The sequence below is a fragment of the Ostrinia furnacalis genome, unplaced genomic scaffold, assembly GCF_004193835.3.
Source record: "Ostrinia furnacalis isolate ACB-3 unplaced genomic scaffold, ASM419383v2 OfSCF4414, whole genome shotgun sequence".
Classification (NCBI taxonomy): Eukaryota; Metazoa; Arthropoda; class Insecta; order Lepidoptera; family Crambidae; genus Ostrinia; species Ostrinia furnacalis.
Window position 1 is genome coordinate 5,792 of NW_021134653.1, and position 62,887 is coordinate 68,678.

The following is a 62,887-nucleotide window of genomic DNA, read 5'->3' on the forward strand; positions in this document are numbered from 1 at the left end:
AGTGGAATAATGGATGTTGGATATGGGGAATTCGGGGTAGACTCCAAATTTAGATTTCTATGAAAGTGACACATAAATGAACATAATTTTATACATACGAGTTTTTTTATATGAGTTATATTAAACACTCAACTTCAATCTTGTAACGATTATGAAATTGTACTTGTGTACTGGAGCTTCTAGTAATAAAATAACTTTCTTGAAAAACCTAAACCTTCCGTTTCAGTCATTTTATGACAAGCCTATTGTAGACTCTCCAGCATATAGGGGTTAATTAGGAAAACGTTTTAAAATATTTTCTATATCCCTTTCCCACTTGCAAAGATTCCATAGTGAGTGACAGCGACGCATTCCAACTTCATCGATCTCGTTTTCCAGAGTAGGCCTTCTTCTAAATGGATCAACATTTCCACGAGTTTTGCATAATATGACGTTAACTTTTAAACTATAGCCAGTGTAAGTAGAGCTATGAGTATAGTTCGCGTGGAGTGATTTAGGGAAAGGCAGTGAAGTCGGCAGGTCAAGTGAGGCTGGTGAAAAGTTAATTCCGTTTGAGGCTGCGGTTTTAGACGTAGAGTCGCTGGACGTGATGGTGGATAGTTTTAACGGACTTAAAATATTTTGGACATGCTTATTTTTGTATAGGTTTGATGATAAAAACAATGGGATCATTATTAGTTTTTTGCTAATAAAGCGGCGCCAGTTTGACACGAGATACATACTTTGATTTCTTTTCTATTAAACGTTTTGGCCCTATAATACTGATTTGGTGAATCTCTCGCTTCAGCAAGCGAGAGTTTTTCCGTTTCTTATCAGAATTGTATGCCTATCCCCCGTCATATTCCTTTCCCATGCGAAAATCGTAACAAAAATAATACGGTAGACGAATGTTGGTAGGCATATTAAAGTCCTTCACTTAGGCTGAGTTGCGCCATCTTACTTTAACTTTAACAAACGTCAAAAATTTTCAAACTCCATAAAAAACACCGTTATAGTTACGGTCAAAGTTAGGTGGTGCAACTTAACCTTAACGTTAGCTATTTTATGGATCTTTGTCAAGGATAGGCTGTCAAATCCAGTCACTCTAGATTGGTGCCTTAAAGTTGGTGAGTGTGGAGACTGGCGACTTGCAAATCTGCAAAGTTCGATACAGTGTCCTGTCGGGCTTCCTCTATCCTCTAGTTTTACAAGTTTTGTTGGGTCTCATACAATTTTCATGGACGTAAAAAAATGCTTAAAGTGTTTGTGACAACCCAGCACAATCTTAATTCGCTGGGTGCGAAGTAGGTACTAGGTGGGGGGGACATAATCTATCGCAGCGCTCATGGTGGTCAAAAGTAGAAATAATGTAAGCTCTGTCATCAGATGTATCTGTCAATGGCAAAGCGATTCTACATAATACATTTTAATATCATTAATTAATCGCATGAAAAGGGTCCTACTGCGAACTTAAATAAAATAGTGGACTGTATTTCGATAGGGCTGTTTTAATAGCCGTTTACAATTTGGAAATAACTAAACTATACAACGTGGTAGTACAAAAATGAGTCACAGTAGTTGTTGTGCACAGATGTTTGCCTTATGATGAGAGCGTGAATTATTGAACTCTGCTCTTGTTTTGTTCTTAATTCTTCTACATCTCGGACTTGTCCAGCCAATACCAACAACTTTCCTTTAAATACGGTTTGTGGTTGGAATTTGATATTGTAACTCTCACAAACCCGGTCTTCAAAACGATACTCATTTCGATCTGATAAATTATTGATACATTAAAATGATTCGATTTGATAAATATATTTACTGTTATATAATGAAACCGTTAAAGTAGCTTTTTCTTTTTGTNCCCGAAATTTTCAGTGCCGCCCTCGTATAAAATAAATCCTACTAGCTCGATTGATGGTTTCATTTAATTTATTTAAACCAGGTTACTTATAATAATATTTTTTCGTTAATTTATGAAAATATCAAATTAGCCCGTAATCCTGAATTCTGATACATAAAGTTAGCCTATTAATTTAACACAGCTACGACTGTACTCAGTGTTGCACTATCAAATGCAATTGACGCGCCTCTATGCCAGGGTTTTTATGTTCCTGGTCAGGCTATAAGTACGATGACAATGCAATATTATGGTACCATGGAGCTGGATGGAGTATGGAGGTGGCCATAAGAACTCTTAACAAAACGGCGGCATTACATCTAGTTTGGGTTCGTTGGACTTGTCTTTTCGAGCACTTTAGTGCTAGATGATGTTCAGGGTCCTGATGATGAAGTCAAGAGGTGGCAGGAGCTGGCCATAGGAACTCCTAAACGATACATCTGTTTCCGCAATTTATTACACCGATCTTGTCGCGACAAGGAAAAATTTCCGTGCTTTTAAGCGATTTTGTGAAAAATATTATTGGCAGGTAGTTGCTAATTACTCATAAGATAGGCCCCCTTAATTTAATTTATTGTCCGTGGTGCATAATCTTTTTCTTAAAGGTTTTTAAACCTTTGTTTGTCACCTGTCATCCGCTTTGCAATGGAGGGAAGTCGAACCTTAATTTCGAACTCCTCCTATGTTCTTCTGATTAATTTCGTTGCGGGTCCAATGACAGTTTAACTTTCCCCCGGGACAAACTTGACCTTCATTGGTTGGGTTTTTGTGGCGGTCAAGCTGTAGATCCTGGCTACACAGGAGTTGCAGTGGTGGGAACGAGAGGTGGGAATAGTCCCGTATAAGAAACTCCAATTACGCGTAGAAGCTAACGCTCTCTTTTTCACTCGCTCTCTTATTCATAAAAAAAAATACGATACAGCGTTATTAAATTCAAATTCTTTATTGCTTAATTATTTAATACTTCTAGTAAAATGAATCAAGGTAAGTTAAGAACAAGAAATGAATCTTCCCCATAGAAGTAAATAGGTAAATGAGTGAGCTAAAGTAGAGAGAGCGAGTGAACCTACTTTATTTCTCGTCTAAGCAAAACATATGAAACAGAGTTAAAGAACTTGTATCCAGAACGTATGGAATTTATTTTCACATCCAGACAAGACTAATACCTACCTCACAGAATCCTCCAACGACGACCTTAGTCCGTCTAGTGTCGCTGACGTGAGCAGCCGTGTGCACCTGCATCGAGCGAGGGTCCGCAAACTTGCGGGTCTCTTCCTCGGCTTCGTCGGAGTATACCAGCTCTTTGCAGTTCACCTCTTGTTCCTGTGGAGAAAGTTAAACAAAATAATATGCAAGGGGTGAAGACGGAGATTTCCCCCCAGATTTTTCTAGCTTGTACCACCTGTACTATAATTATAATTTGGACGAAAACTGTCCCTTGCTGCAGACTAAAATTTTGGAATTGTAATGGTCATCCAAAATTCTAAAATATAGCAAACTAAAGTGGCAGTAGGCCAGCAATATGAACCGACGACAGAGGGAGGAGTAAACGTGTTATCGAATAGAAATCCCATTTTGGCAAATAAATGTAGCAAGCGTAGTAGTTTAAAGAATATTAGCAAAGGCTATGTATGTAATAGGCTGAAATGATGATCTTGAAAAAAAACACTCATCTCCAAAACCAAAAGCTGGTATCTCTTATGGCAGTTCATGCAGTTGATCCGATTTCTTAGAGCTCTTTCAAATTTGATGTTTTGAGCCGGACGTTTTTGCAGGACCGCAAACGGTAAATTGTATTGGATGACAAGTAAACTTTAAAATTGACAATTAGGTACCAATAGTTAGTGGTGTGTGGTCTTGCAAACGCACGACAGATCCTGCTGAAAACGTCTAATTTTAATGAACCCAAATGTTCTAGATCCGTAAGTAAGTATTTTGTATTTTAACTGGTTCGTATTGCGATGTTCTTACACTGCACAATTCGCTCATAGTGTCAGTGTCCAGTGAATCCTTGGCGCATATCATGTCATCCTCAATGATGTGGTGGTACCGAGGCTCCCAGCGTTTCTTGCAGTTCTTCTTCGATATCAACACCACATCTGTTTCTAAAAGAGTCGGCGAGTTGGTCGTGGTTCTTGTGATTACCTAAAAATTTATAATTAGTATGAGGAGAATCAGATAGCGTGGCTTTTTCTTTGTAAAGGTTTAAGATTTTGTAGAATTTTGGTTTGATTTGACTGAAACAACTAGATATCCTCTTCGTAAGCTATCTGGATGAGATGGTTCTCTAACGATAAGACCGCAGATTGTACAGTTTGAATTCTGAGTTTATTTTATTTAGGTGTTTTGTGTGATGTGAAAATTAGTAGGCACTTACTTTTACCTTTGAAACTAATGCAAGTAAGGCACAGTTATTGTAAAACACCTGTACTTTTGCACGTGGCATACAATTCCGTTAATTAAAGGCATACTTAGGCATTTGCACGAGGCTTTATTAGTTCAGTGATTGTGATCAAGAACCAATCAATTCATCTACACAGGATTTATATACAGGAAAATTTTTATTGTTTGTTTTTAAAAGGCTCCGAAACTACTGGACCGTTTTGGAAAATTATTTCACCAGAAACAGGCGGTATTTCAATATAACATAAAAACATACATCACCAAAAGTGTCCGTCGACCCCCACCCAGCGATAGAACCAACTGTTCCGGACTTCTCAAACTCCTCACTGATATTATTAAAGGCCACCTTCTTCGGAATAAAGTCGCAGCCGCGGATGCGTCGCTTGAAGTTGAAGTCGTCTTCCACCTTCACCACCGCTATGTCTTTGACCATCCATCGAATGTTGTCGAACTCGTTGCCGTCGAAAACGTATGCTGGAAAGGTTTTGGGAATTCCAGATGTTTGGATCTCGATTGCAGCAAGTTAGTGGTAAAAGTTAAAGAGTTATTTATCATTATTCATTAGAATCATGGATGTCTGAACTCTGAAGTAGGTAAAACTACACTGTACGGTCGATTTAGAAAAACTGTCTATTTGAAAGTATGGTGTTTAACAGTCAGTAACAATTTTACAGTCAATTGCAGCAAGTTAGTGATAAAAGGTAAAGAAAAGAGTATCTTTATTAATTAGAATCCTGGATGTCCGAAGTACGTATATCTAAACAGAATTTAAGTCACGCTGTTGGTTTGGGAAAAGTGCCTTTATCTGTGAATAGGTATTTAAACTATTTAAGTAGGTATGTAACTAAGTACAGTCACCAGCTCCTCAGGTTAGATTTTTGTGACAAAATAGCTATTATCTGACCTCTGTACGTAACTACCCTCTTTTAAGTCAAGTTTGATCTGTAGTTCAAATCTTTCTCGGATTCAAACTGCATAATATCTTTGGATTCGAAGGTAGGCTGTCAATTTTAGTGTTATAGTTGTTTCAACGTGGGATCCTACCTATACCATGTTCTGCTTGTGCCTCCTTATTAATGCTGTAATCTGTACGTACTCAGTACTCACTCTTTGGCACACATTTCCAAATCGCCTTCTTAGCTCCGTACTTGATGCACTCGTCATCCGTATCTGATGGAGGAATCCACCTAAAAAAATAATATCAGTGATACATAATTGACGACCCGCGACCGACTTCCTACTCCTCCTAATGTTCTTCTATTAATCTCGTTGCGGGTTCAATGACAGTTTAACTTTCCCTTGGGACAAACTTGACCTTCACTGGTTGGGTTTTTATTGGCGGACAAGCTGTAGATCCTGGCTACAAAGGAGTTGTAGCGGTGGGAACGAGAGGTGGGAATAGTCCCGTACTTATGTCGTTGTAATACGTGCTACTTTACCTGTGAGTTCCGGACTTTCCGGAGACCATAGCACTGGAGGCTAGCTGGACTGCAGGTGCACCTGTAAAGACGACCTTATTCCATTGTACCTATTACGTGCTACTTTACCTGTGAGTCCCAGAGATCACGTCTTCTATGCAGGCGACGGAGAGGATGATGATGTCACCGTAACGCCAGCTGTGTCTCTGATGGTAAAGACGACCTTATGCCACTGTAATACGAACTGTTTTCCCTTACCTGTGAGTCCCAGAGACCACGTAGAACTGCTTGGCGTCTTCGATGCAAGCGGCGGAGGTGAGCATATACCGCTCGTGGATGATGACGCCTCCACAGAGCAAGTTGGTGTCTGCTGTAGTGAAGACGACCCTATGCCGTTGCAATACGAGCTGTTTTACGTATGAGTGTCAAAGCCCGTATAGATCTGGAGGCTGGCCGGAGGTACACCTGTAAAGACGACCTTACGCCGTTGTAATACGAACTGTTTTCCCTTACCTGTGAGTCCCGGAGACCACGTAGAACTGCTTGGCGTCTTCTATGCAAGCGGCGGAGGTGAGCACATACCGCTCATGGATGATGACGCCTCCGCATAACCAGTTGGTGTCTGTTATGTGAGGGTCGGCGCTGGAAGCTGGGCGTAGGTACACCTGGATAGACCTTATAGCGTTGTAATATAAAAATACTAAGGCTGGATTGCACCATCTTACTTTAACTTTGACAAACGTCAAAAATCTGTCAAACTCCATACAAAAAACACCGGTTATCGTTATAGTTACGGTCAAAGTTGAGTGGTGCAACTCAGCCTAAATGTTATTATGCAAAATGGTGAAGTATGATGTGAATTCAGAGTTTATTACACTCGTCAGTGAGGTTCGTGGAGACCATGTACAGAAAAGCGCAGACGTGAGACGTCCACCTTGTAGTCGACCTCATAAAGGTAGCAGAAAGGCGCTGGATGCAGGCCGCTACCAACCGGTCAATATGGAAATAATTGGAGGAGGCATGTTCAGCAGTGGACGTCGTGTGATGAAAATTGATGATGACTCGTTATTATGCATTTAACATACCATGTAAGGCCTCGTTTCACCCACTTCTCGCCCGCCTACTATTCTTCTTGTGTTTTTAAAAGTTACATTTTGCGATAAGTTGAGGACTTCTTTTCTTAAAGGTTCTGAGGAAGAAGTTTGTTAAAGTCATATGAGTAAACCAAGTGATCTCAAAATTAATGAATTATGGCATTAAGTAGGTAATTGTTTTGTTTCAAACAAGTTAACAATAGATAACACACTTACTTACCGGCTTTAGTAATCCCAAAATATAAAATTATACAATTTATTAACAATTTCATTTTAACAAAACAATGTTATCCTTCATTGTAAAGTCACATAAACTTTGCTTCAATCACATGCTTCACTGAAAACACATAAGTTTAGTCATTGCATTTGGAAAACTAAATTCTTATCAGAATTTGTTGGCTTTATCAATGAAAGAACTTAATTTTATTGTTTTGTCCACTCGTCGACTAGGTATATAAATTTTTTTTTTTTTTTATAATGGCAATCCGCGCAGTATGCGCCGTGCCAGAGTCGAGTAAAACGGGGAAACGGGGAGATTAAAATATTTTCGGCAACGGATTTAAATTTAGGAAATTAGGATCAGGAGAGGACATAGGATATAGGTAACTACTACTAGTACTAAATACATAAATACANAAAATCAATATGTACATTTTTTTTTTTAGTGGCAATCCGCGCTGTTTGCGCCGTGCCAGAGTCGAGTAAAACGGGGAAACGGGGAGATTAAAATATTTTCGGCAACGGATTTAAGGAAATTAGGATCAGGAGAGGACATAGGATATAGGTAACTACTACTAGTACTAAATACATAACGACTAAAATATTAAATACAAGAACAACAAGTTTATTTATATCTTAATACTATTGAAATTTAAGTATGAAATAATACATTTATACAATTTAAGTAAAGTATACATACTATAGAGGTTGGGAACGGAATATGGAGAGAGATTAATGAGTTCAGGAGGACATTTCGGTTACTGTAACGAGGACAAGTGAAGAGAATATGATTGAGATCCTCGACCTCTATCCCACACTCACATTTATTGTGGTGCAGCAGTCATCTTGACATTTACTTTTTTTTAAGGCAAAGGAATTACATTGAGCACCCAAACCACAGATTACTTAGTAGCCCAAATATCTTTTTTGTCTTTAATAATAACTCAAAAATACAAAAAGACATCAGTTTTGGTCAACTATTTCTTAGTTTTACTTTTACTCGTATTTCATTTGTTTCTGTGAAATACGTAAGATATTCCCAATAAAATATTCCGTAAAGTACCGGTTTTACAAACGTCACTAGGCGCACGAAGAAACGCCACCTGACAAAAGAGTCCCTACTTAGGTTTACTATAGCATGGTGAAAACGAACTTAGGTTAGTGGGCAGTTTAGGCGATCGTTTAACCAAAGTGATATTTAGTTAGCAAACGCTTAAGGGATCGATGGTGAAAACGGGCATTAGTCTACTTTACTCACATTATAAACCATTTTTAAAAGCATAAAAGCAGAAAATAAATGACTATTTTCAAATTGAATCATAACTGATTAGATGATAGAGCCCCCGATTAACGTTTTATACAGAATTATTAATAGTACCTACTAGTTAGTGGAGTCTATTCATTAACCAGATAGAAAATATTTTCATAGACCATTAAGCAAATAGAATTACTGAAGCGTAATACTTAGTGAATATAGACTATGATCTATCTTCATATTTCACTAAAAGACTGCGCAGTTTCGTAGGCTTTAATGGCTGGCGTAAAGTGCACAACTTAATATTTATTGCTTAAGTTTCTCTCTGTTTCTCATTTTTTCTGTTTTGTTTTAATTAGTTACTAAAACTTTTTCGGGCTGATGTACAAAAAAAAAACTATGTACGAGTAAAACGTAAGTAAGAAGATATTATGTTCAGTTAGTACTTACAAAAAATAAAAAACCTTGGGACGAGGCTTTTTAAATTAGATTAAAAACATTTGGGAAAAGCTACTGTTGCGAAGGAAACAATAACTTTCAGTTTCAATTCAAGTTGTACAGCCGTGAGAACATCAGGCTCTACATTTTCGTTGCAAAATCAAACCTAACACAACTACATAAGGTGCTACAGTTTTCAGCTGTTACATTCCAGTCCAACACCCGGTAATAGGAAATCCTGGAATAACAATATCGTTACTTCGGAATTCGGAACGAGTCCAGGCAATTAGCGGTCCCGTCCAGGGACTTCCGGCGGGTTCCGCTCGTTTCGACGAAATATTTTGGATTTTATAGTCAGGCCTTTTATCCGAGTGCCTTTATCTGAATTTTCTATTAAAACTAATGACAACAAAACAAAGACAAAATATACGAGTAAAATACGTATTAGTTTAGTACATCGTCATCCTTAGTAGGTATAGAATCTAGAAACACGTTAATGGAAAACATTAGGTAAAACCAATTTTTGTCGACAGGTCTTCTGATCGAAGACGAAATAATATTATCTTGATTCAGCATGGTGTTATACTCTCTTTGGTTCAGTTAAGGTTAAAATGTATTATAGTTATTATGTACCTACGTTTGTTATAGGTAATGTTATTCTTAATCAACATGAGCTTTTTCAAAATTCCGTGCAAGCAAATACGTCCATTTATAGCGTAGTATCAAACTTCTAGCATATTAATAGATCTAGGTTACAGTCCACTGTACAAATTACCATTCTACTTAACTTTCCAAGTCCTTAGTGACGAGTATTAACCTTTATTTGGTTTCAAAGAGTCTGAAACTTCAATGTTTCAGTATCCTTTTATTTAAAAGATAAGAAATCAATTGACGGGCTATATTGGCCATCTTGACTTGAAGGGGTTCCCATTGTTTATCCTCAATGAGACGATGGAAACATTTTGGCTCTCCAAGGGTTTCTTCACTGAATAAAGGTTGCTATTTACCTATTGAAGAAAAGGATAACTTATAAACGAAGTTTTATGGACTAATAATAATTAATTAATTATTTGTTAGTTAGATTTTTTTGAACTAAAATAAGTATAAAGGTTTTATGACTTGATTTAAGATTATTAAATTTACAGTAGTTAAAGTTTAAAGTCTTCATGATTTCAGGGCACGTTCTCCTCCCAATTAAATGACTACTTGATCTACCACTACTTCGAGGCATAGAAATAAGTGGTAAACGAAACTCTGTGTTTGTTATACCAGGATGTTAGCTCATATTAACTAATAAATTACGATTCGACGTTTACAGTTTCCGAATTGTTTGTATTGTACATATTGCTTCTCAGATTTACGTGAACGTTAAGACCAGACAAACAAGTTTTATGAGAGCACCGCGATATTAAAATGAACTTGTTCCAAACATTTTAATATGAAACCTTAAGGGTATGAAGCTAATCTTCAGAAGAAGTTAGTTGCACTGAGAAATGTATTTTCATTAAGTAATCCCAATGTTGTTATGTGAAACGTAGTAAGGTAAAACCTAGCATATAGGTTTCTGGTAACGTTGCACATTCATGCGATTGTAATAGTGTGTATTAATTGAATATTTTATATCGGTTATTAATTGAGATACAGATAAATACATACAACTTTGATCAATATGCTCAATGCTTTAAGCTTAATGTTATATTAGAAAACTAGGACAACAAGAAAAAAACCCTTCTGACCAGCGCGCAGGCCAAATCCAAAGCCTCTGGTGAAATAAAGAGGCTCGTGGTCCTGCAGTGCAGGCCAAATTATCTGGTTATCATGATGAATATGTATTGAGAAATTTTCTGCCACCATAGAACTACAAAATATTTTCATCATACATATTTCACCACTGAATTTTCTTTCTAGATTTCCGCCTAGTATTCCCAACGGGTGACGGCATGGCGATCTCCTACCCCATCAGGCTGCCGACGCGCCGCGAGCTTAGTTCAGCTCGCACCCTGACTCTTAGCAGGAGGGATAAGGTGGAAGCCAAGCTGCGGCTTGCGAGGAGATGTGTGCTGGCTGCCTTTAGCACAGCTCTGGTGGGAGATCACAGGTAAATAAAAGCCTGCTTCTAACTTAGCTTAGCAAGATGAGTTCTGACATGCAGCAGAAGAGATAAGGGGGAACGATCGGGACGACGGGAGAGGCACCGATGGTTGCATAATTAGCACTGCTTTGGTGGGAGACGACAGGTAAATATAATATAGCTTTCTCCAGAATGAGCTCTAACACTCTCCAGGAGAGACTAGGGGGAAGCTGTGCTATGGCTAGCGAGGAGATGCGTGCTCGTGTCATTTACCACTGCCTTATGCCCGTTTTCACCATTAATCCCTAATTTTTAAGTGACTTCTATGGTAACACATCCTTGGGTTAGGCCTTTGACCAGCAGTGGACGTCTTTCGGCTGAAACGATGGTAACACATAACAGGAATTTTGTTTTCATAGGGGTCATTTAAAAATTAGGGATTAATGGTGAAAACGGGCATTAGTCTTTGAAACACCTTCTAGTCTAGCTAAGGTAATTAGCTCGAACGAAAATAATTTCAAAGAAAACGTCAAATTAAATTTCGTTATATCTATATTACCTTAAAAAGTTATTAATAAACGAATAGCTATTAATAAATAGGGAACACCAAGAAATACATTGCAAATAATTCCCTTTCATATAGTTCAGACAGACTAAAGTAATTTAAATTATTATAAAAGATTAAAGTGCTAGTATTTACGTGGATTTATTTTTTAACTAAATGGATCATTCCACACCCAACTTTAATCTCCAATACCCATACACAAGAATGTCGAGATTCTTTCAGGAACAGAAACTGCTAGAAAAGTCAAGTTGGTAGTTTGTTTGTTATAAACCGGGCGTTTTATGTCCAACGTCCCGCGTAACGAGGGTAGCACGGGAACTGGCAGCTGTATCTGGGTCTATCGATTGGGAGGTTAAAACTTTTACAGTGACTTATTATTAGAGTCACTGGAAATAAAGCGACATTGGCCTAGTGGTGTGTGAATTTAGTTTGAAAAGCAGCTTTTAAAGTGTTTCATATTGTATTCACGCGAATTCGCCCGCGTGGAATTTTGTCTGTCATAGAAAAATTTTATCGCGCGCGTCCCTGTTTCAAAAACCGGGACAAAAACTATCCTATGTCCTTTCCGGGGACTCAAACTATCTCTATGCCTTTCATCAAAATAGCTTTCGCATTTATAATATTAGTATAGATAGTATAGAAGTAAAGATGCTAAACTGTTTGTAGGTGAAGGCCCTGGACAAGGTTTAAGGTGTACTTAAATGCCCTGGACAAACAGGGAGTTCGAAAAGACTTTTTTGATAAAATTGCGGAAATTATTAATAAAAATATAACAATTATAATAAAAGTAGCTCAATTAGGATCCAATTACTATTCGAGTTTGTATTATCAAAATGAACCCAACTTTTAGTTACACCCTACGAGTTTGTCTCACCCTCTTCAGAACACCCTGTACCTATAGTGTCTATCTAATATCATTTAAATTACACAACTTTCGGAGGTTCGACCCGAATCAAAAATATGTAAGGGGATATTAAATATTTTAACACACAATATAAAAACTTAAAATCTATAAAATTAATAAGTACTATGAAATTCAAGGAACATTTAAACAATCTGCAGCACTTCGTGAGCTGAATACATTTGCAATTAACAAATCAACAATTCAAGTCCGACGCCATGTTGGATCCCGACAATTTATTTATAAGGGAACGGGCACAATCTTGATTAATGCCCATCGGCCGGCTGATACCGATTTCTAATTTGTGTTAAAGGCCCAGCGAATTATTTTTGGTAGACCCATGGCCACAACTGACATAAAAGTTTGCTTTGGAGAAGGACAAAAATTAGTTTTGGCACTATGTATAGGGTCATCAGTTCTAAGATCAGTTTTGGTAAGTTTTAAGCCTATAAAAAGCAGTGGGAATATAGTTCCCACCATATTTTCTACCTTATTTGTTTATTTGTACCTTAAGGTCCAAAAACAATGAAAATTTTGATTGTGTTATGACTGTTAAAGGGTTTACTAAAAAATCTCTTGAGTTAACCTGTTGGGTACATGGTTTAGAACAGAACTTTTTTTCTAATTAGAACCCGTTCGTCTACTTCTAGGTAGAATTATCGACAGTATGGAAATATCTAAAAAAAAAATTAAGAACCCTGCAGGTCCAGTGACTGCTTTTTTGTTTTGACACCAGCCTATAGTAGTTGTGGCACAGAATAATAATAAGTACCTACTACGTACAGAAGTTTTACTTCGCGAAGGTATTTAAAAAAAAATATGCTCAATGTCATTAACAATATGGTGTAATTTAGCTTGTCTCAAGAGTCAAGCACCATTTTGTTGATAAACGTCAGTGATCGGTACTGCGCCGAAGCTATAGGGCTGACTTCGGTAAAATGATGTGACGTGAGGTGCCAATCTGCAGAAAATGGCGGAGGAAATACATGATTTAGCATGAATTATCATGAATAATATTAACTACTTATTTACCTCTCAGTGTCTTCAGGCAACTTAAAAAAGTACATTCTGAGTTTTTATTATTATTTAGGCAGTTAAGTACTGCACAGTATTTGGTACACCATCTTTATTTTTTTCCATCATACACAAGAATACGCGTGCGTGGATCAATGTTCGTTCGTATGTGAGGCCTTGTCGAATAGTATCCTGTAGGGGGCCATCGTGCGTGTTTTGTTTTCGATGTAAACTCGCGGAGATGAACAGGCCTGGTTGTGGTTGCAATTTCTGCTGAAAATAGCAGCTAGCAACCATATAGAGCATACTGAGTTTTCTTCCATTGTTGTTTCAGCTGAGCACAGCCTATTCGTCAAGGAAACCTTTGAAGGTTATCGGTACATATTGATCTATCTTATTTTTTGCTTCGGGAAATTAATAGCAATTGGCGGTTAAATTGTAGATCCTGGTACGGTCAGGTGGTCTCATCAAAATTATTACGAGTATTAATAATTTTTCGGGTGTGCGTGGTTATACATAAAAAAATATACTATGAAACATCAAAAAAAAATCCCAAATGGAATGGTCAAATAAAAACAACTTACCGTAAGCCAGCAATTCCAACGGCTTTATTCTTGAAAAATAGCACCACGTTAGGTCGACTCCATTTATTTTTCTGAAATTAAAGAAAAAATATGTTCAAATATTACGATATATTTATAAAGACATTTATAAAGACAAAAACATTGATTGTCTTTTAATTTTAACGTGCATCAAGCGTCAAGGGACTTTTATTTCGACTTGTTTTGGATTCGGCGGTGTCTTGAAATCCTGCTTAGACAGCAGATTATTTAATATTCAATTTAAATACCAAATATTCTTTGATGTTAGCAAAAAATTATCATTACTTAACAAAAAATACAAATACTAACTAATTGTCAAAGGACTTAAGAAAAGCTCAAATACGTTTGCTACCATTGACTGATAATTGAAGAAAATATAGCTAAATGTTCGGGCGACGATCAATCTTGCTTCACTCGCTCTCGAAACTTGATGGTAAGGTATTTTTATGGCTTAAGTCGGAATATGGCTATATTACAGCAGGTTCACTCTGCATTAGACTTTGTATAATTTTTAAATTCGTTCGTTCGTTTCAGCCAAATGTCGTCCACTGCTGGACAAAGGCCTCCCCCAAGGATTTCATAACAACCGGCCCTGCGTTGCCCGCATCCAGGTTCTTCCCGCTTTGTATGTACTTATCTTGATGTACAGAAGTGTAATTTTTGCGCATAAAAGGTTTTTTTTAACCGCTAATAAACATTGTCATAAGCTAAGCTTTTTCGATCGTCTTGTAATAGTAACATATTTTGCATAACGAAAAATAATTAATTACAGATTCGATTATGAATGTAGCGAGAAATAAGCTATCTTCCATTTATTTGTGTAATAGCATGTTTAAAAAAAACTAAGTAGGTAAAAGAATTCATGTAGATAATACTTCTGTATTACTTTACATTATGGTCCCATTTCTCCCGGCACATCCATCAATAAGGGGTCGTAAGTGGCTTATAAATCAAATTCAATAAATTACTTTTGCTATGAGGTTTTTAATTAGTTCGTCGATGATGCAATCGAGATGATGCTAATTATTAAAAGCAAATTCAACTCGATCGACTCGAGTCATCCTTTACACCTAACGGCTATGTATTCGGTTCCTATGAAAAAACCTAAAAAGTAAAAACATAATAAATAACTTAAATAAAAGAGTCTCATATGTATCTATCCTGCTTCCCATTTCATAGTTAGGTACAAATTATTCAGTTCTTTGAGAATCATAGACACAATCTCCAATAGATATAACAAACGTATTTTTCTTTACAGGGTAAAACCAAGAAAGATCACCCGCCACGAGAGCACAGATGAGATCCTAGCTAGCGTCAAATCTGGCAACTACTGGCGGAACAACACCAAGCCAGACATCATCCCTTCCACCTCCATACAGGACATCAGCAAAGACGACCTTCCCAGAGTCAGAAGACGGTCCCGTAGAAGTCGTCCCGTCACTTCTTATGGGTTTCCAGAAATTTCTTTGACAGACCAAGGGGATACGAAGACCATGAGACGGAAGTACCATACGCTGAAGAGTTTGGTGTATACGGAGCCGGTAGAGAGTATCAGAGAGTTGAGAGAAAGGCCCCGGTCTGCTGGGTCTACTGTCAGGAATAAGGAGGTGTTGACCAGGCCAAGCCTTTTGGAGACTTTGGACTTCATTAATAGCGTGAAGGATGCGTTGTGCGGTAAGGATTTCATAAGCAAAGTAGTTCTTATAGTCCTGAAAGAAGCCTTCCAGGAGAAAAATGAATGTTTATTGTCCAGTGGAAGAATCAGGCGCATCAGATGCTGAAGACTCTGGCTGGTCTGCGCAAGAGGAATGGCTGGCTGGGCAGACAGCACCACTAAACTTGCTGGTGGCAAGGTCAGGGTCGCACACGCTCCACCTGCTGCTAGGCGACTTGGTTCTAGCTTTGCTGCAGAGGGGAAGGTTTACGGTAAGTACTTATTTGGATTGTAAGATTTCCCAGTATAATGTACCTACTATCGACTGTTTTGATAGTCAGAGGAAGTGCTTGATAACAACTATTGTGCTGTAATAATTATGATATGGTATTTTTAGTAAGGTAATTAGGGCTTGCACGCACGGGCGGTTTTTGTCGCGCGAGCCCTTACTATAGCTCCGATAAATTGTCAAAATTCAGTGTGAATAGTAACGATTAATGTCAGAAGCAATAACCATGATCAGTTTGAAGCTATTGTAGGAAGGAAATGTCTCAACTTCGATCCAATGCGTGAGAAATCAGAGTTTACAGAAACATCACCTAAAAACTATCACTTTCCAATTCTTTCTCCAAGTCTTATGACCTTCCAGATTCTTCAAGAACTATGCTCGTGGCTCGGCGATGCCAGTGAAGGCGCGTTGTTCGCGTTACACCGTCTAGCGCGGGCTGCTCGGTCGAGGAGCAGTGAAAGGGCCACTACGTGAGTAGCGTGTAGGCTTAGCAAAAGGATCTACCAGATATAGGATAATATCATGATACTAATAAGCCATAAATTATGTATTTTGTTTATTGTTCCTAACCAAAAAAACATTTTTGAAGTTCCTAACTCAACCTACTCGTACGTGTTGCTCTAAATAAAAGCTCCTACATAGCAACTAAGAATATTTTCAAGCAATTAAGAATTTTCTCACTATTCTGAACTAAAATCCTTTAGGTCATGGAAGCTTCCAGAAGCCGAAGGAACAGCTCCAGCTCCGCCACAGAAGTACAGCGTCCGTTCTCCGGACTACGTATCTGGAGATGAAGGACCACCACCACCACCGCCTCTGCCCAGGCATAGCAGCAGGCACAAACAGGTACAGTTGCATGATCCCTGCTAGATCATGGTAGAAGGATCAAGGTAAGAGAGAAAGCTACTATACCCGCTCTCCCGATTACGCGTCCCGTGAGCAGAGCCCACAATCTACCGCCGCTGTCCAGTTACAAGATCCCTGCTGGATTATGAAATCTTCTAGAAGCCGAAGGAACAGGAGAGCTACTACGAAACGCTGTTTAAGTAGTTTCGGTTCTATCTGTCACCATCGCTTATACACTGGCACCTCGCTCTGCGTGAGAGGGATGGTAACATTCGAAACTTCGGATAACGTTTTTCGGAGTAACCCCGCAATCATGGAAGCTTCCAGAAGCCGAAGGAATAGTTCCAGCTCTGCCACAGAAGTACAGCGTCCGCTCTCCGGACTACGTATCTGGAGATGAGGGACCACCACCACCACCGCCTCTGCCCAGGCATAGCAGCAGGCACAAACAGGTACAGTTGCATGATCCCTGCTAGATCATGGTAGAAGGATCAAGGTAAGAGAGAAAGCTACTATACCCGCTCTCCCGATTGCGCGTCCCGTGAGCAGAGCCCACAATCTACCGCCGCTGTCCAGTTACAAGATCCCTGCTGGATTATGAAATCTTCTAGAAGCCGAAGGAACAGGAGAGCTCCTACGAAACGCTGTTTAAGTAGTTTCGGTTCTATCTGTCACCGTCGCTCTTACTGGCACCTCGCTTTGCGTGAGAGAGATGGCAACATTCGAAGCTTCGGATAACGTTTTTCGGAGTAACCCCGCAATCATGGAAGCTTCTAGAAGCCGAAGGAATAGTTCCAGCTCCGCCACAGAAGTACAGCGTCCGCTCTCCGGACTATGTGTCCGGGGATGAGGGGCCACCACCACCACCGCCTCTGCCCAGGCATAGCAGCAGGCACAAACAAGTACAGTTGTATGATGCTGGATTACGAAAACTTCTAGAAGCCGAAGGAACAGTACTACGAAACGCTGTTTGCGTAGTTTCGGTTCTATCTGTCACCGTCGCTCATACTGGCACCTCGCTTTGCGTGAGAGGGATGGCAACATTCGTAACTTCGGATAACGTTTTTCGGAGTAACCCCACACNAAAAATGCTTGATTTTGTATTGTGATTAGTTTTATTGCCAACTTTTCGAAAAGCGCGCGAATGTAAAATATTTTGTTGAAAACTGTCAACATACTTACAAACGAGTACCGGAATGTGTCAACAGATGGCAGCTTTAATAGTTCCACTACTCCCTGATAGATGTCGCAGTCTACTATGAGAAATGTGATGAAGCATGTAGTTTATGAACACTATAAGAGATGTCGCTATAAACAGGTCTCGACAAGCTTCTTCTACTAGGCGCTAGATGGCAATACCTGTTCAAGAGGCAAATATTGTAATATGAAAAACTTTTTATTTAATGAATATTTTTTTTTGCGAAATCATAATCAATTCTCCTGCTTTTTCGGCACAGTAAAAATTGTAGAAAGTAAATCTGTAGTTTTTTCCTTAATTTAAACAACTGAAAAAACAAGTGTCGTAGTCGTAGCATAATTAATGTTAAGTAAGCAGGCGGAAGTATTTTTTTAATTTTAACTCATTTTTTATTTATAGTAATTAATTAAGTTTTAAAATGTAAAAAAAAACATGCTCGACTAATCCGTTAAGGTTAGATTATATTGCTTTAATTCGTCCTTCTCGATAGAACCACATAAAAACTTAAAAAAGCGTTTTAGGTAACTTTGGAATAAAATCCCAAAAAAAATTTTTTATGGTGTTTCTGTTGAAACACCGGGAGAAGAGCATGGATGCGGGCAGCGCAGGACCGTTCATTGTGGAAAACCTTGGGGGAGGCCTTTGTCCAGCAGTGGACGTCATTTGGCTGAAACGAACGAACGAACGATGGTGTTTCTGTTGAAATTAGACAGGTAGGTACCTAAAATAGTTTAAAACGTGTTTAATTAACCTACTAACAGTGATCGCGACTGCTGCGAATTTCTTTATCAATTTTTATATCAATTAATTATGTGTTGTGTGGCTTACCTGGCTATGTTTAGATTATTTAATTTTTATTTTATTGATTAACCTAGTAGTTAACCTACTACATAAAAGGCGATTCAACTTTGTGAGTAGGTAACATAAAATCTATCATGCCTTTATCCCAATTTGCAATTCATCAAAATTAGTTCAGCGGTTTTGGCATGAAATGAAGTTCAAAATACAGACAGACATTTTATTATTTTCTTATTAACTTACAATATTTTTTGTGCTAAATAAACTTTTAATTTTTTTTCCCTTTGTGATTAAATCTAATAATTACGAAATATAATTTGTAGCAAAATCATTTGTTTAGGTTTCTTAAGGCTGAGTTGCACCATCTAAGCTTACTACTACTAAATCTGTCAAACTCCATACAAAAAGCACCGGTTATTGTTATTGTTACGGATTAATTAAGGTGGTGCAACTCAGCCTAACAAATCAAAAGCATTCGTTTTCAGATAATAGAATATATTAGAATACTTGATATAAAATTATGACTTAGAAACTAACGTCTGAATTAAATACTTAACTAAATAAATAAAATGCAGAATTTACAAGACACAGTAAGTAGGTGTTCGGTTACATACATAGAAGTTTCTTCTTCTAAGTTACATACATCGATTAATAAAACCTAGATAGTAGATAGTAGGTACCTACTCGCAAGAGAAAATAGATCTACCATTCTGGCTCTATTGAAACGTTACATCCGGTACAAAAATCCGACAAATTTTATTTATTTAGTTAAATGTCTTATAAAAACAAATTAATAATAAAATGTTATAACGTTAAAACTCTTCCACTTTCGGAAAAATCGCTTGTAATGTACATTTTTCTCAACGTAATGACAGTGGATGACATAAGATTTTGCCTCACTTTAGTTAGACGAAGCGCTTGTATGAAACTTTAATATCTATCTAGGCTTTTTTAATAATCTAAGGTTACCTACTATCGGTACCTTGGTACTAAATTACTTATTCTGTGCTATCGGTAAACTTTTTTTTAAAGAAAATAGTCAGCCATTCAAAGACAACCAAAAACAAAATAAATGTAAAAAAAATTAAAAGTAAACAAAAAGGTTTTTCTTTTTCTTAAAACGCTGGTGTCCTACTTTGGGACAAAACATCAGTCACTAGTCAGTAGGTAAGTAGGACTGGTAAGACTTCTTTCCAAATGAGTAATGTTTCTTTATTCACGTGCTCATTTTGCCTAATGCCATAAAATGATTTATTCCCAGTTTAAATAAAATTTTATCTTAAAAAAATATAATAATAAATATCTTGTTTAAAAAAAAAATCTACCTTGGATTATTTTGATGCCAAGTTTACTTAATCATAAATCGACTGTTTTCAATATTGTCGCAGTCTATTTGTTTGTACGATTTTTCAACTAATTTAGGTATGCCTAATGGCAGTTTTAGGACCCCGCAAAACTGGACTCCGTGGGATAGGTACTAAAAACATTTTCCCCTTGCGAAATTCGTCTAGTAGGTACAGGAAAATTACAAAAATATTAATATTAAAAAAATAGGGTTGAAGACATACTTACTTAATTAAATATTAAATACCAATTTATTTGACAGTTCGAACACAGATTTGGTTCACTACAATAATATTTTAAATATTTTGACTATATAAATTGAATATCAATAAAAACGTGTTAAAAATAATATGAACCCTTTATGACAGTTCGTAAAAAATATTAATATTATTTAAAAATAGTTTATTAATCAATCCTTTACATTATAAAAACTTGACTAAAATGAAACACAAAAAATCATAACAATATTTCCATCAAAAATCCACCGCGCCGCTAAGCAATCAAAGTGACACAACTCAAATAAATAAATTTCTCAGCGACCTCCACTTTGACGCGGATAATGAAACCTCTGTCACACCAAATTTGATTGTAGACACCATTAATGTAAAGCCTATTGCCTTCCCACCGGCTTTATCGTACAAAACCATAATCTAACACCCTTTACCACTCCAAATGTCAAACCCAATACCATAAAGTAGCTATCTTCAACAATACATTATCCCCACTTATCTATGGCCATAACATGAAACTTGGGATCTATTTTATTATAAAGTGCATTGTCTACTATGGAGGAGCTCGGTCGACCGCCGAACGTAAATAATTTAACTGTCTTAAAAGATTCAAAAATAGTTTCCTAACATTGCCCCCCTTAATATGTACACCATTTGTCAGGCCATAACTGGATTTAAACGGCGCGTTACAAGACAAAAGGCCACGCCCTCAGACAAAAATATATTAATCTCTTTCTTACTTGAGCGCGTGCCACTAGCGGTAGAGTGTAGCAGTCTCTTTTCAACAAATGATAGCGAGTATGTTTACCTTGTTACAATGCTGCTAAAAATGTGCCAACTGCTTCTGTTTGTCACTCAATTATACATTTTACGATACCCTGCAATAAGGTTCACAATTTAAAGGCTACGGGACATGGGGGGACTCAATTGAAGCGAGACGTACAGTGAAAGAGACGGAGTGAATCGTTTCGTTTAAGTTAGTGACGCCAAACGAGTTTTTATGTTTGGAAATCGTATTAAGCTTTTGTTGGAAACTGTTCCACTCAACGGGCATAGTTGAGGCGTTTGTGCGGTCAAACTATCGCGTTCGAATTTCGAAAAACGGTGGGGGCGCTGCTGATTGGCTCGTTTGGTCCGATATTGTGTGTAACGATTCGGTCGCGGGCGGTCGAGCGTAGAGCGCGAATCGGAGCTTTTTCGAATAAGAACCGCGAGTTGCATTTGCGTTCTGAATTAAAATTCAAACAATATTTAAAAAAAAATGAGTGTTAAGTAAAATGTTCGACACTTGTAAAAAATAAATAGTGTTATTACAGAGTGCCAGTGTTTTTAACAAAAATACAATAACGTTATCAAATATGTCATCGGTGCATTCTGATGATGATCAGGAGGAGATCAACGTTGACTCCGACAGTCGGCTATCGGGACAATGCGATCGAAGTGTCGGGTCCGAAGACCGTGATTCAGAACACAGCTACCACGACAGATACCGTGATTCACCCAGCGACCACATGACTGATACGCAGCCGAGAGTAAATCTGCCTTTTAGTATATCTCGATTGTTAGGTAAACAGTTCGAAGAGATAGATAAACGCCGGCATTCGGGAGAGAGTGATGACCGTAGTGATCAGGACACTGAATCTGAGAGTGCAAAAGACGATGGGAAGGACTCAAATTTGCCTTTGAACTTTTCACATGCTCATGGGTTATACCCTAACTCTGGGTTGTTGTTGAGGCCAGGGCTTGGTTTGGGAGGTGGTTATGGGTTTTCGAATAACCCTGGCGTGGTGCGAGTACCGGCTCACAGGGCCCTGGGAGCGCTGGGAGCCTGGGGAGTGGCGCTGGACCCCATGCGGCAGGCAGCGGCTGCGGCTTTTGCTCACCAAGTTGTGAAGGACAGACTGAATGGTAAGTTAAGCAGAGTACCTACACTTATGCTTTTAAAATCATTATTTCATTTTTTAAACAAATTGCTAAAAATGTTTTTGCCGTACTAAATAGAATTTACTGCAGCATTGATTTATACATAACGGATGAATATACTAAAATGAAAATAGTATTTCATAAATTTTCAATTGAGTGGGATTCGAACCCATGACCGCATAACGTTTAGTTCTGTATCTATACGCAAAATAACGACTTACGTTACGTTACGTATGACCGTCTAAAATAAAAACTTGACAGATTCAATGAAACCGATTAAACGTCATTTTCACTGATGATTACATCAAAAGTTTGATTGAATAAAAAGTTAGTTTTTCAAAATAATGTTCCGCTGCCGTTTTTGTGTCTTCCTTAAAAAACTTGTCTTAAGTATCATCATCTATCCCCTACCTAGAAATAAAATTAATGTTAGCTACTGCGTAGGTACAGTATTGAACAATTTTCCACGTTGTAACAAGGGGTGGTCATTAGGGATCATTAAAAATATGTCAAGTGGGTACTTAGGGTAGATGGGCGGTGACGTTGTGGTGACAAATTGTGTTCGAGTAGCGTGCTACAAATAGAGGGGGTAAAAATAACTTTGTGTTTGTTTTACTACATACTACATTATTCAGATACATGAATCACATAAGACAGGCTGATGAAAAAGAACAATAAAAGGTGAGAACACAGTTGAAAAAATCGTAATCAAAGTGTTTTATGTAATTATTAAAAAACATTTTTTATGTTTCTTCACAAGTTAGTAGTCTTTTATTTTGTTAAACTGCTTAACAAGTGACATAATTTCCTAAATAATGAAACATAGTTTTATACCGTGAAAAATACAATCAAACCAAACACAAACTGGCAATTGAAAACGTACGTAAAAATAAAAGAAAAACAAAAAAGTATCGTTGTCCAATTTTATGTCAACACAAAAAACTGGCCCCCGTCGGCAACAAATTACGGTGGCGCGACAAAGGCGCCTCCAATCTCGCCTCGGCGCACTATTTGGTTTTTTTTTTGGAGAGAGCGAAGGAATAGTTGGCGGGGTGTGTCATCGCACGCAATCTTTAATTGTTGGGGACATCTCGAATAGGGCTGCTTGGAGATATACGTTTTTGTGAGGATGGATTTTGTGTTTGTTTTGTATTGTGACTCCAATTACGCAACATACAAAACAATTTCTATTGGTTTTAAGTTATTATATTTTTAACAACAATTAAAAATGACATTAAACAAAAAACTATCTATCAACCTTGCAAGAATTTCAATTTACTTTCTTGACCTAGTAAGCCTAAGACTAACTAAATTTAAAAGTTCTACAAATTATTTTACACAGCTTCTGTTAATCTTTCGCTCTATCTCACAACTAAGCCAATTAAACAACAATCCATCAAAATAACAAATTAAGACCAATTGGCATCACCTTAGATCAACAGTCCCAATTTTTTGCCCGTTTTTTGCGACCACCGACAGAGAGGAAGCGCGGATGTCCACTCTATAATTGAGACAATAGTCTCTGGAACACCGCGTCGGAAATACTTAAGTGGTGACGTGAAAAAACCCTTGCGTTTGCCGCCAATAATTTGACAGCTCGTTTTTTGCGCAATCTTCACTCTCGGACACGCGAGTCTTTTTTTGCAGTCGTCATCCTTTTTTGTACGTTTGACTTACACGTTGTTTTTTACGGATGGGTTATTAAAGTTTGTCATCTGAATTCTCCGTGAAGGGTTTGAAGTATGTTAAGATAATTCCTTAAAATTAAAAATAAACATCATTTAGGAAATCCAGAAAATATGAGTTGACACATTTTTGTTCAGTAAAGACATTTTTTAAATATTTTTCTTTTCATTAGTTTTTACGGCTATGGCTTCTACTAGCCGTCTGCCGTAATCGCTAAACGAACTTAAAATATTCTTTTGGGTATTCACTTCAGAAAATGATTAAGATTTTACTTCATCCAAAGCTTTCACATTTCGTGAAATTTCGAAAGAATTACTTCAACAAATTGTCTATAATTGAACTCGAAGCGGGTTAGGTAAAAATCTGCGGTTGCTAATGGTTCAGAAGCGGAAGCGGCCGCCATTACAGCAAAGACCATAAACAAAAAAGATAGACCATAGCTATTACCTTGTCTATTGGTCTCAAACGGTTGGGTTAACGGCTGAGTTTCAGTTACGTCATTGTTGATTCGTTGGAGCGTAAATAAATGTCATAAAAATTTTCAAAACTGCGCAATTTGTCAATTAATAAGACAAAAGGTTTCAAAACCTCAGGCTTTATGAAAAACTTTCAAGTGCATACAATTTTGAATAATATCTTGAAAGTTCAAATTGGGATAAAAGTTAGGGTGTGAAAATTGAAGAACGTAGTTTCATACTTAGTAATATGAAATGAGGACAAAATTAAATGCGAGTAGGTTTTAGTCAGCTTTATTGGTCTGTTAATGACAAACAAGAAAGTATATACAATGTTATGATTACTTACGAGTATGATACTTTAATTAATGTAATGTTAAAATATTTTTTTACATTTTTATACGTATCATATTTTATGTATTCTTAAGTCTCCCTAATCAGATAAAGTAAGTTCCTTTGGGACTCGAGTGATATTCAATTAGACAGGGCTCAAAAACAAGAGAAATACAATATTTTATAAATTTCTCTAATTTTTATTTCTACTGGTATTAAAATTGACCTTTACTGCCTGTAGTTTATAAAAAATAGTAATTCGGCTGTTCTGAGTCTCAGTAAACAATTTAATTTAATTATTGTAATAGTAATACCCACTTAAACACCACTAAACTACTTTAAACATAAAGTAACTTTATTCGCGCTTGATGAGTGATGACAAACCACCCAAATCAGTTCGTCCTTCCTCAATTCTTTGACCTTACCTTTCGAATGACTCATCTCGCCGCTGCCTGTATTCTGTAATGATTTAATGACAGTCGCTCCAATCGTGCCTCTAACTCCATTATAAAGCTTATTGCTGCTTAATGAATGCTGTGAACCGGGATTTAGGTCAAATGCGATTGTCTAGGGCTATATTTTGTTTATACTAGAACAAAGAGGACCTAGATGTAGTTACATTCCTTACAGATTTAATTTCGAAGACGCTTCACGGAGCGAAGTGTTTTCTAAATTACAACAGTCAAGGTAGACTAAGGCTGAGTTCCACCACCTAACTTTGACCGTAACTTTAACGATAATCGGTGTTTTTTGTATAGAGATTGACAGATTTTTGACGTTTGTCAAGGTTAAAGTAAGATGATGCAACCCAGCCTTAATGTCATAATATGGTATATTCTTTCAGTCAACCTTTGAACCAAGCTGAATTAGATTAGGCGGTGTTAAAAGGTTTAAGTTACAGATAAATAAAACTAAATAACAAATTTTACAAGTTACATTAATATCTAGCCATAATTAAAATTCGCCATAAACCCGATAATTTCGCAAAAACACTAAATTTAATTACATTTTAATTAACAAATCAAACTTAAAATAATTGCGAATGTCTTAATTCCTCCGGCCGAGCCAGCTAACCATACAATTCAATTATGGTGGAATTTACCACCGCTGTAAAGCCATCGGCTGTGATCTCGCCGCTGACGCCACTGTAATGACGTCATTAGTAATTAATAGGCTGTAATTGCAGCTTAAGGCTGTATAATAGTTTGTTTTGGGATTAAGCGTTTGTGACAGGGATGTTGGGCTTTAGTTGTTTTTGTTTAGTGTTGGGAAGCAGAGGTTTCATCCTAATAACGAAAACCAATAGAATGATGTTTTCAATCCTTAAAATTTAAATTAATTATGAAAAATAAGTATCTTTATGAAAAAGTGATTCGCTGAAACTATAAGAATGAAAAAAATAATGTATAATCAAATACACTTTGAACATTTTACATAATCTGAATGTTTTTGATGCATAACGAATTCTACTCAGTTATTGTAGCGTAAATAATTTATTGGTAGTTATTGAATAATAGGAAATAAAGAGCTATGTAGAAATAAGTTAGGAAAGTACTTAATAACAACACTGATGAATTTATTAAAGTTGGTAACGTAACAAAATTATAATGGTAGTCACTATAAATGAGTAAAAGTTCGGGTCTCCAAACTAGTACAACTGTAAGACACATTTTAATGTAAAATATTAAAATACCTACTGCCTCTACGTGAACTTAAAATTATATCATGCTGTCACAACAAATAAACACCATAGTACCCCGTACACTTAACGGCTTACAAACCCCATAGCCGTTCACGCCGCGAAATCATCGATACTGTACCCAATACACCCTCACCGGTACCAAGTGCAAACTTCAATTTTACAATCGTCGTCAAATTACGCGAAAATCAACCTTATTTATTAGAGCTTTCTCGTTTTTCAGCGATACACGTTCCATAATACCCCAGCTCACCCTTCCAGGTATATCCCGGGCGGTTATGAAAATTTGACGTGGCCCAATATGCGATGATATGCTCAGGGGTCGTAACCATCTCCATGTGTGAAATTACACCCCGACCTCCCCTTTCGCGTGTTTTATTCCGTTAGATTGGATGGTTAAGGATATGTAGCCTTTTAGGTGGATATGTAATTGGCTGCTTCTTATAGTCTTTCATATTCTTAACATTTTTTTTTGTAATTTAGCAAATATCTGGATGAAATTATGTTACGAGTAGGTACATTAATTTTGGCTTGACGTTAAGCATAACTTAACTGCCTTTAACAGCCTAGGTCGCATCTATATTTATGACTATGTATATTTTAAAAACTGTAAACCCTTGAAAAAGAGGCTGACAATAGTGACTGAGTGAGTGAGCCGAAGCAGTGGTAGGGTTAATACTGGGACGTGTAAAAGTGCTTTTTAAAAGCCTACTTGCAAAAACTAAACGAGTTTGATGTGTTTTTGTAGGAACATAGTTTAATCGGGCTGTTAATCAGTCTGAACAATGAACATGTATGAAAGTACGCACATTACGATTTGTCATCGGCCGATTTATCATACTCACCTGCCAAACTATCGCCTGATAAATTGATGTAGACAGCGGTGACTCTACGTAGGTAATTGATTATTTATCAACATGCTACCTTTTATTTCGGTTTTGTTATAATTTGGTACGTATTTTATTCTATTTAACTACAAAAATTTATACTAATATTATAAATGCGAAAGTACTTAACTCTGTCTGTCTGTCTGTCTCTCTTTCACGCCTAAACCACTGAACTGATTTTTATGAAATTTGGCATAGAGATAGTTTGAGTCCCGGGAAAGGACATAGGATAGTTTTTATCCCGGTTTTTGAAACAGGAACGTACGTGATAAAGTTTTTCTGTGACAGACAAAATTCCACACGGGCGAAGCCGCGGTCGGAAAGCTAGTGAACAATAACTAAGAAACTTTCAAAGAATAATTTTCAAAAACTATTTTTTAAAAAAGCATTAAATAATATTAGATTTCTAGTTATTACTTACTTTTATTTTATTAAAACTTCCAAACGACTTCAAACACGTCCAATGACGATTTAATTCCATAATATACCCTGCAGGTTCATAAATACTTAAATGAAATAATTACACACTTAACCACACGTAATTATTTAATCATTAATTTTACGAACCTTGATTGGTGTGCATGATTAAATTTGATATCACCGTCGCGTTGCTACAAATGTTTGGATTAAATGATTAGTTTAATGTTTTATTGCTTTATATGTGGGAAACTGTATTTAAAGCTGAGCTTGTGTAGTTAAAATGGATATTAACTGAGGTACAGTTATCGGTATTGACAGAATAGATTACTAGTTTTTGCCCATGGCTTCGCCCGCGTGTAATTCAGTTTTTCGTAAGTATTAAGAATGACACTTGACACGGAAAAACAAATTATCCATCCAGCCATTATCACAAACTTGCAAAGGACAATGACCAAAAGTGGTCCAAATGTCCACCACTAATGAGACCTATATTGGCTTATAGTCCATTAAATAGAGATTAACTTTCAGTATGGGACGAAAAAAAAATAAGCTGTCAGTAAAAAGTTATGACCGTATGAAAAATTGCAGTAGTTTACGCGCTAATCTCAGGAACTACTGGTCCGATTTGAAAAAATATTTTTGTTATGGATAGCCCATTTATCAAGGATGGTTTAAGGTTATATAACATCACCCTACAACCAATAGGGGCGGAGCAGCGACCACCCGACCATAATTCCAATATTGTTGTCTTTCTTCTGAGCTTTTTTTTCTTTTAGCGAGTATCTAACACGGAACACTAAGCGACATGACATAACATGCATAGATTAGTCCAAAATGTGCGATGGATAGAATGATAATGAACATTTTTCGGATAAAAAGGTAAAAAACATGACTTTTCATTCAGTCATAACTTTTTACTGACAGCATATTTTTGATTGCGGTTTGGTTCTAATGAATTAGTATTTAGTAGACTATTTTACTATATAGGTCTCGTTAGTGGTGGACATTTGGACCACACTCCATACATTTTTGGTCATTGTCCTTTACATTATCAGTAGGATTTGTATTATAAAAAATATTTGATTGAAAAATCTCTCTTGTTAGTTAGTTTTGATATAAGATGTCGTCTTCCATACGTGGTTAAAAAGGTCATTTAGTTAAGAAATGTAGAGCGATTCATAATATTTTAGATAAATGAAACTGATAATAAACTGTTTTATGAATATTAGGAAAATAGCGTCTAGGTAATAGTCATATACATGCACAGAGGTTCGCATCAACTAACATCTGGGCAAAATAAAAACAATTTTGCACCTCACTTTCCATCTTCCATCTAGCAAAGTATCTTATTACAAAAATGTCTGTTTTATTTTCCGATACGTCGAACTGTCATAACCAGGCCGGGGCCACATAAAAAGGCCTAAATACGCTTTATCGCCAATCCATAACGTGAGAGGCTATAAAAGGAGCCATATTTCAAAAGTGTAAATATATGGCCGGAGGGGCAGGAGACAGAATTGGCCCAGTAAAATATTATATAGCAATTTACATCGGCGCGTTAGAAAGATTACAAGATTCGGGTAAATGTTAAGCGATATTGAATGGGAGACTACTGGTATATTTTACTTTTGCTTTTGTAATTGTAATCTTTCTTTAATTGGCTAATATTACAACCAAATAGGATGCTATTATGATTGATGTGTTCCCGTCTGTGATTGTTTTATAACCAACCTTATCCTTGTCGATTATCCCTTAGATTAAAGTTAACTAGTAAAAAGAAATATAACCAAAAATTTATATTGTTCGTTTGCCTCCTGTCACATAAAAAAAATTACATTTTAGTGGATTAGTAATCCTTTCAGACTTTTCAATCTTGCTTTCAAAGCTTTGTTATGATCTTGCTATCCTAGCGCTTCGAGACAAACATTAAGCAAGAGCTGAGAAGACGCACTATCTAAACAAATACAGTTACAGTAGGATAAAGAGCAATATTATGCTCTTTATTATATTGTAAAGCAAGTTGTTCTTTCGAAAATATCAAAACGCCAACAAGGCCGTGCCCTCACACCATAAACGTTTATAATATCATCGCTTGAAACCAATTTCGTGGCATTCCAGCGAGATTGTCCGCAATTAGCTCACGTAACCCGCACAGTGGGCCCGTTGACAGCGGGGGACAAAATTTAATGAGCAAAATGAGACCTCGTGCGGATAATAGCGGGAACGTCTCACGGACGCAATTAACTAGTTTTACAGGAATTTCCTTTGCGTGCCTGTTTCGCTTCCTATTAGGGAAGTTTGATTTGACTGCTTTTTAATTTGTTTGAATAATTTTAGAAATAAATGAGAGTAAAGACATGAACCCAATTTAGGAGATAAGCTCAGCGCTTTACAAGCAGTAAGTTTTATTAAATTCTTCAAATAGGTAACTGGATAATTTTACTGAACGAATGTAATAATAATAAATAGTAATCACTTTTCAAGACAATGATCTACTTGATAATTTAACTATTTTATGCTCAAAGCACACAATCATATAGAAAGTAAAATTCTTATTATTTGAAACATATTTTTTTTAATTACGAAGGAGCTTAGAAGCGTCTTAAAAATTGTGATCCAATTGAACTAATTAATGTCGATTTCGTAAATCATTTCGGCCATAATCACACGATTGCAAAGATTTACCTAACAATAAATAACTGCTTTTGCATAACAATCAGTCATTGTTTTATTCTATGGGTGAATGAGAACACTAATGTAACAGTTGCAATCTATTCAAAGTCACATCGATGTCGATCACTCTTAATTTTATAGCATATAATTGAATACAGTATGCAAATCGATAGAGTGCTGTGTTGATTTCTTAATTGAATATTTGATAGTGCTGTCATTTTATGAAAATGATAATTGAAACTTAGACACATAAATCATAATAATATTTTTTATCGTTTCATTTATAGAAGTGGTCACTAGCGTTTGAAAATGTCTGTGATAAAATAATCCATAGATCCTTATATTACGTAAAAGGTTTTTATTTTATTTTTAAAATAGATATTTTTTTCCTAAATACATTAATTTTGTTCCTTTAGATACATATTAGACCTTATCAAAAGTTGGTCAAATAATGACGTATTTTGATATTTGATTTTCCAACCAACTTTTTACACTTTGGAAGCGTCTGTCACGCAAACTATTCGGTTTAGAAAAAAATATTTTAGAAACCTCGATATCATTTTTGAAGACCTATCCATAGATATCCCACACGTATGTGTTTGATGAAAAAAAAATTTTTGAGTTTCAGTTCTAAGTATGGGGAGCCCCCAATATTTATTATTATTATTTTATTTTTGCATCAAAATCTTAATGCGGTTCACAGAATACATCTACTTACCAAGTTTCAACAGTATAGCTCTTATAGTTACGGAAAAAAATGGCTGTGACATACGGACGGACAGACAGACATGACGAATCTATAAGGGTTCCGTTTTTTGCCATTTGGCTACGGAACCCTAAAAACTGCATTGAACATGTACAAAGGAGCCACATAGGCTTGAAACACTCGTGTTCCGCAAAGCAACAGGACTAAAAGCTCGGCGTCATAAAGGCCTTTGTCCGGAGCAAAATGCATCCTAAACCCGGCTCCCGATTGCATCCCGCTTTCAGCCGGTGAATTTTCCATGAGCATCGGCTGTTACCCGATTCCCGTTCGTTGGTGTAACTAGTGGGAATTGGTACTCGCGTGTTGCGTGAAATATATATGAGATTTTGTCCGTTTATTTTTTCGTGCCGCCCCACTGTGTAATTGAAAAATGTTGACTGTCTGTGCCTACTTTATTGATTGTGGAGCTGCGATAAATTTTGTGATTGTGCATTGTTGCAGTGCGTTTACAATTAATGAGAGAATCAGTGTTTGATTGATGTAGGTTTGAGGCAAAACTATGTTAACATGCCTACTTCAAGAAGTTAGCAGCAGTTTATAAAACTAAAATACATAAGACACTATGAGGAGAAAGAGTTATATTTTTTTTGTTTTTCTCATAAATTAGAAAATTGACACACTAGCACAGAATNCGTGCGCCATCGGGCTCCGACTAACGGTTAGTGGCGTTTTTCGATCTTGGGCACTATTGGGTGAAAGAGAGAGAAACACTCTATTTTTTCGTGTAAATTTGAAATTTCTACAATGTATACTTACGAAACTGTGATCTTTTAATTTTGCGTCCTACCGGAAGTACTTTAAGTCCTGCTGGCAGGACTCCGGGCGATCTATCATTAAGGTATCATATTCCTATTTGTTTGAGTTTTGTATGGGTTATGTGGACCGTGTCTTATACAATGTCACACAACATGGTAGTGACGTTTTTAAAGTAAAATCCTTGGAAACAAAACCTTCTGAAATATTTTTTTTCTGAAAGATGAAATTTTGGTGAAAAATATCTTTGTAAAGTTATGAGAGAAGAAAACAAGAAGATTATTCTTTATCTTCCTTGCCCTTTGTTCAATTCTTTATTAAAACGCTAATTTAGATGTAACGACGTTTATTTAGCCCTTTGTGGAAATAATTGATATTTTACTACCCAGAACTCTATTTTAAAAACGTGAACTCTTCCGCGTTATAAAATACAACCATACACAGTAATCCCACAGTCCCAAATTTTATATTTACATGCTTCTTCTGCGCCTGCGACTTCGTTTCTGTCTTTGATAACATTTAATGTTCCTAGTCAAGCTAAAAAATATGATTTTGTTAATAAAAGTGGTTTCACCAATAGTCAAGAAATTAGGGGCTCGAACTAGCGCTCACTGGATTCGATAGTCCGATGCTGAAAACACTGGGTTTATAGACTTTAGCCTAAAGTCTACAAAACCTTTAGGCCCTAAAGTTTGCATAAAGCTAACCCAAGTAACATTTTACTCCATTTAAGAGTTCAATAGTCGTTCACATGTACTCCACAAGCTGTGTATGTCAGCTGTATACGAGCTGTATAGCTTGCTATAATGCTTTTATAGAACTAGTTTGGGCACAAATTAGACAGCTTTAAGTTCACTATGGCTGTACATTAGCAGTATAATAGCATTATAATAGCAGTTTAAGTAGTAACATCGTACTTAAGGCTGACTTACGGCACTATATGGGACGCAGTGTGAACCATACAACGTACGTGAGGACAATAAAGAGTAACAAGTGGCTAAATGCACAGCTTTCAAAGTTATAAAGTCCGACAAAAGTACTCCAATGCTACATAAAGTTCACGTGTGTCCTAAATTATTTCCACATTTTAATATTAGTTTGGTATTTGTACGTGAGTGCCAAGAGGAAACAACTCGGGCGGATAATATAATCATTTATGCAAATAATAACACGGGTTTTAAATACTTAATAATGTTAATGCCATTGGGAATGCAACTTTATCGTGAAATGTATACATATTTACAGCTAAAATATTTACGCGCCTCTGTAAAAACGCGATATTCATTTTAAAATATTTAAAACTGGCTGAGAGGAAATCTACAATTTTCAGTTTTTGATATTGTATTGNTAGGTAATTATCGGATGTACCGCGTGGAGTGAGCCAGGCCTGACACTAGTCAATTAATAAGGTGCATTCTGATAAATTCATAATCATTTCATAAGCAGATTAATAACGTGATTCTGATAAATTATAAGACTTATAGGGCCTCGTTCACCACCTTTAAGTTAAGTGTCAAGTAGGACGTTAGACTTATTAGATTTTCATACTTAGGCTGTTACATTAATAAATATTTGCATAGGAAAAACAAAATGCTCTATGTAGCTTTCTTATTACCCAACACAATATTTAAATGGCCCGAGATTATAATTTAGTAAAGTGAGCGTGCACAATGTTTCAACTCAGCTCCACTCCGGCTAAATCCGCCCCTCTGAAAAAGTAAGGACGAGAAGACGAATGCGTGACGTCTAATTGGGCTGTCACGTGGGATTTGAGGCGTCCGCTCCATCACGCGGGATCCCGAATTTGTCCGCGCCTCAGGCCTCGCACCACTGTGCGGGATACGCGTGAACTATTTATTGTTTTGTATATTTTATCGCCCTTGTCTGCAAGAATTTTGAAAATCAGCTGGTAGAGAATGACGTATGGCATTAAGCTCGCCTTTTTGTACAGAACATTGTTGTGTGTGCAATAAAGTCTTTAAATAAATAAAATAAATAAAGTTGATAAGGAAACGCGTTTCACGCCTCGCACCATATCCATCTCGCTGCGCGGGATATGCGTCAACTATTTATTATTTTGTATATTTTATCCCCCTTGTTTGAAAGAATTTTGACTTAATATTACATTGTCGCACCACTGTGTGGAATATGGGTTGATATGGATGTTCCAACTACATAATATCCTATGTGTTATTTAGAAAAAAATCATTTGAAAATGTCCTACCTTTAGGTACTCGTTTAATCGACAACAAATCGGATAACTTAATATTTGTAGAAAAATCGTATTTATTACCACTGCATAAGATGCCATTGTGTTTAGCTTGACAAGCCTTCGTCCATACCATTTAATCGGTCATGAAAATAAGAAATAACCCTAAAACGTTTCAAAAACATTATGATAAAGATATAAATTGTGATTCCCTCTTCGGACTGAGGTAACCAAAAGGGGTGAACTCAACCCCAAGCATAATATCATAAGCGGGATTACACCGGAGACGGCTAACCCTTCAATATGAATTTGTTTGTTAATTTTTCTTCGCGATTATCTTAGGGTTAATTGGTCCGAGTTGTAAATTAGGGGTAATGAAAAAGGCGCTTAAATTATTTTTACAATCTTGGAACATTTTATAGGAGTTTTTCCTTATTTATAGCCGTTTATACAGACTTACTGTATAAATTATAAATGAACTTATTTTCTTTATAATGAGTTATTTTTGTCGGCCGTTTGGTGTAGTGGTTCAGAACGGACTACTATGCCGAGAGGTCCCGGGTTCGATTCCCGGCCGGGCAGAAATTGAAATGATGAATTTTAATTTCTGTGACGGGTCTGGATGTTACTATGTATAATATGTATGTATTTAAAAAAAAAAGTTTATAAGTATGTAGTATATCCGTTAAGCTAGCACCCATAACACAAGCATATTAATTGCTTACTTTGGGGCTAGATGGCGCTGTGTGAGATTGTCCAAAGATATTTATATTTAGTAAAAATACTTTTGTTATCTTGAAAGTTTTGCAACGCGATACAAAGCATTTTTTTTACTGTATTTATCTTTTTCCATAAGACTCATCCACTATGTGGAAGTATTCGGTTGCTATTCGTACAATACTTCTGTATTAAAATACCTCACCTACGTCCTTACTTAATAAAATAAACAATAAACGTTATACACACACACCCAGTCAGAATTAAATCATATTTCACATTTTCCATTCGCATCCAAAGAATGGCATATCCATTTTTTTAAAACGTTCACCCATAACTTACACGTACGTCTTTATATAATATGTGCGTGCCAGACTTTTCGTTTCAATTTGAGCCTTCTTGCGTCGACATAAAGACTTGGCTTTTTTGCTGAATTTCAGTTTCGTTTTCGGAGAGAACCTGTTTTCAACTTTATGGGTAAGATAATAGGATGGAAATTGCGTGTAGGGTTTCTTGGATGTAAAGCTCATGATTCATAAGTGCGTAACTAGATTATGCCCGCGGAATCTGGTTAAGGCACCCTTTTCGCCGTGATGCTGTGTGACAGAACACAAGTGCTCGCAAAATATACGGGTACATAACTAATCGGTTTTGTTTTATGTAGATAGTTTTTGTGGATGTAGGATGTTTTTGTGTGTCATTTTTATTTCGAGATGCGTGTAGATTTTGATTTCCTGTGAACCTAATAAGTTATTTTTTTTACTACAAAATATAACAAAAATTACTACAAAATATAACAATAATTTTTCATTTATATAATTTCATTACTTATTTAAAATCGGTAAATAAATGAAAAATGTTACTGATTCGTTTATATCTTATGTATGGCGTCAATTTATTTGCTACGAGCTACGGTGCTACGAAATATACGGTCTCTACATTAATTATTAACTTAGTTTATAGGTTTGGAAGTTTTTTCTATCGTAGAGACTTTCAGAAGCTCGTTCATTCCATACAAAGTTTAACTCAACATGCCTTGAATAGATTTTACGTGGGACACTATTTAAGTTGTGAGCCTAACTATGAAAACAAAGTAGTTTATTATTAAAATGGTATTGATTGCGTTTATTGGTATTGTCTTTCATGATTTATGAACTTTTTAATGTGTCCTAAACACTTTTCATAGCATTTTTTCCACTCAGCTTGAGGCACCTCCAAAGCATGGTTATTGACCGCACCGACAGTTGCTTCTGGCTACATAAATCGCTGTTCACGCATTTAATTTTAATATTTGGGTACCAAAAGAAGTGTTTAGATTCCAAGCAAGAATTTTGTAGCGTTGGACCTGTTTATTTCATATTTTGAGTATTCCAATAGTCAGTTGTTTGACGAGACGTGTAAAAGCTCACATTTTCGTCACGAATGGCGATTAGACTATGCTGGTCAGTTTCCCTTATTAAACTGAAGACTTTTGGAAAAAAAGTGGCTGTTTACTATTAAAAATTAATAATTCTAAATTTCTCTAGTGACGTTTCTGTCATATAATCGGATATTTCGGAAAAATAGGCGACCGTAAGTTTCAAGGTGTTCCGAGCGCATGGGACTTTTGTATGAATTGGTTCATCTTAAAACACCTCCATAGTCGATAACTGTTTATTTTCAGGTTCATTATGCATAGATCCTTAATTCGTCAACTGTCACAATTTTAAAAATCGGCTTTTAAAGCTTATCAAACATTTCCAAAGACTAAACGACACAAGCATCCTATTGAGCGTTTGAAAAATTTTGTGACATCCAGCGAGAAAAAAACGTATTAACGATAATATAGTCATACAATATTTTATTACTGCTAGTGGAATTAATGCCTAGGATTATCTCAATCTTACGGTATATCACATGACGAGGATTTTCTTCCATTTTTCTGACAACATCAATGTTTTCCGCCACTATTAGTCATTTTGGACGACTTTCGCAAAGTTCACTGGTGAGCCATTGACATACATACAATATTATACTTCTTAAACTAGCGTTTTACAATGGTAAAGGACAGATCTTTATCACCAAAAGTGAAATTTAGCTGACCGCTTCAGTTTTGTATTGATTAACCACGTCGAAAGTCATAATAAATTTTCGCGCGAAAATTTCCGCAAGTCAATTCCATGTTTTTGTAGTCAAGATAATTTTCAATTCAATGTTAATAATACAAAACGTGCTCAAATGACAAAAAGTTTTGAATAAGGTTATAGTCAAAAAAGACAAACTTTTCATTATAAGTATCAGATGTCGTCTAACATCACGGTATGTTGTCGAGGCTCACAACTTAAATAGTGCCCTAGTATCAAAACTACATCAATACATACATATCAAAACTACATCAACATAAGGAAACCATTTACGTCACGATCAAAAACCAATTACGTGGGACTTATAACGTTGAAAAGCTTCTAACAGCCGTCTTAAACATACCAGTGTACAGTCTAATGCAGAGGTTTCAGGAAAATTTAACTTTGCAGCCATGTTCTTAAAGGTTACAAACGGTCATCAACTTTCGCGTTAGACTGTACGCCCTTACAATTGTAGCAATTTGTGGTCACGTGAACCAACCATTACGCCTTCAGCCAATCGGAGCGCGCCGTTTAATGTGGTTCCTTCCATATTTGAAAACAAAAATGGAAGAGTCGAATTCGTAATTTGAATTTAGAATATGGGTTGTGAAACCTACCGCGGGTAAAAAGGTTTGAAATGAATATTTTTGTACCTTTTTTGAATATTTTTTTATTTTTATTGGTTCGTGCTTTGTTTCATTGGCGTGGAATAGGTTTTGCGTTTCTTCGTCAATAACTTTAGGAAAATTCGGCCAGCTTTTCGACCGTGTTTTAAAAACGGGAACGACATTGCTCTTCATTATAAATGGAACTCAAAAACGTTTTGAATTTTAATTCGATTATTACCTATTTTGTGGTCCTGAAGTGGCGGTAAAGCTATATTATTTGGAATGTACCCTATCTACATACTAGGTAATAAAGAAGAGAACTTGAATTAAATTGAATTTTAATAGGATACAATGTCGCCAGCACATCGCCACTTTTGTTGCAAGATATCTCCTATTACAATCACATTTTAAGAAGCCACGTTAAACTTGATGTGCCGTCATCTATACATTAGTAAATATCTCATTGACAATCAGTTTCATCGTTCAATGTCATCTACCATCAACATCATCAAATCAAAACCATCCTTTTTAACATAATAATGAATAATGTCGGATACATTATAAAATTTCACGCTCGAGGAGTTTAAAATGAATTTGTAATATATTCGGAATTACCGCAGCGAATAAACTGGCATTTACCATTATGTCGATTATGAATTTCAAATCGACTTTAATACAGATAGCAAATCAAGCTCAACACTAGTATCTTATGTGGTTTGTAATAGGACCGATTTTGCATCAAATTTGTATAGGCTGATGTGATGTCGACATGAACAGTATTTATAGTTAACGACATGATCCCATCTCACGGGTTATTTAATACAAATCGATCTATAATGGTGCGTCTACACTAGAGAGTTCGCGTGGTTACTGTTCGGCAAAGATTGTAACATACTTAACGAACTAATATTTACTACAATTCACAACACATTGCACAATTACTTGACTTCTTATTGTGTCGATTAAAAATAAATTATTAATACCGATAGTGAACAAAAATGTATGAACTGAAGAAATATTTCTTCATGCTTGCCTGTAATATTGTGCCCACAAGGTGGACCGAGGACATCGTAAAGGTAGTGGGAAAGCGCTGGACGCAGACCGCTACCAACAGAGTAACATGGAAAGCATTGGGGGAGACCTATGTTCAGCAGTGGACGTGCTATGGCTGAGATGATGATGAATATTGTGAGTTCTGAATTCATAAACATTTATTTACTTCATGCCTTAGGCACCCCTCACAACCTTGTGGGCATACAGCGAGCTCAACACACCACTTGATTTTAAATGCTCGCGAACGAACATGTGAAGTGAGGACGCACCTTTACGATAAACACTGGCCATTACAGCGAGGACCAATCAGAGCGCTGCGTTTAAACGAACGTAATTGAGTTTCGAATTTTAAAAAGCATAATCGCGGCCATTTTGGATGTAATTTTGAGGAGACAGCTTAGTAATGCAGTTAGAATGAGATTGAAGATTATATTGAACACATAAGAACTCTACAAGTAAAGCAATTTTCTATCAATCTGTATTAACGATTAGAGCAACCAACTTAGAAATAAATTAGTTTTCATATTATAATATCAATTTACATAAATCGCACTTATATTTTAGCAACATTGTAAATAAGATTAAAATATGCTGCCTGAAGCATAGCGTGAAGTGATCTCAAGATGATTATCTGCTTGTGATCAAAGATGCATAATTGGAATGGAAAGTAATGCAATGCTTACGATGTCGGTTTAATGACTTTTATTTCTCATAAGAACTTGTAATTGATATAAATGTACGCCATGATAAACGTTTAATCCCGTATTTTGTCGATTTTGCGCGATAAGCCAATTTGTCTAAAGTAGTCGATAAAACTAATCTCAGCCCGGCTGAAAACTGAAAAATATTGATTTATCAAGAATTTTTCCCATCCCACACCTTTTGAATCATGTCATGAGTTCCAATAAGTAATTTTTTTGATGTCCCAAAATAAAATGCAACTGAATCATAATTTAAATGGAATTACACACAACGAAAACCTGAATTATAATCACGATTTTGCTTTGCGGTCGCCCAAATATGGCCGCCATCAAAACTAAAACAGGTTCAGCTGTAATCATCGTGTAATTTGTAATTTTGAAAACCTTGATTATTACCGCGTAATACGCCGTGTAATTTACAAAAGTGTATGTTTAATGGGATTTTTATTTATGTATTCATAACTTTTAGCCATTCTCGTATATTGCCCATAGTCGTGATTTCAATTATTAAGATAATATGCAAATACTGTGGGATAATAGTTAATGTTATTACTGAGATTGTTTTTAGATAAAACTGTAGATTGTGAACCGTTTCTGTAGTAATAACTATTTGAATTGAGTTAATATTAATGTCCCGTTTAAAGAAATGAATTCTAACAATTATACGGGCTTATTCACTAAGTACTGTTTTATTCTTTGTAAGCGACTTCTTTAACAAATACCTAGTAAAAAAGTATTCTCTATTTGGTAACAAAATTCATTACTATTCAAATGACTAGAACATTACTATTCAAATGGTAATATTCGCGAATTATTCAACGCAATATGTATTTTGCTGTGAATAGTTCTTTTTAATTTGAATTTGAAAGTCAAAATCTATTAAGTATAAACATTTTTATTAATTTCTGGACTTCACGGCTTCTAAGTTAATATAACAAATTCAAGAATATTCGTTCCTGTTTTTCTTTATCGTAAAAAACTTTGCTCAAAAATTAATTTAAAAATTATTTGGCAGAGAATTTATTATGAGATTAACTTCGCCTTATCTGCCCATCAATATGACATCAAATAACAAATAACTAAACCCAAACCGTTACATTCCAGCATCATTCCCCATCACGAGGCGGATCGGGCACCCGTACCAGAACCGAACGCCCCCGAAACGGAAGAAACCTCGGACCTCCTTCACCAGACTTCAGATAGCCGAGCTGGAGAAGCGGTTCCACAAACAGAAGTACCTGGCGTCGGCTGAGAGAGCGTCCTTGGCGAAGACCTTGAAGATGACGGACGCGCAGGTGAAGACATGGTTCCAGAATCGAAGGACGAAGTGGAGGTAAGAATTTGACTTTAACCTTAATGCCTGTTTTGATTCGTCAATCTTCCAAGACATCATGATCGTCTGCTCATTAAGCCCGGTACCAGACAATGATGTAAGACGATGGTGAAAAGAAGCAGCGCACTTATTTTCAGTCTCATTTTCAAAATTTTACGTTTTTGCAGACGTCTAAGTAAACTTTTTGCTGGAGTGTGGAGTCATAAGAATGGTAAGAGATGACAAAAGATAAATATGCAAACATCAAGCCTCCCCAATCTGTCTGGCCAGGGTGGAGAATAGTTCAATAATGCTCAATTTGAATAACTACCTACTTATTCATTTGGAAGATATTTCTACAGCGGAGATTAAGGCTTGGTTTCCATCAAGGCGGAAAAGAGGAAAGACAAGAGAAGTCGTGCTTTGAAAAACTAATCAGATTTCTGAACTGAAGCTAAGGGGAGAGATGTGGCAATAACGAAATCTGATTGGTCATAATATTAACACATCTCCTTTCTTCCCCTCTCCATTTTGGTGAAAACCAGGCCTTAGTCTCGGCTGTAGAAACATCCTTGAGGATTTGAACTATTCTTTATGCTGGCTAGACAGATTGGGGGGGTCTGATGTTTTCATATTTCTCTCTTGTCGTCGCTTACCATTTTTATGACTCCACACCCCAGTTATGGGGCAAAAAGTTTACCTACTTCATCTGCAGGAACGTAAAATTTTGCAAATGATACTGAGAATTGTAATTGAATTTCTTCTTCACCATCAGCCTACATATTGTTTCAAAGTTCAAAGCATCAAAGACAAAAAAATGCCTTTTAAAGAGCTTCTGAAAGTTAAAGAATGTTTTCCTTACAAACTCGCATTCACAAGTTAAACATAAAAATAGCTTTAGAAACTTTATAGATAGCTTACAACATCGCCAGTAAAGTTTAATAAAGCGGTATATTTCTCGTAAATATCAAATGCAATAAATCTCCCTACAAAATGCCTATAATTACCTCAAATGCGAGGGCGTCAGTCCTAGCTTTCATGTCGTCATTAAGATAAACTCACTTTATAAACCACCAGTTAAAGAAGACCTTTAAATACAAGACTCCTTCAAGAAAGTACTGTGTGATAACCATGACTATAGCGTGCTCGCTAGCGACTGCATAAAAATTACCAGTGTGCTTACCATAAGATCGCTAGCGAGTGTGTCGAAAAATCTCTGAAGATTTAGTTTTTGAAAGATACCGCTAGGGGCTAGGGGTGCATTAATCTTTCATACATTTCATGACTTTTTTACGCAGTCACTATCGAGCACACTATAAACTCGATGAAATGTATTTTGTACAGCACCCCTAGCGGAAAATTTCAAGAACTAAAATCGTCATAATGTTTTTACAAACTCGCTAGCTTTGGTGTACTGTAAACTTTGGTAAAGCTACAGGTCTCTTAATCTTGGTTCTTTGCCCTGATAACCAAAACTAATAGACCTCACATTATGAAGCAGAACTTTCCTGACAGGGGTCTCTCAATTTTAGTCCTTATCGATACTTAATAGCATTGTATTATAAAACTTAAGTAGTACTTGAGGTACTGATAGTGTAAAGTGGGGATCTTTTAATTACTGTCGTAAAGCAGGCTGTGTTGTGCCTGAAATCGTGTCTGCGTGTTTAAGATATCATAGGAGTTGATTAAGTTTATGTATGTCGCGATACCATATTTTGAAGCACGCTTCATTTACTTACTTGCTTTAAGGGTGAATTTTAAGTAAAAGTATCAGGAAAAATATTTTTGTTGCCACACTATTTATTGTTAAACAGTCCGATTGAAAAAAATATAAGAAAAATTGAAATAAAAAAGTCAATAGAAGACAGAAGTAAGAAATAATATCGTAGTCACATTTACTTATTATGCTTTTAGAAAGCTCAGCTCGTCCCAATGTAGCTTTTTAACATGAACTACTTAAAAATAAATCGGTTCAATTCAAATGTATCTTAAGTGGATCTTAACTAATACTTAAAAAAATAATTTCCAAATACAACATTTGTCAGTTTCGCAACAAATCAATGTAATCAACATGGAAATTAATTAAAACAGTTCAATCAATCGACACGTGTTCCGAATGCTTTTAAACGGAGCCAAATGAATTTTAAAGCAACACGCATTTGAGCTAGTTCGGAAACATAACCACAGTTTAGTAAATGAGGAACAGTAACACCGAATCTGAAACCATTACAGAGTTTTTTTTTGCCATGCAAAAACTTATGGATATGCCGTTTGATCCTTCCTTAGTTTATTTACATAGATTTTATAATTAAATTATTTTACGCATTCGAATAGTTTATAACAAAGTGCAAAAGTTGCATTATAATTATTTTTTAGCAGATTTTAATTGAAATAATATTTTGATACAAAGACATTTTTCTTCTATCTTAAGCGCACACGACGCCGCTATAATTTAATTATTTATTGATCAAATATTTTTTTCTCAACTTCACAACATTCTCAAGTTTCTCACAAACCCATGCTACTGACCCACCTTACACTGTGGCACGAGGTCAATAAATTTAAACTGGTCTATAAAAGCGGATAACAAATAATTTGCCTATCTGCTATGTGTTTGTTTTTTATGGCCTTTTAACATTTCTTAAAAGGCATTTTATATTCAAAGTGATGTTTTATAATGATTCATTTATTATACTTACAACATGATGGGGATCGGACTTCTCTGATAAGCACTGAATTCTAACTAGCACTTAATAAGTTATTTTGGGATGATAACCATACATAAACCTTGCAAAATCCAATGAATAAAGATTTTGCAAGGTTTATGGTTTATTTCAAATCAAGATGAGGTACTAATCAAGATGTGCAAATCGAATATTCAGTCCAAAGCTAAAAGCTTAAGATCAATTCTAAGCTTTACAAAAAATGGCGCTGGAAAATAGATATAATTCCTACAAAATCACCACGTACTAGATGTGACATCACATCTTAACCATAATGTAGTTGATAAAATTACTTAATGATAATTTAGTTAGTGAAAGCAAGAAAGAAACAGTGTGTTGTAAAAATAACATCACATTTTAAGATGACAAGCAGCTAGACCACGGACTCGCTTCTCACCTCAAAACCTAGAATTTGAATTTAGAATAATTCTACTCATCGAAACTTGAACACCGAATATAACCAGTTGCCAGTTTCAATCTCAAATCTAGAACTTGAATTTAGAATCATTTTATAACTATTTACTCATCGAAACTCCAGCGAATATTGCCAGTATCAAAGGCAAAGGCATAAAGCACACAAAACAACATTCTAAATTGAAAACCGCGAGACAATGCTGGCTGGTGGCATCGCCGATTACCGTCTAATGGACAACCGTTGTTTGTGTTCGGAGCCGATAACGCGTGCTCGATACGCGCGGCGCCATGCCACTGCCTTTTGTTTTTGAAAAAAAAAACGGGTGGTCAAGGGAGATGCGGGCTATGCTAAAGTGCGGTAGGTCAATTCAAAAACTACTAGAAATCAATGTGGAAATCTCCTACAATTAATTCAATAGGTCCTAATACTTATCTTTGTTTCTAGAGAAACAAATCGCTAACATAAGAAAACTTTTAAAGAAAAATATGTATTCACAGACAAGTAAATAAGAGATGTAGGAAACGAAAGACACAGAATAGTCAAAGTCCTCTCTTTTCAAGTTCTTCAAAACACACTAAATTATTAATTGAATGCTTGTATAAATAAAGTCCATATTCTTTCTAACGGTATGTCAATAATTTAGCAAGATTCTATTGTATTATGGTTTATCAAATTCAATGTGGACCCCTAAAACCTCCTGCGCTATAGATTTGATCCGCAGGCGATAACTTTACGCGATAGTTACTTGTTTCTGCATTCGGCATACGTTACCGCCATATTTGGTTGGCGCGTAATGCATGTTTACTGGCAAAATGATTTTATTGTGTTATTTCTTCGTAGGTGCACATCAGAATAACATTTTTGCTGTAAAATAGCATTTATTGCAACTACATTAAGATGCCTCAGTGTTCAGATTGACGTGCTTTCGTCTGTACCAATAAAGCCTTACTCTGAAAGCTAAATTTCGCGATTGCAACTCAAAATGTGACTATTTAATTTTATTAATCACTAAAATCGTGTACTTACAAACTTATTGTCTTTTTATTTTACCTAGTCACCTAGTGATAATCTGTGTGTGGCATATAGCAAAGTTATGTATGATACTAACTAAATTCCTTATTTTTGAGATTTTTGACCAGAGTGAGTTAGGGTGCAAAAGATACTGGACCCAATGTTTGGTGCAAACTTTGATACTATAGTTGGTTCTTGGAGCCAATCGTGGACCCAATACAAGCCAGCCACTAGCGATCCAATATAGGGTGCAAAAGATACTGGACCCAATGTTTGGTGCAAACTTTGATACTATAGTTGGTTCTTGGAGCCAATCGTGGACCCAATACAAGCCAGCCACTAGCGATCCAATATAGGGTGCAAAAGATACTGGACCCAATGTTTGGTGCAAACTTTGATACTATAGTCGGTTCTTGGAGCCAATCGTGGACCACTAGCCATCCAATAGCCACGTCACTATTTTTTGTCAAATATTTGTCTAATCGGTAACCGGTTCCATCTTCAGTGTTGTGACAGTCCCTTCACTTTCGCTTCTCCTACCGGCTCTATTTAGTTATGGTCGATTTATCAGGCGTCTCACCCTGTTAATGCCCTTATCTAAGGCTTGTTCGTTGATTATTAAACCCAGGTTATCGTTAAACCCAGGTTATCGCTAACGAAGGGTGACGGGAGCGGCCGGCGCCATCGCGGCAGCGGGATTTGTAAAACTTGATTAATACTGAAAGAATCACTCTTGACGGGGAGGATATACTATTGTATGTTTTGATAGCTTATTACACTTTGAAATCTAGCATCTGAATTATATTCTGTATTTTAAAATCTCGTGTAAAAAACATCCTACGAAACGGCTATTCTTATGAAATTTTGGGTGTATATTCAGCAGAGACTAGAGAGGCCTTTGTCACGGTTAATAAAGATATTACCGTGCCTTTGTCGAGCAGTGGACGTCATTTGGCTGAAACGAACGATTCAGTAGGTCTGACGATGACGAATACAGGTGAGTTACAGGCACAGACCACACAACCTATGGTCTGTGGTTACAGCTTCCTCGTTGTGGATAAAAAAAAAGAATAGGACGTAAACTAATAATACGTACTTAGGTGATAAAGGTTTTTCACGCGTAATCGCGGGCGTAGCTTGTATTAAAACACATTTGGTTAGCCTTGTAAATCTTGTAACACTACTTAACTTACATTACGTGCGAGTAAAGCTCTTTGAAAAACAGAAATATTTTAATGACCAAGTACTAAATAGAAAGAAAACTTGGAAGAAGATAAAACTGTCTCAGATAAATAGTTTAGTAACAATCAAAGTTTATTAATTTATGACACAAACAACTCTTTTCTCTACCGATAATGCACAAACACGCAAAAAGAATGACGCATTACTCCAAAAATAAACAATAACTCACATTGTCTGAATAAGGCTTTGGAATTTTGGGTCTTAAAAGAGGTTCGATAAGCAACGCATTTTTGTAACAGATACCTTTTTATTGTTCCCTTTTACAATAAAACTACACCACATTTAAAAGTAACAAGGTATTTACGCAATATGAGGATCGTAAATCTGTAAAAAACCGATAAACCGGTTTATTCATTGAATCCTTTTTAATACGGCACTTGACATCACTAAAATTGTAATTGTTTTGATAGTTTTAATAAGTTGCATCAATTTAACTTATTTATTTTTATATTATAAAATACAGTTGATCAACTTTAGAGTTAGTAGGTACTAACTACTTTAAATTGCAATAATACACGGTCCATACAGGCATCAGGGACGACATATTCCAACTGTGACAACTAAAATCTAAGACAAAACCTGCAATAGAGTCTAGTGTTTATTCATAATATGAAAGTAGCAATCAGCCAAATGGGTTTCCCATGGAAAAACGTTCTGTAAGTGTCTTGAACGTGAAAGTTAAATCGTGTGTGTCATACTTAGCTATCAGAACGTTATGACGATTTCAAGATGGCCGCGAAATTACGACTTTAATGGCCGTAATGTCACAATATCGCTGTAAAAGTTACTTGTCTATGATGGAAAACTTAGACAAAGTGACATTTAATTTCGTGATCGCTGGCCATAATGTCACAAAATCGTTATAAAAGTTTGATATCTAATGTTTGCAGACGCATGAAAGGAGCTTTAGAGAAAAAGTCACAATATCGCTGTAAAATGATTATGGTTATGAAAGTTACTTGTCTATGATGGCGAACGGATGAAAGGAACTTCTCTTAGAGTTAGACAAAGTGACATTTAATATTGCGATCGCTTTGCGGGGTGAAGGAAAGCTTTTTTTTTTGCGTTATTATAGCTATATTAAGGGCTGTTCTCTACAGCTTTCAATCATTTCAAGTTCAATGAGGGCTATCGTTTTTATACTTAACAGTTGGCACCCCTGGCGATTGACAAGACCTTACTCTACAGTGGCGCCATCTTGATGAGTGCAATTGCGATAGTCCTCCTACCACTTTAGCGCTCACCAGTTGGTGCTACTGTCTTCGCTACTAGCAAGTGACAGGACCTTACTCTACAGTGGCGCTAACTGGTGAGCGCTAAAACTGTACCATGCCGTTTGACTCCTTGTAAGATTATTTTACTTTTGACAATCAATTTCAATATAATCTACATTGTATCAAAAAAGGTAGGAGATAATACTCAATGCATTCGAAGCTCCTTAAGTTTGTTTTATAGTCATCTAATTAAGATAATTCAGGATTAATAGACTGACAGTTGTCTATGACAAATGACTGCTTATCTGTATCCCACGCACGGGCATGGGAGGTGTGAGCGGGAACTATTGTATGAGCTTCTGTCCTGGCGAGATTGTGTGGGAAAGATGCTGTGGAGATTTTATCGTTAGTTATTTTTTAATGTAACTATAGTTGGCAGCAAAAGGTGTGTTTCATCTGCCATTTTGTCTCAGCTCTAGTCGATATGTTGTCCCGAAATGTTGGTACAGAAACAAGAAGAGCGAATATTTGGAACATAATAAGTGTCTTTAAAGGGTCATCTGTACTTATATAATTACACTTTTAATTTGTATTTGAAGCAGTCAAGTGTTTAAAAAGTTTTTGAGCACAAATAATGGAAATTCGTTCAAGGCAGACAGAGATATTTTGCAGAAGACAAGGCAGATAATAATGACTCAATGATTACTGAGGATTTGTTATAACTTATAGCTATGTTTTCGTTTTTACGATATTGTAAAAGTTGCCAATTGCATGCTCTCTAAAATATTCAAAACTGAAACTGTGACATCTACCTAATGTGGTTGAAAATAAGTGTCTTTTTACCACGACACTGATGAGCTTTCGACTGCACTTACCTATTGATTGAGCTTTCATAATAACACGTTCCAAACTTTGATTCCATTGTAACGAACGCACATCAACAGTTTGGAATCTTATGTAACTTATAATAGGTGTTATTTTGCAATAATAATGTAGGTATATTTACTTTCGATTGTAAGACAATAAATTACATGTAAGTAATAGTTCAATGGGAAACAATGGGCCATACATTTCATTCCACACTTTAAACTTATCTCTCTTATGCAAATCCGTAAGGATGTGACACCACGATATATGATGTATCGATAGTTTACATAACATATGGATAAACAACGTTTTATTTGTTTCTGAATGTCAAGTCGTTTCAAATATTCGATATGTCATACTTTGTAGAAAGTTTCGAGATTAGGAATGTTTATGTGTGACTTAATGAGTTTTTATTCAAGTTGTAGATAGCAATAATTGACAGTGTAATTTATAAAACTTGTCAGAGCGTATGAATAAAACAATATTTTTAAATAGTAGATTTCACAGGTAGTCTGTTATTTTTTAAAGATAAAAAGTTTGCTTTGTCAAAGCCATCCCAAGTAACATTTTACTCCATTTAAGAGTTCAATAGTCGTTCACATGTACTCCACAAGCTGTGTATGTCAGCTGTATACGAGCTGTATAGCTTGCTATAATGCTTTTATAGAACCAGTTTGGGCACAAATTAGACAGCTTTAAGTTCACTATGGCTGTACATTAGCAGTATAATAGCATTATAATAGCAGTTTAAGTAGTAACATCGTACTTAAGGCTGACTTACGGCACTATATGGGACGCAGTGTGAACCATACAACGTACGTGAGGACAATAAAGAGTAACAAGTGGCTAAATGCACAGCTTTCAAAGTTATAAAGTCCGACAAAAGTACTCCAATGCTACATAAAGTTCACGTGTGTCCTAAATTATTTCCACATTTTAATATTAGTTTGGTATTTGTACGTGAGTGCCAAGAGGAAACAACTCGGGCGGATAATATAATCATTTATGCAAATAATAACACGGGTTTTAAATACTTAATAATGTTAATGCCATTGGGAATGCAACTTTATCGTGAAATGTATACATATTTACAGCTAAAATATTTACGCGCCTCTGTAAAAACGCGATATTCATTTTAAAATATTTAAAACTGGCTGAGAGGAAATCTACAATTTTCAGTTTTTGATATTGTATTGGCATTATAATTATACTACGGTAATTAATTATAACATGAAACCAAAACTCAATCGCTCTATCTGCGAATTTTGTGATAAATCTGCATTAATTTTGGAGATTTATTTGGTAAATATTTTAGGTTATGTAGAACAAAATGGTGGAAATGAAATACGGCTATGTGAACTGTTATAACTCCAATTTAATGCGGTGAGCGTATATTAGGTTCACATGTGTTCTGTTAGAATGCTGTTATCTATATTAAGTTCCACATTTGTACCACTACAGCGCTAATGTCTATAAATTTATTCTAATGTGAACTTATGTACAGCTTTAAGATGTACCTAGTTCAGGTCAATTGTGTATCTTTAATTCTTTCAAATACTGAAATTTTAGAGATCCGCAATAAAAATTATTAATGTCCGTTAAATCGCCTAGCCCAGGTACTAATAGTCAAGTATGAATACCTAAAGCATCAGACGGTAGTGTTCCCGGTTTAAATTCGTTTATTATGCCTGACAATTTATTCAAAGCGGAATGAGGAATACGATTTTCAATAGCCCATGTTCTTATTTTTTTGCTAAAGGTTAAATAATTGTCTAAATCAAAATTGTATTCACTATCACTAGAACTGCAATCATCACACTCTGATATCTGTATATTTTGAAGGGAACTTTCAGGTTCAGGCATAATATTTTCCTCTGCATCATGTACAGAACCACCATAAATACAACTAAAAACAGGCTTGGGGAAAAGTGTAATAGAATATCACATTCACATTCATTTTCAGCTTAAAGCAAATAAGAGTAGTACTTGTGGACAAATAAACTGCTATTGATGTTAATGGACAACACATATAGTCCTTTTAACAGCCTACAGTGCACATGCGAACCATTGAAACACTTTTGTACAGATAGTAAAAAAAGGTTATTTTATTAACACAAACAAGTCCTACTACAGCTACTAGCTGTATAACAGTCTAAAACAAGTAAACATAACAGCCTTTGGCTTTATAAATGACCACGTGTGTTCTATTAAAATGCTAGCTCTATAACATCGTACAAGTAGGCCGTTAAACAGCGGTTGCCGTATCTCTACCCTCCTATAATGCTCTTAGTCAGACGGCTAACTAAAGGATAGTTGTTAGAGTATTATAACACCAACAATCGTATAAAAGTATAACTCTACACTAGTCTACACTCCTATAAGTCCCTTAGACAGGTATAGGTGTAATTAATTGCAATAATACAGCTTATACATCACGAGTGAACTGTACTAATGCTTTAAGTACACATTGGAACTAAATGTGAACTCTTAAATGGAGTAAAATGTTACTTGGGATGGGTTGACAATCTATAGCTCGTGTAACTACCTCAGTCCTACGCTCCCAACTGATTATTTTAAGGTGGCAGATGATTATTTCAAGACTAAACATCCTACTAATAAAATAAAATAATAATTTCTCTGACAAGACTGTGCACTTGCAAATTAACTAGATAGGTATGTAAATGTAAACTTACGTAGGTACTAAAAGTGTTTTTGCAACCATTCGATGCTATGAAAAAAAAACTTTTATTGCACAGAATAAGAAATAACATTATAATAAAGGGCCATGTTAAGCCGCAGACAACCATCCTGATTGTTGGCATTGCGTATCTTTTCCATTATTTTGAATTTATTCAGGAAAACAAACCATGAAGACACATTTATATTAATTTCCGATCATTAATCCCCTCCATCGAACCAATCAACTCAACATAATAAATAAGAGCGTTAAATAACCCACAAGTCCATAATAAATGATATTTAATCGCCAGAGCTCGTTGCCTTTCAGGCCACGATGCTGATCAATTTGCCGCCATTATGCTCGAATCGCCATAACAAAGGCTCCGAGTTATACATACATGTACAGTTACACACTTATACAGGGTGTAACATGTGTGGGCACATTTACTGGATATTGTTTTCTCATTGGGGGAGGCCTATGTTCAGCAGTGACGTCCTATGGCTTAAATGATGATGATGATTGTTTACAGGAGATGTACCTCATGCTGCATCTCACTTAAAATCTGGTGAATTCAGGTGTAATTGCTGTCGTTTTACATTAAAAAAAATTACACGCTCATGTTTTGCTAATGTATCTTTGAATATTATAAGGAATCTACGTTTCACTTGTATGTAGGTAACTCAAGCCTATGAATGTATAATGTTAGAATTTATTGCTAAAATCTGGGTTTTTATGAGAAACTCACTGGCATCGAATTATTCATAAAGTTATTATGTAAAATTAATAACCGGTCAAAATCTATATTATTCCTAACTGACATGACTGTGATATAGCTTTACTATTGTGAATCTCAGTACATCGCACAAACGCACCATATAATAAAGATTAGTCTATCTAATAACATCTAAAGAAAGAGTCTTTCCTAATAATATTGCAACAGAGCAATATTGTCTTTTCTAAATAAACCACACATCCTGTATATGCACATACACGCGTAGCCAGGCGGCAACACGGGCCAGCAAGGGAGATAAATATTGCATGAAGAACACAACTCGGCAGTTTGACTCATCAAATATTAACCGCGGTGGAAAGACGGTACCCCAATTTTTACTTGCACAATGCTACCGGGTTTAGTGCCTATTCGTGTGACGTTTACTGGCGTTTGGCCTCCTTAAGTTTATTTTATGTGAGACACGGTTTTGTATTGATAACGATGTTTTTTGTGAGAAGGTAATGTCGTTTGTGTGTACTGTGACTAGTTAAATTTTTAGGCCTAAGACTCAGTGAATGGTCCAATAACTGTAAAATTTAAATACACTATGAGTTGCTCTGCAATTATTGTAATTCTTAATCAATTGACTGCTGCAAGAGAGGACTGCTTGTCCCTAAACAGGGACTCTTGTAATTTCTTGTGCAACTTATCATGTTTAGAGATTTGTTATTACTTGGAAAGCGTTACACAATAATAATGTAGAGCATCCTATAAAGTATAGATACAACTCTACTATACTATCAAGTAAATGTTTAATTTCATAGAATATCAAAAAACAGTAAGTAGTGCATGCTTACCTACATAGCTAAAAACCAACAATAAAGTTTCCTCGAAAGAGCTATGCGCTATAATGAATGAGTTTACCCGAAATACGTTGACTTGCTGTCGCTATCGCCCCCTTAAATCAGTGGGAGTTTTCACCCAACTAAATGAGCGTAAACCTTTAACGGCACCCAAAACGACTGTCGAACCTTCGACCAATTTCCCCGTACTATTTACACATTCTAAAGGTCAAGCCGATTCCCGGGAACATTCGATTCCAGCCCACAATCGGCAAATCGAATCAGACTCGTTGCACGCTCCAACACGTAATGTACCTCCGATAGAAACATGGCGGGGGCTTCTTTATTTATTTATGTACTGCTTCATTTTCTTCCTGTAATTCTTTTCCCTTGTATAAGTGAATATTAAAACTCCCGGAATTAGGGTGCGGTCATCGTTATCGAGAAGTCGACTTTTTCCCCTCACTAAAGAGTCTATTTTACGGGATGCACGGTGCAATTTAATTTTCTTTCGGTGAAATGAATGTAAGCCTATTTGTGATTGCTTAAGGTTTACTTTTGGTTGTCAGATGTGGCGTCACATCAGATGTCTTTGGATAATTGCAGCGTGTAGGCTGTCTCCTTTGGAATTAGGAAACAAATCCGTTAGCTGATTGATACAGGGGTGTGATTCTGAGGAAGGGCGATGCGTGTTTTCCTCTCGTTAATTTTTATTGCACTTGCCTCTTTCTATGTAAGAGTGAGACAATCGGTACGCCATTTTATTACATTCCATTTAAGATTTCCATTCTACTTACTTACATACTACACTATACTTAAGAATGTACTTAAAGTCTTAAAAGTTAAAGAAAATGATTGAGTACGCTCAAGCTCAAAATCTCAACTTAGAAACGGAGGGTCAACAACAGTTTTTTTTGTAATTCAAAATCAAAACAGTCATCTTTTTAACGTTAGAAGTCATTGAACATATAATTTAGCTAATTTTCTTTCATATGTGGCATTTCAACATTTTTTTCGACTGGTTTAAATGGTAGGTCAAAAATGTTATTTTTTATTTTTATTTTATTTATTTATTTTATAGAAACCAATCATCTCATTCAATCAATAAATTAGGCTCTGGCTCCCATTCTATCTTGAAAATAGCCAAACCCGCCACCGACTCAATAGAATTGCCTATTCCCTCGTGAAGCTGAAGTATTACTTTTCTGTTTAATTCCAAGTCTTCAAGCAACTCTCCTTCAAAATTACAAATTCGGCCGCTTCATCTATAATGCAGGGTGTTTTTATGAGACCCAAATCTTGAAGTTGAGCGCCTCTGGATTTATTCCGCCGTTTTGATAACTGCTGGGGGGATGGACGTTTGTTATTTGTTTTTATAGTATTTTGGTATTTAGGTATTTGTGTTTGGGTCTTGGTATCCGTTTTACTTTGATGTAGGCACCCATCTATTATATGACTCAGAATCGAAATCGGCCAGCTAGCATATGATGCGTGCCAATATTATTGTCTTATCAAGGCATTTTATCGATTTTAAATGATAAGCCAATTCATTTGTCGTCTAAAATCGACGATAAGATTATATCGTGAATCGCATCCTAGGCTGTCAGGAATCAACTGGTTCCTACGTATAAATCGTGCTACGTCATCGACCTTCTTCCGCTGTTATTTTGTTCCTATAAACTCACTATTTATACAAAATACTAAGGGTAAATTAGGCATAATTTCTCACCCTGACATAAGTGCCTAGATACTACCTATCAAGCATGCCTTCAATACATATTACCCTGTGGATAAACAGCTTAATGAACCGCAACGCCCCGATGTCTGCGCGCGCGACTTATAAAATAATCAAACCGACATTCCTAATTGCTACGTTTGGCTTATTTAAGGCGAGTTTAATTGTGCCCCGCTTTATCTAATTATAAAGACGAGCCTTAACTCGGGCGGCGAATTGGTAGGGATGGGGCAGTTATCGGTATTTTTGTCGACAATTTTATCGATAGCCGTTAAAGATTTTTTGTTTACAGTGGAAAAAGCAGAATTTTTTTTTGTCAAAATGTACTTTTACATTAAATCTGAAAACATTTCCATGTTAGCTGATAAATTATATACAAAATAATGTTTTTATTCGTTGGTTAGGTTTTTAACAATATTGCATACTTTGTCGATTGCGTAGACATTTCAAAGTCAATAAAATAATGTTGGTCAAAAACCTAAATTCGGTACGAAAATACATATTTTTTTGCAGCCCAGCGCCCAAAGCTGGTATCTATTTGACTGCAGTCACGCCAGTCACATCAGATGTTAAGTGAGACTACATCTCACGTCTAGGACAGAATTTATCGACAGGACAATCGACTACTTCCCACCACTACCCCGTACCTCGTACATTACCGTTCTAATAAAGTTCTTGGTACGATAATAGACTTAGCGCTTTGTTCAATCATTCATTATCGTTCTCCAGAGTAATTAGAGCCCTCACAACTCGTTATAACGCCCCCCTCCCTTAGGTTAACCCATTCATTGAGGGGGGGAAGGGGTCTACCTTATTGGTCGAGGCTACGGGGAGGCCATATATCAGTCTAAACTTTGAATTTAACAGAAATTAACTTTATATTCATACCATTGTCAGTTTAATGAATTACAAAGTCGAAAATTTCTTCGCGAGGAGTTGAGAGTAATTTTATGAGGTATGTTGTTTTATGAGGTAGATTATTTATCCATGTTGTATGAAAAATAATGAAAATATAACAGTGTTGCAGATAATGTTTTGTAAATGCGTCACACAATGCATCTGGATGCAATCTATGCATCTCTATCATAGATTTAAGCCTCTGATTAGTTGAAAATCAATATTTGGACCTTTCGAAGGTTCAACACAGCAAATTGGTTGCTGTGTTGAGTTATTCTTTAGTGTAGATTCATCCTTATTGCTCACCGTCTAAAAATGCATTTAAAACAGGACACGAAAACTCAACATGTTCATATTGTTCATCATGCCCTGTTTTAACGAAACAAGAAAGTATTAAATGTGATACATACATAATTGTGTATGTTGCTCGCTACTGTAGGTATGCTTATTGAGACTGGATAATTTATAAAATGCTTACATATGCATTACCTTTTAGGGACTTTTACTAATGAACACTTATCTTTAAACGGCAGATTATGAAACAAAAATTACGATAAAATCTACAATAATTGAGACAGTTTAAGTAACTGATAATCGACTAAAAGGTTTATCTGAAGACTGGTTTGGGTAATACGTAACCTTACTGCTATGGTTTTAAAGGTCAGTTTATGAATGCAAATTAATGTAAACAGGACACTCAGGAGTAAATGGTATCTTAATTAGTCTGACACAGGCGCTTGAGCTTAGTAATGGAGTATTATCGAGACTTTAAGTACAATTTAAGTTATTCAGCTCTTGTATCTGAAGTTATTTTTTATTTAGATTAGAAATTATTTTATTGCCAACACAGTTGTCCTCTCAATTAAATGTATTACTTCCAGTTAAGACAATTTAACTTATATTTTGATTTCATTCCTGATAATAATCTAATCTAATAAAATGTATAGGTATGAAGAAAGACAGCTTCTAGTTGTTGCAATTCAGGAAGGTGAGTGAGCTTTACATGGTGTGGCGGCTCCCTACTGTTCGTTTTTCAAAAGTTTTGATAGACATTACACTAACTGTAATGTGCAGTATACGTACACACACAAGTAAAGCTCACTCGCCTTCGTGAGATGCAAGGACTATAAATTAAGTGACTGTATATTTCCATGTCAATATTTGAGACTTGTATAAATCCAAGATATTCTATTAATTTATTTATAGAAATGTTTTTCTGTAGCTAAGTTTTGCTATCATTAAGTTATAAACCGTTTTATAAACATTCTCATTACAAAGATGCTCATATTTATTAAAGTTTAGATTAAGAAGCTTCCACTTTGGGCGTTAAATTTTAAATTAAAGTGACGCTTAGCTGAAGTGTGTTCACCCCTTTTAAGTAAAGGCCACTAAGAGTTAAGTTGTTCGGGTGTTTTAGCAACCGCCACAGAATTAGCTCGGTGACATTTTAGAATAGATTTATTTTATAGCTGGTACTGGTTTGACACCGACACCTCAATACTCAATACTCAATACTCAATAGTTTATACACCAGACACTGGTACTTAGTGTCTGGTGTCGGTGTACCTCAATTTAATATCATCATTACATTATTGACTGTAAAGTGCGACATGGCGACATACGTGGAGAGAATTAGTCATTACTGAAGGAAAAAATTACAACAATATTGATTTCATTATTACTGATAGTGCCCTTTGGATGATTCTTTTGGTGGGTAAATTACCAATTTTCAAAACTCCTGGATTTTCCAGGTAACACTTGGAAAATGTCTTTAGTAAGTCTAACTCTTATATTTAATTACTATACAAGCTCAAAATTTTGCCCATAATCTTCACTAGCCTCTTCCAGGGAACCGTTTCTCATCGTTTAGCGGTTCAATATTATCCAAGAAGCCACGACTCGTTGGCCAACTGGTCCGGGCTTGGATTGCGGTCGGCGTTTGCGGTAACCTTTGTTATTATGGGATTATTTACGGCGAGGAGAACCATGACGCTTCATTGTTTGAAAAATAAATTGGTGACGACAAAAGCCTGAATAATGTAACAACTTTGGGTTGTTAGTAAAATATTTTATATAGTAATCGATTTTTTATAACCTTTCTACATTATTTTCAGGAAGTTAAGCTAATTAAGAGTCAATTTATCTTTGCATAAATGTTGATCTATTCAAGTATTTATTACTCATTTTTTGTATTAATTTTACTCTTAAAACGTTAATCTAGATAAAATAATAAATAATAAATTAATCATTTCAAAAACTAAATAAATATAATTAATATTTACTCACAATAAAACTCAATGTGCTCCAACCACCAAAGATTATAATAACATCCATATACACTACCTAAACAATCTTAACGCCATCCGTCGACTTGTGGTCGGATAAATCCGGCTTGGGGCATAAATTATGCATTCGCAAGGCGTTACTTTGAGAGCGAGTCTACATCGCCACCAAGTTCCAAGTTTATAGCCCCAGACGATGTGCTTGACTCTAAAGATCAACTTGATGGTATCCTGCAACTAAGTCAAGTGAACGACTTTCGTGAAACTCTGCCTTTTAAGTAATAAATTTCATAGATTGTTTAGAATATAACTTAAAACGCTGAGTAGTAAAATTAAAAGGGTTTTAAAACATTTTGTTAATGATTTCAAGTGTAAAATAATACTTCTTTTAAAATTACATAACTTCATTTTAAGCGTTAATAATAAGCACGATATGAAGGTCAAATTTTAAATCACAGATGCGTTTGAAATGACAATGTAATAATGTTCTATCAATTTCGCAATTCGCAAATAGATTAGATACTAAAGTTTCAACCACACGCACCTGTGCTCCGCTAATCTGCTGTCGTCATTTAAGCCCAATTAAGTAATTGACATAAATCAGGTTAGGCCCCTCTAACTGGCATTCCTAAACTCGTGTATATTTAACGGTGTTTCAGTAGCTCCCACTTAAACTCGCGGTCGATTGACAACGTTAATTGTTTTAATGTACTTTCTACTTTCTACTTTGATACGAGCGGTTTGTGTTGCTTTTCAGTCTGGAAACTAATTAATAATAAGGCCTCTTTTAGAATCTTACTTAAAATATAAGCAGAAAGTCGTTTGACTTGAAAATTATAAGTATAAAGGTGTTCAATCGGTCTCACCTTATATTTTTATTCCATCTATTTAAAATAATACATATCTACACTTATATTATAAATAGGGAAGATTTGATTGTCTGTATTGAATAGAATTAAAATTTGAAACTACAGAACCAATATGAAAAAATCTTTTAACAATAGAATCCTACATTATAATATTCTGATGAACATAGGCGGTACGAATAGCACCGGGTCGACTAGTTGTTATGTAAATAATTATTATTTTCAGATATATCAGAATATTATGATCATTATTCGACATTACATCATGACAATGTGCTCAATGTTTAAATTCTATCATCCTATGTGAAATATTCAGCGAATGGGATCCATTACATTATGCAAGACGCCATTAACTCTGCACTGAACTGACCACTGATGGCTTACATGGGGTTCAGCCGTTAATTACCCATTGTGTTGCTTCCGAAATTACATTGTGGGATTCTGATGAAAATCTTTATACGGAGTAATTATAAGTTTTTTTAGATCTAATGATGGTTGAGATTTAATGTTTATTTAGATGTAAGAACGCAGTTAATAGATTTTACATAAGATCTATCTATCTTCAATAGTTATGATTATTTTGATTATTTTTTTCGGCTTACTAATAAAAAGTTACAGTTCCTTTAAATGTCTCTTCGAAGCACTTTTCAACGAGTGTATTTTATATTTTTAATAGCAAGGGGGTATAATATGCAGAAATATTCCAAAATATTTTTAATTTGATCGTAAGGAGGTTAATTGTGGTTAGATAACCATCTTTAACACTATTTTCTTTGTTACAGACGTCAAACAGCTGAAGAGAGAGAAGCAGAACGTCAAGCAGCGAACCGTTTGATGCTGTCTCTCCAAGCTGAAGCGCTGAGCAAAGGCTACATTCCCGAACCTCCTCCGGGGGCCACGTCGCTGTCAGCGCTGCATTACCAGAGCCAAGCCAGCAACGCGCCAGCCCCACCCTCAAACACCGCTTTAAGCGCTTTGCAAAACCTACAGCCGTGGGCTGGAAACCAAAGCGGCTTTATAAACGCTCCAACAACAAATGCGCCTACGCATCCTCCGCCTGTAGCGTCGCCGATATGTTGAAATTTTTGAATTTGGATCTTACATTTTGGTTTGAAATAAACTCATAGATTGTCGACTGATTTTTGACAGATCGTCTTTACACTTGACACAATTGACATAACTGTGACACTTATAAGTAACTAAAAGTTTAATATTGCAGCTAAAATCTGTTTCATACTTAGTTTACACCCAAAATGTATGTTATTTTGCCCTTTTGATTTTTGCATTCCAAAAAGCCATAGAAATAAATTAATTAGTTCAAAGCAATGTACTTACAAAAACTAATATTAAAATAAATTAGAAGTTAATTATTCGATTAAAATATCGCAAATAATCCTGTAAATTTTTATCATAATGATATAAAAACAAGATCATTTCGCTACGATCAAAAGTTTTGAATAATAGGTACATCTTGTAACTAAGTTTTTATTATAACTTAATAATGTACACTTATTTATAAACTAAAGTTCATTTTATACGAAATCGATAAATTGTACATATAATTACATCAGTATTATTATAATTATTACTTAAAACTTACTTAATTCCTTCGTCAAGTAAGAATGCTATATTCAATGGTAATATCTGTAAAATTTTACATACATAGCTTTAAGAAATTCTATATCTAGCATACTTTGTAAATATACCTAGTTATTAGCTTTTATCTCAAAAAATGAATAAATATTAATAATGCACGCTTTTAAAATAGTTATATTATAATTTCGCTGATCTCTTACCATTCCGTATATTTTTGCAACTGAAATTGTTGTGTAAGAATATTGTTTCATATTTCTATATTTATAAATGTATCAACATGATTTACATAATTATATGTATTGTTTGTATTCGAATGTGATGTGATCCGTAAAAAAATACATCTCTTTTGTGATTTCTTCTGTGTTCATTACTGAAATATAGAGTTACTTAATTTTACAATGTCTCAAATGCTATGCTGGATAAATATATTTTAATTTCTTTATTCATATAAATACGATATACGAGTATTATAGAGATTATACGATACAGTAGTAGTATTGGAAGAGGCATTGACATTAACAAATCAAATCGTATAATATTATTATTAAACTAATTAATAATTAATGCGTTTATTGTACTCGTAAGAAAACTAGCTTATATGTTCCTATTCATTTCTTTTCAGTTATTCTTAATAGTGTTTTTCGATATATTTCAGAATACCTGAACCAAGTCTTATAAAGTTTTTGATTTAAAATCAGAATCAATGTCTCTTTCTCGATCAATTATTGTACTTAATTTAATTAGTAATCTAATCAATGTACCTGTAAATATAATTTTAAGTCAATAAAAATAAGTGCGTAGCTCAATTATTTGGAATTTAGAGACTCATAAGAAAATCGAATGTATAAACTATTGAACGATTTCTTTCCCAGTGCTGGGCACCCAGATAATGGAAGTTTGAATAAAATATTATTAAAATATCAAGTTATGATTTTTATTGTTATCACCCAACATTAAGAAAACCTACATGGATAGATTGCGCGCCACGATATAACCATATCAAGGCATTTTATCGATATAGACGATTTGGTCCATAATATTGGTCTTCCAAACTCGATTTAAGTGCATCATGATAAGATTTCATCCTTGCGTGCATCCTAACTTGGCAAAGTAAGTAATATTCTAAATTATCTGCTCAAAAAAATTTAAAAATCAAGCAATTTTTAAAGAAGAGCATTAAAAGTATAGCGACAGCACATCAAATCACAATGTTCGTAGCAATAAAGCATAGATTACCTACTAAATATTTAGGCTGGGTTGCACCATCTTACTTTAACTTTGACAAACGTCAAAAATCTGTCAAACTCCATACAAAACACCGGTTATTGTTATAGTTACTGTTAAAGTTAGGTGGTGCAACCCAGCCTTACAATCACAAAAGATGCCACACAATTATTAAGCTTCTGGTGGATTTTGAGTGGTTAAATGCAATCTGCTACTTATTTATAACTCAACAGGTAAGAAACAAAGGGACTGTTACATTTCCCTATAATATAACTTTAAAAAAAGTCAAATGACAATCTAAAATGATATATTTTTTACGATCCAACAATTTAAACATAATAGAACAGTAATCGTTCAAATCACAAGGTCAAACGTGGACAGGAGTCTCATAGCTTTCTAAACTGTAATAACGCCAAATTGCTTGTGTCTAATGCCCAAAAAAATAAATAGTCTAACAATTGACTTTAACCACTTTAAACGGAATCGATTTCGCTTCGTTTCCGTCCAAAACGGTCGATTTGTCGGCGATTTGTGTCGCCATTAAGGAAAGGAAATAATACAATTTTAATGTTCGTCTTCAGTAACTATTGTCGAGAGCACATTAAACTATACATTTTGATTCTAAAATAGGTCTTAATCCAACTACGTAAGATGCTACAAAGTTCAGCTTGATGTGATATTCGTACGTGACTACCAAGCGCCGTCATTAGGACCTTTGTCTCAAATTGTGCGGTGAATCATGTGGGCATCGAATTATCATCATTGTGATGCTAACGTCTTTTATTGGGAAAATATAAAATGATTTGGATTTTAATTCGGCATAAAAAACCCGTCTGTAACTTTGTGATGAGTTAAATCTTTCGATCGATTTCCAGGACATCAATCAAAATCAAAATATCTATTTTAGTTTTAACAAATACAATTTTATTCCTACTGCAACTCCGACTGCACACTACGATGGAATACCTCATGAAGGCTGATGATCCACAGTGCTGAGTTGTGACCGCCAGATGGAAGAAGAATCTTCAGCCTTTCCACCGATATTCACTGATGGTAAGTCAAATTTATTCTATATCTATAAAAGCGAAAGGTCACTTATTGACTGACTCACTCATCACGAAATCTCTGAAACTACAAGTGGTAGGAGTCTCTTTTGCATGGAGGTTCCATTTAGAACGTAGGTGCTCACTAAGACGCACAAAGTCGCGGGCGGCCCGCTAGTTTTGTCATAAATTAGATGTGTAATTGCTAAATACAGTTCTATTTTTAAGTACATCAAGACCACACAAGCGTCAGCCTCAGCAGAATTACTCTTACCCTATACTTACCATAAAATTAACTAGAAAAAACTACTTCTCAATAAGTTTCAAACGATAGGACGATTGCGTGACAATTTTGTCACAAATTAGTTCCATAATGAGTCGCAAGGGCGCGCTGAGCGGGAGTCAAACCCTGAACGGAGTTAATCGCTGTGGCGTGCAAACCGCTATGCCATTGGTATAGAAGGGGCGGCTTGAAATGGCCACAATTTTTTGACAAGAAGGAAGCAGGTAAGTAAGTGACATTCGCACAAGACGTGAAAAAACGTGATGACGTGTGGTGCATAGCTGAAAACCCAAAACTAAATAAGTACTTATCATGTACTTCCTAGTATAATAGCTTTTAGATTTTGTATTATAAAAATTAACGTCACGTGTAGGACACCCTTAGCACTCTACCATTGCAATGTCGACCGTCTAGTGATTTGCACTGGAATCCATCGTCAGTTGCGACTGCAGATTCAAATCGTGCACTCAGTGGCGGATTAAGAGTATCCGAGGCCTTAAGCACAGAGCCTGTGTAGGCCCTCTATTTCTTAAATGGAAATGGAAGGAATGGAATGGAAGGAATAAAGTATAAAATGTAAGTTCATCAAAATAGAAAGTGTAGTAGGTAAAATGTAAAACTTAAAACATTATTTTCCTTGCCTTAATCAGAGCAAACTCCGAGATTACATCGTCGAAATTTATCCGACGAAGTATGTCTGCCTCAATACACATTAATGCTAAATAATTAAGCATGTC

General features: G+C 35.7%; 2 protein-coding genes across 2 annotated transcripts in view; both read left to right on the forward strand.

Annotated features, from left to right (window-relative positions):
- Positions 1-16,950, forward strand: part of LOC114359491 (uncharacterized) — a 21,304-nt gene extending 4,354 nt beyond the window's left edge. The window contains exons 7-11 of the mRNA XM_028313915.1: positions 10,615-10,804; positions 15,118-15,533; positions 15,613-15,785; positions 16,163-16,272; positions 16,507-16,950. Coding sequence (XP_028169716.1) covers positions 10,615-10,804; positions 15,118-15,533; positions 15,613-15,785; positions 16,163-16,272; positions 16,507-16,672 — 1,055 coding nt within the window. The 3' untranslated portion in view covers positions 16,673-16,950. The remainder of the gene's footprint in view (positions 1-10,614; positions 10,805-15,117; positions 15,534-15,612; positions 15,786-16,162; positions 16,273-16,506) is intronic.
- Positions 16,951-21,279: 4,329 nt separating this feature from the next.
- On the forward strand, positions 21,280-59,424 carry C15 (homeobox protein C15). Its single transcript, XM_028313916.1, has 3 exons — positions 21,280-22,126; positions 40,311-40,539; positions 58,787-59,424. The coding sequence occupies exons 1-3, from the start codon at positions 21,577-21,579 to the stop codon at positions 59,082-59,084; spliced, it is 1,077 nt and encodes a 358-aa protein (XP_028169717.1). The 5' UTR covers positions 21,280-21,576; the 3' UTR covers positions 59,085-59,424.
- The last annotated feature ends 3,463 nt before the right edge of the window (positions 59,425-62,887 follow it).

Bases quoted from the DNA above. Each gene is read 5' to 3' on its own strand.
- C15 (XM_028313916.1), top strand. From the start codon at position 21,577: ATGTCATCGGTGCATTCTGATGATGATCAGGAGGAGATCAACGTTGAC. The intron at 22,127-40,310 runs GTAAGTTAAGCA...GTTACATTCCAG, and splicing joins TGTGAAGGACAGACTGAATG to CATCATTCCCCATCACGAGG. The intron at 40,540-58,786 runs GTAAGAATTTGA...TCTTTGTTACAG, and splicing joins AATCGAAGGACGAAGTGGAG to ACGTCAAACAGCTGAAGAGA.